Genomic DNA, 72089 nt, shown 5'->3' with positions numbered 1-72089 from the left:
CATAAGCAATGCCTACGTACCAGTACACATGCTCCTTTTCCAAGTTGTAGCACACTATTTTCTGCGTGTCAAATCCTTTACACTTCAAAATTTGTAATGAATATGGCTGTGTTTTTTTCTAGGTTGCTCTTTCTATCTGGTGTGCTTGCATTTAACAGACAGTGCAAATGTGCCTTGCAACTGTAGCTAAACTCTAGCTGACAGTATCTTATGGTAATGTGACAAATAATAAGACCACTTTGTTATCAAAAAAATAATTTAAAATACATAAAGAAGAATTCATTATAATCTCTTATAAAAGCAATAAGAAAAGGAAGACAGCATTTCATAAGGCCATAAAACATGCCTCATGCAGTTAACCTTACAGCACAATCCAACTATGAGTAAATGATGCCATAAAATAAGCCTTGCCATCCTTAATTGCTTAATTAACACTGTATTTTAAAACAGAATTTTAATATAAGGTGTTGCTAAGCACCAGAGAGATTCACCAGAGAGAAAATTTAGGCGAGTGAAGTAATTTCTGATGTGTTTGCAACAGATCTCGTGTCAGCCTTTCCTACAGCCATTACTGCAAGGATCAGATTTGGCTCCTGATGCTGCCAGCTTCTGCGGGGGCTTAGGGACACGGTGGGGCAGGACATGCCAAACAATATGTTGCGAGCCTGAGGCAGGGCAGCAGGGTACCTCCATAGCCTTTCTCTGAGACACTTCATTGCTGTTCCCATCAGGTTGGTTTATCAGAGAGTGCTGAGCATGGCTGGCCCCCTGAGACCACCAGGAGCTGCTGGGACCCCACTTTAGCAAGGGCCATGCTCACAAGTTCGCTCTTTCTCTGCAAAGTGCCCCAAGAGACAGTCTGAGATTGCAGGGTGAACCCGAGCAGGGTGGCAGTACTTTTCCTCCATGCCACGCTCCTCTGGAGGTATTGGTCGTTGTTTCATCCCCTTCCTGGTGACTCACAGGAGCTGTAAATCCATTTGAGGACACATTTAAAATGCGGTCATAAGGTTGGGGTCAGGGGGGAACCCAAACAACTGCTTCTGCTGAGACATGTAACAGTATGTGCTCAATGGTAGCCTGGGTTGCAGAGCTGCTGACCGCCCCAGTCATTTGTCTGGAAGAGTGAAACTTGTGCTTCAGTCAGTGTAAAACTACACAGATATTTTTAGATGAATATTTATTTATTTATCAACTGTGCCGCCATGGGATGGTATCCACAGTGACCCAGCGACAGACCCATTAGCGCCTGGGCGGAGAGAAGAGGAACATAGATAAATTGTCTTCAAGTGTGGAGTGGTGTGTTGTGAAGCTTCATTAATTAATGCTTGTAGAGTGCTATGGGATTGTTTCATAAAAGGATCTCTGTGTGTCTGTGCTTTTATTATTGTATTTATATAACCCTGCAGTGATGCTACTACTAAGCCAGAGTGTAACGGAGCATTACGGTTTGGAAGGGCTACACAATACAGGACAGAAACAAGTTATACTTCTTTTTTTTTTTTTTTGTGCTAGATATACTTTCTGCCACTGTAGACACTCCAGGGCATGGTGAAGCACTGAGAGACTGCGAAAAAGAACATCATTCTGTATTACACCAGTTGCATTTTATGATGTTCCTATTCAGTAGGCACAGTTCCTAAGTGACACAAAGTCATATATCAACTTCGTTAACTTCTGTGGCAGATTAGTTATAATCTATGGATTTATAGGTGATGCTTTCACAGATGGTGACTCTGATGAAATATTCTCTTGACTGATGATTTGTCATCTGAAATTAAGCAAATAAATTAGCTATAAATTTTATGTGAAAGTGAAATGCAGCTGTAATAGGAATAGGATGCATATGCACAAATATAGGTGTATAGGCCTTGCAAAAATAAATACAAAGTAACAAATTCAACAGTGTAGTTTAGACTGTTGTTTTACCAATTACACTGTGTTTGCTCCAGTTCTGCAATTCCTACTTGTTCAAGCTATTTATGAAATAATGCTTGATGGTTAAGGGATTGTTGCAGAAAATAGACCTCTCTTTATTTTATTTTTATATATGTATAACAACAAAATCATTACAGACTTGTAATGGACCAAATTTACTTTCCTTTGTACTAGAAATTCCAGAAGATTTTTTTGATACGGATCCTAGTCCATGCTTAAGCCATGAAGCAATTTTTCAGCCTGGTATTCCCCTCCTGCTCTGTGAATAGCTCCCACGGGAGCTCACCAGGCTGGTGGCTGAACAAAGGCTCAGGCTCTACCTGCCCGTGTCCAGGGAGAGCCTATAGACTCGACAGGTAGATTATGTGGGAAAATGCAACTCCACTGCTTTTTTATTTTCTCTTATTGAGGTAGTTCTACTTAAAAAGAATGGATTTCTATCAGATGGTAAAACCATGCTAACAATTAGAGCTCTATTATGAAAACACAGAAGCTCTAGGTTCAAGCATTTGGTAATCCCTGAAGCATATGTAGGGTCCAAATTGTTGTCATCTTCTCTTCTGCATGTGCCTGCATAGCTGGATACATCAGAAATTCTCTGAAAACCCGCTGTAAACATGAAAACTCCAGAAACCAACAAGGAGCCCAAGAGGAGCGTTGCTTCTATAACAAGTCCCTTTACTCGCTGTCTATCTGCCATAAAGGCTTCTTGTGGACACACAGCTGAGACCAAAATAAAAGAACACTAGTAATACCATAATGTTTTTCTGTGGCTACATAGTATTCCCCATAAATTGATAAATGGCAGCAGGGTGGGGGAAGAGAGTACGAAATCCTACATTTTCTTTTGACTGTGTAAAACTTATAGAAATCACAGCCTATGCTAAAATTATTTTTCTTACAGTTTAAAAATGAATTTTCTCCTATGTTGCTTTCGGAAACACATTCAAAAGGAAAATGTTTGGATGGAAGACTTTACAAATAATTATTTGTTTTCCTGAAAGACACACTATGCAATCTAAGCAAATAGAAATAGCAATCCTAAAATAGTAAGTATTGTTTCTATTTGTGCTGCTTCATCAGCTAAACCACTTTATGATACTGTTTCTTTATCAAAGAGACATTTAAATCAAGGAAATGATTTTTAATACTAGGACAGAAATTAATTTCATGCATCTGCTAGCAAATGCCTACTATCAAGAACTGAGTAAACAAACATTTGCACATCTGCTCCTACTATATGAACACAGAATCTCAAAATTAAAGGAAGTTAGGCTTTGCTTTTTAATTTTTTTAATAATGTAGTTTTTCATTTAAGATATTGCAAAGTGCAATAGAAGTATGGAACATATGTTTATGTCTAGAGTGAGGTAGAAAAATGTCCTTGATGAGGATAGCATGAATCTTTAGCAGGAGCTACTGCTTTTTAGTTTAGCATGTTAGTATTTTGGTTTAGTATTTGAGCAACTGTAAGTCCTGCGCATGCTGGTAGAAGTGTCTCCAAGGATGCTCCCCATCTTCCATTGGAGCAGGTGAGTAGTAAAAGCTGAGGCAGAAAGTCAGTGTTGGTCAAGCTGCTCTCGTTATTTGAAATGTCACGTTGCTGTACTTTTATAAAGGCTGCTGCCTTCTCTGCTATTTGACTTTGACAAGATCTAGCCATAAACTGGGCTAATTCCTGGGGCAGGAAGGCAGAGGAGCTTCTGCTGCTTGAAACAAGAGTGAGGCATAAGCAACAGGTTTGCAGTCTTTCTGTTCTGAACATTTTAGAACCTTTCTAGGTTTTTCTGTGACTATTGCAGCCATCTTTTGAGTGGAATAAAGGTATCGTGAGTAGGAACATATCAAGAAATATTAGTGGAGGCTGATGTAAAGTCATGTATAGCAGGTGTTTCTTTACTATTTTATACTCTTTTATAAAATGCAGGACACTGAAATTAACCCTTGGGAGCATCAGTCCTGCCCAGGAAGCTGTGTAGGACTATTTAACATTAGCTATCAAAAAACAAGTACACTGGAAAATTCTACTTTATGGATTTAAATAGAAAATATTAATGCCAAGACTCTTCATAATAAATCAAAGCTTGTAAGTGGCGTGATTCCTTAGGAGCTGGACAGTGGGTCAGTTCATCACTACAGCTGATGGTCCAGCCCACCATGAGCTGTGTGTTGGTCCATGCCTGTCCTGTCCCACCGTCTCCTTGTCCTGCTGCCCACCTGAGCCAAGCCAACCTCTGACAAAGGGGGTATCCTGAAGCAAGGATCTGTGCTAAGGGAAAGAAATTGATTTAGAACAGTTAAGGGATTTTGCATATATGTGACAAATAGAAATCCATGTTAGACAGTTTGTCGACGTGCCATCTGTCTGGTACCTGACCTACATGAGGTTGAGAGAACAGAGAACAATTGCTCAGCAGATTGAAATGCTTTTATGCCAGTCTGGATGAAGGCATGGGTGGGTCTGGGGCTGGTGTCAGCGCTTAGAATTTTAATTTTCTAGATATAAGTAATAATCTTATTAGAGCAGGTAGACTAAATACAATAGTTCATCTCCTGAGAGAGCTGAGCGCTGTTAGCTAAAAGGACTCGCCTGTTGGGAAGTCTTGGCTTTAGCCTAACTGACTTTTTGCTTTCTCAAGCGTCAGATGATACATGCTACACTTCAGAGACGTGATAGAGTGGGAAATGGCCTCTGAAGAAGAGAGCTTTGCATATATACTTATGCACTGTGTACTGAATAGAAAATAAATATCCTTCAGCTGTAGCTTTACTGCTACAGAGTGTTTTGGATGGTGTTTGTATTCCATGAGTAGCCATACAGGTACCAGAAAAGATGTGAATGTCTGTATAGGAAGGATTGTGCTAGACATCTGATTATGTGCTATAAATAGAGATTGAAATATGTTTTAAGTAGTCTGTGCAAGGCATCATTTAAATCTTTCATAGATACTCGTATGCAATACTAGCATAACAACATATTTTATCTCTGACAGTGACTGGGAGTAAATTCTCAGGTTGAAGTTGCCTAGATCTGGCTCCTTGCAACATGTCCCAAAAAAAATCCTAACAAAGAAAGAACTCTGATCTTGTTCAACAAATTAAGCAGAAGAGCAAATAAAGCCTTTGCAGCAGTAGTTGTACATAATTAGCTGTGATCTCCTGGGTACAGTCCACCATTTAATGGAATTGCTAAAATAAAAGCAAGAAAAAAACCCACCCCATATCTAAGCTAACTTAGAGCATTAAAGGTAATACTGTTTTTATATCTTCAAAAACACAGAGGAGGAATGTTAGGGAGTATGATTTATTATTTTAAGAATAAAACTGATGCTTTTAAGTTGTATTCAGAAATTCTCCTGTTTTTCTTGGTTTTGTATTGATCACCATGCCTTAATATAAAACATCACATGAGGTAAATAATGTATCAGAGGTGTCATTCACCCAAACCGCTCTCCAGTACACGAAAAAGCAGGCAGCTAGAGTATTTTGTTTGCCCATTAACTGCAGTAGGAACAATCCTAGTTTCCTTGGAGTCAGTGAGAGATTTAATGTTACTCTTCAGTAGGGCCCAGATTTCACCCTGTAAATTGCTGAGGTAGAGTCTAACGTAAAGACTATTGAAGTCGATGGAATTTCTTCCACTGATTTTAATGGTCTTGCCTCAGGCCCATAATGGACAGGATGTTAATATTACATGCAGTGTTGACTCACAATGCTGAGCTCTCATTTTGTTACCTTTAAACAATAAAATACAGTTTGTTAGCAACAAGAAGACAGATCTGTTCTGGGCTGTTGTGAATCCTCTGACTCTGCCTTCAAAGAAATCTGAGGGTACTGTATGCACTGTTTTAAGTTTAACCCCAAAAACTTATTGGTACCTTGTAGAAGAAACTTGCATTGCAGCTGCTGATTTTGCATAAGACAAACAGAAAATAGAAAAATGTTTTTCTAAATTAAAGGCACTAAATCTTAATAGGGAGAAAAAGTGTTGGACACAAATCTCTTGAATTAAAATAACTGCCTTTTTGGATGGGCGAAGCAGAGCATGGAGTAAATCTCCTCAAATAAAATACCAGCACTCTGGAGGATTAGTTGCATGCTCTATTTCCTTCTTACAAATGTGCCGTGGAGTGATGAGCAATCACCCTTATTCTGCTTTAGTGAAGGTGTGCTATCTCTGTGATGCAGATACAGCCAATCGTCGTAAACTTGTTGAACTGGGGGCTTTGAAATTGTAGTTGCTTATTAAAGATTACAAAGTGATCAGAGGGTGGAAAATACTAAATTTTTTCATTGAATCAAATGCAACCATGCACTAGACCAAAATGTGATGTATTAATTAATTTGGAACCCCTCTTTTAGACCAGCTACACACTATGCAGCTAAAATTTTTGCATCTTGTTTTATTTACTGATTGGGAACTGGTCTGCTTTGAGAACAGGCTGCCATTGCAGCTTCCAAGGAAGGAGTTTTATTAACCCTGCAGGGATGTGTAGATTACTTCTTGCTGCATACTTGGTCTGATATATTGAGGTAAAAGCATGTGCCTGATTTACTTCCTTCCTCTTCCTCTCATTCCTCCTTCTTTGCCCACCATCCAAAGCCTTTCCATCCGCACCCAAGATGATTAGTGTTTCAGCAGCTCCCTTTCTAACCTTGTCACCTGCAATGCAGATAGGAGTGCAGAACATGAGAATGTATATTGTTTCAGTCTGAAAAATATGCATGCCCTGTGTGTTGCTTTTGATGGATTATTTGCTGTAAAGTTGGCTCATAAAGACTGTTATATCAGACATAATGCAAGAAAGGCAAAACCAACAACCCGGGTAAAGAATGTGTCTTCAAAAGGTGGTCTGGCTTATAGTCATAAAAAGGTTTTGGGTTTTTTCTGTGACAAGGTTTTTGATGAAACTGAGGTGAGCAAAAGGTACTGGCCTGCTTGGCAGAGGGGGGCAGAAGGCTTGGAGGTAGGTAGAAGCAAGCCAAGAGTTACTTGGTCCCTGAGATAAAAAAGGCTGTTGCATGTTGCTTTGAGAGCAAAAGAAGAGCAACCTGTATGTTGGACTTTTGGTTGGTTTAAATCTGTCCAAGTCATGCGAACCTTGGAAAAAAACGTCCTATTATTTGTTGGCTCTGTCACAGCTCAAATTACTCTTCCCCTCCCCCTGAAGAAAACCTGAAATAGATGCTTACAAGCCTTTCTGGTGTGGAGCATGGGGATGAGCAGCGGCTTTAGCTCATATTCAGACTGGGCAGTGTCATAGCGAAAAGGTGGGCAAAACGCTTAGGGAACATGATAGGGCAGTGAGCGTGTACACTGTGCTGCTTTAATGTCCGTATTTATGCCATAATTATGACTCACATTTCATTGTTGCAATTAACTAATATCAAAAATACTTCTTCTGTCCTCCCTTTCATGCCATTAGAGTGAGGCTGGTGTTTGTTGTTTTGCAAAAGTACAAGCAGAATTTGGCAGTTGAGAGAAGGGATGTAATTAGATATTTTTATTTCTATATAGGGAAATATACTTTAAAATAATTCTAAAACACTAAAATTCTAAGTAAGAAGCTCATTTCCACTGAAGGAGTAATTCTGGATAACCATAAGAGCAGTGGCAATTTCTGAGTATGGGCTGGGCTGTAGTGTGCAACCTGTGCCTCCACCTCCCAGGGTGAAGGAGGAGTAGAGAGGAGCTTTTAAAAGGAGAAGAAACACATTTCAAGGGGAATACATCTGTTCTTCTAAGTAGAGAGTAGCTGAGAGCCTACCTATTCCTGATTGAAAAGCAGCAATTGCCACAAGTAACCCTGGCCATGTCCAAGTCCTACTGGGTCTCTGTGGTGCCCAGCTGCCTCTGGAGCAAATGTTGGCTGATTTGCCTCTAGTCCCTGCTGAGACCTTCATGGAAACTCAGAAGCTCTGGGGAGTCTGCTTAGGAAGGAAGCAGCCTTATCTTGCAGACTTTTGCAACTGGTAATCAAGGAGTGAGGTCTCTGTCCATCATCAGATGGAGATGTACACCACTTGCACACCTCCAGTCATTTTTCTTCTTATGCAGTATCTTCTCCTTGTTAATGCTCTGTCAGTAGAAAAAGATTATAACTGACTAGGTAAATCTACAGCTGCTGTCACTGTCTTTTCAGGCTAAATGGCCCATTATTTTGTAAAATATCTGTAAACTCATTTTAGAGGAGTATAAGAATCAAACTCATATAGAAAACAGGAATCTGCTACAAAATTCTGGTACATTCTAGATATGTTACATAAAACTTGACTTTTACATGAAACTTAACCAGAAAAAGTCAGTGAGAACAAGGCAGAGAATGTCATTTTTCACTAAATATACCCTTGCTCTGCCCACAGCTTGACCAGGGCATGCTGGTTTTATTCCTGCATCTCGGGAAGGACACAGTGCAGTTAGAGAAGTTACCAAGGAAGGTAAGTAAAATGATCAAGGAGTGGAGCAACAGGCTTAGGAGGGGAAACTGGAGAGGCTGTGATGCCTTAGAGGAGAAGCCTGAGCAGTATGACTCAGTTTTACAGACCCATGATGGGGGGGGTAATGTTTCCAATAGATTGCACTTTTTTTTCCTTTCTTTCTTTCTCTGTGTACGTTTTAGAATTTGTTAACTTTCCATACTCTCCTATTTTGCGCATTTTATAATTATAAATTGCACATATCTTTTTTTTTTTTTTAAAAGAAAACTTGCATACTGTATTACAGGGAGTGATTCCGAGTAGTTGAATTAAATGCTCTTTTTAGGGTAAAATAAGGGCCTGTGAAGAATAGTGCTTAAAGAAAGAACCTGTAAAGTCATCAGTACATTATCTGTCTCTAAGATTTGACCTCACAGCAGGGCAACGAAGCCCATGCAACAACAAAATGATTTTGCTCTGTAAAAGTCTTTGGAAATAGATTTTATCTTTTTTCCTCAGGAACATATATAGAGCAGAGGAATTGATTTTGGGGAAGAAAATAAGTTCCATAGTGTAAATTATGTTAATTGCTGAGTAAAATGCCAATATTATAGGTATTTAGGCCAAGTTAATGTTCAAATGCTATGCTAAAACACCTGCCCTCTTGTAGTTAAATACATATTGGAACAGATTTAAGCAGTAGTTTATTGTGTGGGGGTTTTTTTTCTTCTAAAATCCAATCCCATTTTCTGGAAATGATTGCAAGTGGAGTGTTAGAGTGGTTACTTAGCCTATTTAACCCACCCAATGTTATTCTAGCTATATTCTTTCAGTCTCTATGGAGCCCTCATCCCACTTTCTCTAGCCAATGAAAAGGCCTGGAGAACTTTCACGAGACGTTCATCTGGGAGGAAAAGCAGGATGAGGTTCCTCCTGGTCACTGCTGCTTCCTGGAAACACGAACTGAGAAAGAAGGTTGAACCATGGGAGAAAATGGCGGCGTGGGCAAAAAAAAGGAGTCAAATCAACCAGTCTGATTTGCAAACAGAAAGCTTGCCAAATAATTTAGTTCACAAGTTGGATCAGCTTTTAGGGGATATAACTTGTGTAACGTAGATTTATGTAACTTGTAATTCAAGCTGACACTGACTTTGCCAGCGTCACAAGGGTCATTTTGTGCTGTTCTTGAGCAATCTTTACAATGAACAGACCATCACTCATGCAATAGATTTAGTGTTTACAACTGACATTTTGTTGAAAGAATAGCTTTAATTTTCAGGGGAATCATAGCAAAATAAAAAAAAACCCTTTGGTGGTAGTTGGTTTTCTCAGTGTCTTTTGGTGTTTACAAGGGCGGTGCCTGAGTTTCAGAATTTTGTTCTAAATTCACGTTTGCATTTTGGATCCCCTTTGAGGAACTAGAGCCAAAAAAACAACTGCTAGTGTTTAGTGCTGTCCTGCACCACTGGTTTTTGTCATTTGAGGATTGAAAAGGATTTTCTTCTTTTTTGGCATCTGTATATGTGGCATGCGCTGCTTAAATCAAGGCCTGTGAGTGTATATAGCAAAAATAGCAGAACTGAGTCCAAGCTAAAATATGAGAAAAAAAAATAAATCTAATATTGATGAAAGGAGCCCTTAATTTTCCCAGAAAGTTTATCTGGAGCACTTCCATGCTCCCCTAATCCTCATGCCCAGAGTGTATGCAAAGTAACAGCTGGGATGGAAATGGTTATTCAGTCCTGAGACTGGGGATGGTGAAACCTCCCATCAGTCCCCACCACCATGTCCCAGCAGCTCCCCTGCAGCTCCGCTCTGCAGGTCATCACGGCTGCTTACCAATGGGAGAATTTTGGGTTTTTTTCGATTGCTAATTCCTTTGTATGTGTCTGTGTGCAGCATAGTTAATCTACAATAAAAACTTCCAACCATTTATTTCTAGTGGAGCTTGCTCCTGTTCCCGTTGCTGGTCAGGGTAAAAGTGTCATGCATGAAATGGGAACCAGATCAGAGACTGAACCATCATTAGTGATTCCAAGGAAACAATTTCAAAATGCAATGGTTAGGGTCCTTTTTCCTTTTCAGTTCTATTTTGGTTCGATTCTAATCTCTATCTTTCTTTTTTTTTTTTTTTTTTTTTTTTAAACATGAGGAATTTATAGTTTATGCACCAAACTAAAAAATACCATATTTGCTCAGGTCTGAAGATTACAATGACTTTCCATTTTTCATCCTCTGAAGTCAATGCCTCTTTCTGGTACACCACTTCCTCCCCTGGTTCAGCTTTCTCAGAAAGGTCATAACATCTAGAGTCATGATATTTTCTATTGTAGGAGTTCTTGCAGGATTTTTCCTTCAGGTTTTGGTAATATTTAAAAAGGAATGGAAAATGAAATTGCATTTGCTCTTTCATCTTCAGATTTACATATCTCATAGAAGACTATATCCCATAAATTATGTTCCAGGAAATCTCTGCTTAACTTCACATGTGGAAGGGTGCACAAAAGGTAGTCTGCCAGTAGGATTTGATGCAGATCCATACTAAATTGTACAGAAAGGCTCAGAAGTGAAGACCATGTTCTTGGAGACACAACTTTCCTAGAGCTGCATGGAGTGGGATTTCACACAAATGTGGGTAGCATCAAGTAGAAAGCTGACCCAGGAGCTATTATCTGTCACTCAGGACTGTTTTTGAACTCAGTCTTCCTCATGAAAGTCAAATAAGTCACCCAGATTTTGAAGTCTAGTGCTAGCACTCATGTATACAATTTGTGAGCCCTATTGCCAAGTTTTACAGATGCCTGCAGAAGTGTCCAACTCATTTCTGAGGAGGCTGAGATGTACGTATTTGGGTATTTGGATTAATATTTTATGTATATTTAGATGGCAACATGGGTAATATGTTTTAGGAAAGCTGGGAGTGTATTTTATTAGAAATATTTGGAAATATATTATTTATTGAAATAACCAAGCCTGAGGTTCTTGTCTGGAAACAAGCAGAATATTTATTTCTAAAATTATTATACTTGTGAGATACAGCTTAATTTATCAGAATAACATAAGGAATTATGCAATTAATAATGCTGTTTATTAGTGTGATATAATCAAATTAAGGTTCATTTAAGAGCAGCATACTAAAAATAGTAAAATAAAAATGATAGGTATGTATTGACATGTCTGAGAAAGATTGGCAGATAAAAGACAGGCATCTGGGTGTTTTTATGTCAACTAAGGAAAAAATACTACGTAAAAGCTGCTGACAAAGACAGATGAGTTTTTTAAAGTCTCAGAACAAATATATCTGGCTGCTTATGGAGGATATTAGTGATGGGGAATAACTCCAAGGTTATTTTGCACCATTGCTCTGAGCTCCCAGCTCCAAACCATACTGCCCTTTACAAATCCCAGCTTTCATATTCATGATGCAGTAGCAACCTCAACAGTGTTTAAACCATAAAGCCATTGATTTAATTTTATGTAACACATAAGTAGGTATGTAATTGTACAAAATGGCAATGAGCATTTGGCAACTTAAAATAGGAACAGAGTTCTGCAGAGGATGCTAATTAGTTATTATGGAAGTTGCTTATTCTATTAATAAGTTTTAAGTGGTCAGTGTGCCCTCAAAGTAGATTTCTTGACAGCTAGAATAGCAAAGCCGTACTATTATAAATATTCTTTAGTCGTATTACTGTCACTGTACCAGCATGATCAAGGGGAGAGGATAGTGCTCAGGTGGCATTAATCACCGTGTTAATGGAAGCGTTCCCCAGGAGAGCTGCGAAAGGTGGGTTAGAGATCTGCTGAGGTGAGACTGCAGCAGCTCCCCAGACAACTCAAGCAGCTTTAATTTAACCCTCTTTTAGATTAGCTGGAATAAACCTCAATTTAGGATAATGGAAAGATCATATTAATAATGATTAATATTAAATCCCCCCCCTCCTTTTTTTTTTTTTTTTTTTTCTATCAGAAAATAGTGTGTGAGATGCCTTCATATTGGTTTATTCTTTGATAAAAAGCATTGGGAATATGATGTTGAACGAGAGAGAATTAGGAAGGTTGAAAGCATTAGGAATAAACTGTTGCTGTGATAGAGGTCCCACATATGAAAATACATTTTATGAGCTGAGATGAATAGCTACATTTGTGTCTAGAAAAAGAGAAAAATGCTTCATGAGAAAAATATTCCTTAATAGGAAAAGAAAAGCATCAACTGTCTTCTTTCTGCAATGTTTTGTAATGATAGCACTTTAGATAGGCTTCTGAATTATTACTGTTATATACTAGTGGACCTAGAAAAATCCTAAGTGTGTAAAATAAAGGCAAACTTTCGGTAAGTTATTTCACCTCTGAAATTTCAAGATTTTCTCCAGCTCCCAAATCGTACATGTACATTTCTTATCACATTTTGGCTGTTTTAGATGAGAATCCAGAAACTTTGATCTATGTGTTTGTCATTTCTAGAGCTGCTATTGTGTCTTACTCTTTAGGATTGGAGATAAAGGGAATAGAGAAACTACAGTTTTGGCAGGATGGTAGTAGTTTTGTACAGTAAGCTAAATTAAAATAAAGTATGTTCACACTTTAACTGCTATTTCAGCAATTACTCTGTGCAGGGCACAAACAGGAAGAGCAGCTACAAATTATTTATTGTGACTCTATCTCATTGTACACTGGATTGGAAATGCACATCATTACTGAAATGTGAGCCTTTACATATTACACTGTTGTCTGAAGAATTTATCAACACTGACAGTGTTTTCTTCACTATTTAGGTCAGACCCAACTACATCACTTTACCTTTTGTAGATTGCTTGGTAATCAATTTGAGAGCTCTGTTAAACACAATGTGAAGTTCATTGTCATCTGGCAAAACCCCAGACTGCACATTTGAATTTGGCTGTGCTGGGAGAAGAACATTCATCCTTCTGTCCACCAAGCAAGTTCAAAACAAGACAACTTGCCACTTTTCATATCGAGCCAGAAATGGAATTAAAAATATGCAGTATCATGAGATAGTTAAAAAAAAAAAAAAGACATTTTTCATGTAAATTGGAAGTCCTCACTGTTCACTTGAAACACTGCAGCTACCACATCGATAACCAATGACAGAAATCTCAGTACTTACTTCCAAAACGAATCAATCCTTCACATTGATCCAACTAAGAACAGAGAAAATATCTGTCTTTTTTTCCTTAACATCAAGTGATCGGCATTTGCATCAAATATATTATTCGTATGGTTGCTTGCCTTATTTGTAGTTAAGAATGTATTTTAAAAGATTAAATACTTGCAAGCTGTTAAAAAATTGACAGAATTGTAGCTGTAGAAATTAGCACTTTTCAGTTCTCTTAAATGAGACTGTAATACCTGAACTCCCAGGGTAGAAGCAGAGGCTGGCCATGGCACAGGTAACATGAAGACTGCAGAGATGCACAGAAGAATGAGTCAACTGGAAAGGGAGGAAGACAAGAGTTAAAGATGTAAAGATGTTACTGGATCTTGCTGTGACAGCTCCTGTGATGGAGAGATGTGGTCCTGGTGTTAGCCTTTAGATACAGCTTAGAGCCATTCATATTTATGAATGTCTGGGATAGATGTAAGATCAGTTAAATCCCCTTTGGAAAGAGAAATAGTCAAAACCTATGGTGTCCATAGTATAACCAAAGGGGTGTAAAGGTCGTTTAAAAGTCTGTTGCTCCTTAGGCCTTTTGACCATGCTCTCACTTTCTTCCTTTCCAGGACCCCAAGTTTATATTTTGGGAGTTTCAATTTTGAGAGTTCCCAGTGTTGCTCTATGGATGTTTTGTATTGAATATTGTCTCTCCTACAGCTACTGCAGCCACCAGCATTGATTCTCACCACTACTCACCTTGGGGTAACCACAGATGAGCAGATACATATTTCTGATGCACACAGACTTCTTCAGAAAGTAACAGCACTAAACATTGAATCTGAAATACAACCAGAGGCTTCCAAATCACTAAACAGAAGTGAAGACCTGTTGAAATGTAGGTGTTGCCAGCGGGGATTGATTTGAGCTTCAGCCCATCCGGTTGGGCTGGTTTGGTTTCAGACTGAAACTCCAGTTTGGTATTTCAGGTCTGTCTGACTCGACATGAACGAAGCAACTAAATTCCTTTCAAGCAATTTCAGGTATTCAGCAAGACAAAATAACTTGCACTCTAGAAAATATATGATCCTTACTGGATAGAAATTATTAAATTCTAATATCTGAATTCCTTTTTCTAAATTAATACTGTAACTTTGGCTGCCCTTATTATCTGTAAAAAAAATACAGTAGTTCTTAGCATCTGACTAAATTCTCAGCCTCAGTGATATTCTTGTGGTGGGAATTTCATCTGTCTAATTAAGTCTTGTATTGAAAGAAATACTTCTCCCAGTTTGTAACCTTTCAATTTCACACACTGCCCCCAAATTCTCACCTCGTGAGTCTTATGGAACAGGATTCCACCGTCCCTCTGCTGTTAGTAAAGCTGTATATTTTAATTATGTATTCTTCATTTGCCTTCTCTCTAAGGTAACCAGTCTTACTTGACTAGAAAAGTTTTCTATATCACTAATGATTCTTACTACCTAAATGGCAAAAGCCATTTAGTCCAGTAGGATGCTTTTCTGACATGATAGATGCTGAGCACCATGTTTCAGATGGCAAGAGTGAATCAGGGATTTATATGATGACATTATAATCTTTTCTATATTATTCTTCATCCCACTTATGCGTCCTAATGTTTTGTTTGCTGTTTCAGCTGACACTACATGTTGGAGAGAGATCTGCTCTTACCTGCTGAAAATGGTGCCTATCATTTTCCTGAGCTGCTGCAATTAACGTTGAAACTCATAAGGGGTCTGGGTACTTCAGACTTTCCTCTCCTATATGCATTACTTTGTATTTCTTAGCTTTTGGTTTCTTTTGCTGTCTTGCTGAATATTAATTTAGGCTGAATCTTCACAGGGAAGCTCAGGAATGCAGACCTGACCGCATTTGCATTTTGGTAATAGTGTTTCATTTCCATGTTGGATGTGGCTCATTCGTAGTCTTTTCATATGCCTATCGTACAGCTTACCCCAAGTGTTCATTTTGAGTAATTTTAACTGGCTAGTAGGGGACTTTAAATTTATTTTTAAGCATTTCTGCTGGCATAACATAATTTGTGAGAGGCAGACAATTTTCTAAATCAAAGTGGAATTCCTATGCAGGTACATATTATATTTCCCTTAATACCTAGAGAGTGCATGAAGTTATATCTTATTACAGATGAGTACCAAAGGGAAGTATAACACTTTGAAACATATATAAATAGGGTATATTTTATTTCAAGCTGCATGAAATAAGATTTTAAGCTTTGATTTTATTATTATTAAAATACCTTTAATTTATATATTTTTAGCTGATATCCATTTAGATTTTTGAAAATTGTATTTTAATGTACTTTTTTAACCTATAAATATAAGGACCAAACATAACGAGGTTTTGATCCCAATGAAAAATATATTCAGGGACTATTTGTTGTTAGGATGAGGTCTGACCTCCAGGAAGGCAGGGAACGTGAGTGTGTTTTGAGCTGGAATACACTTTACCTGACACAGTGCAGTTGTGGCCATGAAGTCAATGTTCACGTTATGAATTATTGCTCCTGCTTTGCAGAGACTTCTCCCCTTTAAGTACCCTGCACTGTACATACGTCTATCCTGTGCCTCTGTGCCACTCCTGCCATATGTATTGCTCTGGTAAGATACATGCTAATCTGGAACTGCATTTCCTGAGCCATGGGCTCTTTGGCACATTTTCTTGCCATTGCTTTGCAATCCATAGTGTGAACCTTCTCCTCCCATGCTATACCTTTTTTTTTTGTTGTCAGGAACCACTCTTAAAGCAGTGGTAGCAGCCCCACATGTAGCTAGCCTGTTTGTGGTTGCACTGGAAGGGAACAGTGAAAGCAAAAGATCGTATCAACTGCTTAATTTTGGAAGAGATTCTCTTGGATCAGCATCATTTACTCTTCCTAAACAGGAAAGAGATTCACCCCTCTGCAGGTATGGTAGATAACCACAAGGATGGCAAAAATACCTTTGGTGTTTCAGGATGAAGAGTATTAAGGGAACAAACAAATGGATTTTATTGTAGAACTGCAACATCAGCACCTTCGTATGAATTTCCTCACTGTTGGAAGCGTGGGGCTTTCCCTGCCATCTGGAGCTGGCTGCTGCTGATAACCTGCAGTCACTGGAGGCCAGTCACCTATTGGAAATGGACTCGATAGAGGGCATTGAGGGCCATGATAAAGGTACGTTGGATGCATGCTATATAGCTTGCCAGCCTATGGGAGGATGATTTGCAGTCTATAAGGTTCCCAAAATTCAGTGGGGTAATTAATGGAACCCTGTTTGTCTAACGTCCCACATGCAGATCCTCAGGTTCTGTCAGCAGAAAGCAGTGTTTCTCTATTGTCTTTTAGGCTTGATTGACGTTATTGATGTTCCCTGTGCTATTCCAAGGGACTTTGCTAATTCTCCACTGTGCTGGGTGATGAGAGCTGCATTGTAGAGAAGATCTATGTTATGGCTATGGTGTGTCATGATGATGGCGGGTGCATTTGAAAGATAAAAGACACATTGCAATGACTCAAAACCAAGCTGGAATAGAGGGTCTTACACCGAGCAACACAAAATGCAAGAGTGGTACAGGGAGACAAATGTCAGTCTCTGGCAAGCAGTCAGCTCCACTGGTGCTGGTGGCACCCAAGGTCATGTCCTCCAGGCCCCAGCAATGAACCTGTGATGTGACCAGCACAGTTTGTGTTCAGGATCGTGTTGTGGCTGCAGCAGCTGGGTAGTTGGAAAGGGCTTCCCAGTCTCCAGGGAATGGTGCAGGTGAAGACTGTTTGAATTCACCTTCTGCCTTTTAATGGTATTGTGAATGATAAATTGCAAGATTATTCTAGGTGTCTGAATGCTTCAGGCTTATAGTGAGTATTAAAATATTATTTCAAATGTTGTCAAGAGATGTTGTTAATATAAAGATTTTGCATGAGTGCCTGTATGTACACAAGAAACAGAGGAGAGAGAGCTGTGTTTTTGTGGTATTAAGGCAAAGCAAATTCAGACGAGTACTCTAGTAAATAAGAAATACGAAAGTTCAGCTCCACTGCGTTGTTAGTGTTGTACTTTCCATCTCTTTATTCCCATGAATTCTTTGTGCCTCCTACAAAGTTTAAAAAATGTTTCTGTAAGAAACTTTCCTAAAGTGTTTTATTAAAATCATGCTCCTACTGACACATTGATGAAGTTCTTCTCTAGTGGAAGCTCCAATGATTTTAATTTCATCAGGAAAATACATGAAAATCAAGCGAGAGAAAAACCATCAAACTCTAATAAATCTTTTAAAACAAATTAAAGTGATGACTGAGCTGACATATTCAATTTTCAATAAAAAAGGATTTTCAGCAAGCCACAAGCATTACTCAAAGACTTAAATCTGCAAAACCAGAATTCTGCTTGTTTGTTTGCACTTCAGTGCATTAAATCAACTGGGTGGCTGATCTGTAAAACACGGCTGCGGTGTGGGGCAGCCTCGTGGTTCCCATCACTGGAAGTTTCTTACAAGTAACAGATAAAGATAGAAAAATGACTTTTTAATGAACTTTCTGTGAATGAATGATGTGAAGTTTCATGTTTGACTCATCTGCAATTCAGATAGTTAACAATAAGGTGTAAGATTTGTGTAGTGAAAGCATACTTAAAGAACTATATATTGTGTGCGTTGTTCATACATAATTCTCTATTGAATAGCACTGAACATATCTTAAGGGACCTCTGTTTGTTACTAGCTCATGTGAACATATAAATACTGGGGGAAAAAACTCCAATCCTAGCAAGAAATTTTCCTTCCTCCTAATTTTCTGTTTAAGGTCAACACAGGATAATACACTATAGAAATAATATTAACTATGTTAATCATTAAATTACAAAGTAGAGCAGTAGTCCAAATATTTTGCTGCACAGACAGGAGTGCTGTGTGAAAAAGCTCCCTATTGGGTCCTCTGTGAACCTGGAGGGAGATTATCTATGAAAAGTGTAATTTAGGACCAATATTTTTGGCTCATACATCTGTGTCATGGTTTGGGCTGGGTTGGCCACTAAAATGAACAACAGATTCTCTCTTCTACTTCTCTCCCCTTCTGCCACTGCTTAGAGACCAAAAAGCTGCTCATTTCTCCAGTTCTCCTGCCTAAGGGCTCCTTCTGATTTCAGTTAACAGTCAAAGAACCATGTCCATCATGTCTCTGTATCGCGTTTTCTTAATTTCTTTTTTTGTGGTATGCCACCAATTTTAATGTTGCGAGCATAGGGATGTGTCTTTGGCCAAGCACCTAATAACTGAATAAACTCCAGAAAATAATATGCTGATTTCCTAATAATAGCGGCAATTAGTCTCTCTGACTTCACTAGTAGTCTTAGCTTGATGTGTTTCTGATTAATTAGGCAGCATTTTTTCAATCATGAAGCAAATTAAAACTATGCTTTAAGGTCTAAGAAGTGGTGTATACTAGATGCCACAATTTTTACATTTTAGTTTATTCAGGTTTTGATGATTTGTGGATCCTGCCCCACATTCCACCTTTGAATCTATACCTTATTGCCTTCAAAGCTTGTGCTGCTGTTTTTGTAATGAAATAATTAATATTGGTGACAAAAAATGCAAGGCATGAATACAGTGAAAAGTGGGTTATGACCTCTAATTAAAATGAGTATGTTAGTACAAAAGAAATTCTTCTTTTATAATTACTCAACCATATTGTACTTTTGATGAGAGTCTTCTGTGAAACAACATCAGCAGAAGGTGGGCTGTTATTGATTGCTAAAAAGCTGTACTCCTTGAGGCACTTCAACTTTTTGCAGGTGAACTTTATCCAGTTTCTTGTGCATAGGACATAAATCTTTATTGGACAAAGTCTGTCAGTAACAGCATCGTAAAAATGACTGTTGAATATTCCTGGTAATTTGCGGCATGCTTCGAAGGTCAGCCATTAGCTGTCGGAGAGGTTGAGCAGCACAGAGTATGCATACCAATTTATTGGGGAATTTCTGCCCGGTTAAATGGCTGTCAAGCATGACAGCTGCATTTATAGCAAGAGTTAATGTTAGAGGATTTGTCAGGACTCCCTGACTCTCCTGACCTAATCTTTAATTTAGTCACATATTTTCATTTTCGGCGGGCACAAGACTAATGTGTCACACGGATGGATTGATTCTTGTTTTTCATTTTAATGGGTCTGTTTCCACACAATGCTGATTTTGTTGGTATTGATGTACTCTGGGCCCATCCTATTAACCGGATAGTCCTGTAATTCAGGCATTAGTTTAAAGCCTTCTAGAACAAGGGTAATAGAAAGTTTGTCAAGAATTACTGTGGAGTTATAAGGATTAGGCAAATGTTCAACAGCTGCATTTCCAAAGTCCATGTCATAATTAAGAGGAAGAAAACATACTCCCAATTAATATCAGTTCCACAAAAGAGACTTGCAATAAGACTTTTATTTTAACATACAGTATTTCTGCTATGTAATTTGTTGACATTTAAGGTTATCTTAAAAGTACACCAGTTCCTTCTTTATGAATATGCTGATTGTCTATTATAAATCCATCTTGCTCCAGGTTAGGGTAATTTGTTATGTATCCGAAATTCTGTATAGATTCTCATTTGTTACTGGCACACTTTTTTTTTCCCTCCCTGCAGGACATGCACTTTGTCAGCAAGGAAATATTTTCTGGAAATAATTTAATTGGGAGGAAAAAAGGCTCACTCTTCTCTTTTTTTACTCCAACAAAAAGCAAGCCCATGATTTTGCTTTGTGAAGCATGGCACAATGTTATGCACTCAGCTGTGGACTCGATTTCATTTTATCCCATCTACAAAGCTACTGCTGCTTTGGAGTTACATCTCAGAGCCCTCTGTCCCACACCTCCGCTCGTTATTTTGTTGTTGGAGTTAAATTTAAGTTTGATGGCTCAGTGTTTTAAAATCAGAAGTAAACTTTGAGCTGGAAGAGCCTCCCTTCCCAAACTGATCCTGAACTTGAAAGTGCTGAAAGTTGAGTTGTCTTTTGTTACTTTGTATTATCTCAATTCCTGCTGAATGTGTAGCTCGCATTTCAGTTGTGTCTGCTAACAGGTAGCTCCCAGTGTTTTGTAGATTGTATGTATTGTATTTAAGTAGCTGCAAGTGAGGTGGGGAGAAAAAGGAAGAAAAAAGTAAGCCAAACATTAAGTAACATCTTGAAATAGGTTGAATGCTAGATGTGTTTATTACTAATGCTACCTTCATACCCCAGTGCTAAAGCTCTTCTGTACTAATGCTACCAAAATTGCCCAGTGGTCTGTCTGGGATAGCTCAGGGATAGACCTTCATCTTCTCTGTCCTCCTCCTCCTACCAGTGAGATCCCATCTGCTTGGGAAGATGTAGTTAAGGAGGTCAAAGGGGGAAAAAGTAAGATACCCTCACCTGATTCCCCCAGGTCCCTGAGCCACAGCATCTCTGCTCAGGACGTTTAGTGGTGCTGCAACCCATGGTGATCACAGACTTTACTGGGCATCAGCATCACAAAAGATTCCACGTGATCACCCTCGCTTGTATCCCAGTGGTGAAATCTAGAAATGGTTGTGGAGCTGGGGCCTTGGCCATGGCCACCAGCTCTTCCAGACCAGTCCACATGGGTGATGTGTCAAAGCTCCCTGCCCAACCTTAGCAGGAGGGATAGTTTTAATAGCTGCTTCTCCATTCTGTGATTTCCACTGGAAGGGGGTGCAGGTACAGAAGGTATTTCTGAGATGTTCTGTATTTCGTGCTCTGTTTTTCATCAAAGTTTAAATCAGCTTATGTAAAATTATATAGTTACTGAAAATTAAAAATAAGTTTAAAAAAGTAAGGCAAACTGTAGCTAGATAAGAAAAATCTTTAAATGGTAATTAATGAATTTTGGTAACAATTATTCCTTTTCAATATTTTTAATTTCAAAACTTATTGATTCCCACTTTCATGTTTGAGTCACACTGGCTACATGGCCTGTGTGAACCCCTGCCTGCGAGGAGCAGGCTCTCCACAACCTGCCCTGCAGCCCTCCCCTGTCTGGCCACCCCTTACTCTGCCTAGGGGGTTAATTTTCAACATCTAAACTTTTTCCAAATTGCAGATTTCCTGCTGTGATAGCAAGAAAATATCTCTGGGATTTTGTGAGTCTTGGAATATTAATGATTAATCAGTACTTTGTGCCCATGTCCAGAAAGATGTTTACTGCAACATATTCTTAAAGTTATTTCATCCTACTATTATCGTAGTAAGGCCATTCATTATTGTGAGTTATCATAGGATCTAGCTCGAAGTGACCCCATGTTTAGCTTTATTCCCACCACTGTTTGTTAAAATATAATGTATTACATATACTTGGAAATGCGCAGTTTAGCATCCCTTCACTGGGCTGATCAATATGGCATTTACAAGACAATATCAGTCTTGATTACAAAATTGTCTCTGTTCAAGTTTGTGCATATTGTGAAAAATGGGGACACCAAAAGATGTGGCTTATGAGTTTTTATGCTTTCAAATCTAATCATATTTTTAGACACGGCATTAAACATTGAAGGTAGGATGTATCACAAAACCCAGCCCATTCCATTTGCAGTAATAATCCTCCTTGATTAGGACTTATAGTTAGATTATACCAGAGATCAGAAATCATTTCTCAGTGGAGTGACATTTATATCATTTTCTTTAAACAAGTAGGAATTATCCTCATTCAAATGAAAATGAATGTGATGTTTGCACCCTTCTGTTTCTTTAAATACTTATTCCTTATCTGTAGTTTTATTTCTGCAGGAAATATTTTTTACCTTTATTTTAAAATGCAGTGGTGTGAAGGAACATTATGATTCATACTACAAAATGTGAGGCTGCTGTTTTCTTTGCAGTATAATGTCACACTGCTGTTGTGTATTTGCTAATAATGGTTAGTAAAATACATTTTTTACCAGATTTCTGAAGGTTGAGTTTACAAATGTTTGTATAATAGAAATGCATATAAGGGAAAACCCTTGTACGTTTTTTGCTTATTAGCTGAAAGGTCTGCAAGAGAAGCAGACAGTTTTTATTAGGAAAGCAGAAGATTGAGTCTAATTACTACTTTAAGATTTTTTAAAACTCACTTTGAAATCAATAGGAAAATTTCCTCTGGCTCTAAAGGGAGTTTGGGTAGACCCTGGGGAAAAAAAAAAGATAACTAGATTTAACAGCATGTATCATCATTTGCTCAGGAGGGCATCTTATTTTTTTATAGAGGTGGAACAGACAGCAGTGCCCAGGCCAGAAGAAGTTGCTGTCTGTTTTCTCTTAGAACGTCTGTGCTCCTGAAGGTGGGAAAAACATCAAAGCAAAAGGCTGTTAGAGTACTGTGTGCTGAGCTGGTGGTTTGAATTGCTGGTAAATAAGTTCCACTGATGTATTTTTATTGTGTGAGCTTTTGGCTGTGATTGTAGCAAACAATATGAAGCAAAGGGGTAAATATCCGGAGCGCTGGAGTAACCACGTCTGCCAGCGATGTAATCATATGTAATCTAATAACCTGACATGTTGCTGCCTGGGAAAACAGTCAGATGGAAGTTGGATGCCAGGAAGAGTGCCATGAAATTGGACTGTTTGGCGTTAAACCAAGTGACAGCGCAACTCTGAGCGAGAGTGAGACAAATCTGCGAGAGGAAACAGGAGGGAAGTAGCCTTTGTGAAAAGGAAAAATAACCTGAAACAAAGAAGCATGGCTTACCTTGGTTATGAAAGTAGTTTTGCATTAAATTATGGGTTTGTCAGGCAGAAGTGATGTGTTTTGACTGTTCTGATTATTCTGGAGTTGTTATTTAATAGTATTTTTAACCTTTCATTGTGGCACACCAATAAAGCTTGCAGGAGATGGGAATACTTTTGGAGGTGCCACTACTACATCGTAGCTCTGTGAGTATATCTGGTAACAGATGTGGCTATAGTATTTTATTTATAGATAATGCTAATAAATCAAGTATGGGTCAAAAATAAATCAGGCAGGCTGTTCCAAGCAGGCGTACATGCCAAAAAAGCAAGAACAGTGATTATTAATATTAATCTTTTCTAAAACAGGAAGTTACTAATTTTCAAAATCCTTATATTTTCTGCTCTAAAATTCAGTTATTGGCATTCACAAGATATCGTACATGCTCCTAAGACTTCACAACTAAACTTAAATGTTAGCATTTAAAATCTTTTCCAAATGCTAAATGTGTTGCACACATTTTAAAAAAATTTAGTAAGGCACCATAAAATGTATAAAGTGCTTAGAATATTTAAACTGTACAGAAAAGCTACTGCAACTCATTAGTTTGCCTCACATGTGATGATTTTTCGTGTATCCAAAATGAATAGCAGAAGAGGACATTCCAGGTGTTTATTCTTGGTCTCAATGGGCTTTTTTTATATGTATAATTGGTTAGTTAATAATAACTGAACATGTATTCGATATAAGTATTCAGTAATCTGGCTAGATAAGTATTTTTTTCTTTTCCCACATACTCCAATGTGACACTAAAAAAAATAATAATAATGTCAAACCATTGCTTTTTTTAAAGAATCATCTTTTTGTTAATTGTCTGATGAGAGAAATGTATTCATCTCACAAAAGCCATTTCTCACGCTCTTTTTCTGGTGAATGGGTCTTTTGTGAGGCAGCAATCTTGCCTTGACCTGTAAGAAAGCTTTTGGACCTCTCTCTCTGCACAGAATTGTTCAAATACCTTCTGTTCAAAGTTCTGTATTTTACTGAGTGCCAGAAGCTTCAGAATTCAAAGAAACAAATTTCATTGCGTGTGCTCAAACCTAATTCTCTCTGTATAAAAAATTTAGGATTTATTTTTCATAGTGTGTTGCTCAGCTTTTATGCATCTGGATGTGCAGCTTTAGCAGGTTTTACAATTGATAAGAGGTTTTACACCTACACGGTGGTAGATGGTTAGAGGGACTGACTCTGAAGATTCAGACTCCTCTTTCAGTACAAGTCACCTGCCCTGTGGAGCTCTACATTGGAGTGTACAGCATTATATAGTACTAATGTTGTGTTTCTGAATGCTTGCATTTGAAGATTAGCAAATACTACAAGAATTACATGAATAGTGAAAGTGCATATCCCCGGTATTTACTCTTTAACTTCATGGACTTTTTACTTATGTATATAAAGTTGTTTAGGTATTAATTCTTAGTGAATTTTACAACAAGCAGAATGTACATGGTAAATTAAATTAATTGCTCTATAGTAAAAACCCACAAACCCCTTCCTTCCATCAAGGTTCGATATAACCCAATTAAAAATAGGATAAAACTCATCCCTTTGTCTTAATAGGCATGTTAAATTAGCTATTTCCTCTGAAGAAAAAACATGGTTAGAAACAAACCCCACAATGTTTAGGAATGGGAAAAGAGTTGATTTGTTGTCCCCTGCTATTTGTAATCTGTGATTAAGTGGTGTGAAATGGGGCTAAGCCTTCCTGTTGGTGCCTTAGAGCACTTCTTCTTCCCCTGTGCACTCAAAATATGTCTGGAACAAAAGTGGAACATGGCAGTACTAATCTTCATTTTCTCCGTAGCATTAGGAAATCTTTTATAGCAATGTAAACTCTAAACAAAGCCTGTCATTTGTTTAATCCTACAAAGCTGTAACTCTTATAGAGGCAAGGATAAAAAGAAAGAAAACCTAATTATATGCATTTCCCACATTACATGGTAAAAGTAATTGGAAGATGTCTTTCTGTCTGCACGCATAAAGTTAATTTGTTGGGTCTTTTTTTTTTTTTTATGTGCATTTGATTGAATTTTGAAAAGTTGAAATCCCAGTGATTAGAGGTTGGACTGAAAAATATTTGAGCTGGTATTCAGACAGACATATTATCAAATACTCTTAAAGTGACCCTAAACCCCATGTTATTCAGCTACTTTGCCGTTGTTATACGCGAATTTCATTGCTCATAGGCACCTAAGAAGTTTCATAGAAAACCTTCCTTCTCAGTATGTTGAGCAGTAGGTGTGGTGAATGCACGTTTTGTGGAAACGGGCATGTAAATGCACAATGACACCTCTTTGTGAACATCTATCACTTCCAAGCTCCTGCTGTACCCCACTGATCCCTGGGCACCAGGAAGCTGCCTGTTGACCAGTCACATGTAATTCTCTCCTAAGAGGAGCTGCCTGTGCTCAGTAGATGATGGACTAGGTCATTATATCTAAATTTCTTTACTGTACATGGGTGGGTGAATTTCCATGATTTAAGACCGTAATTTGGACTACCCTCCTGTTGTTCTGCTCCATTATGTACTTAACACATTTAATCCCATCCTGGTGAAAACATGTAGCTGCCCATGCTCCTGTATGACTACGTTGAAGACAGAGAGATCATGTCCTGCCATTTTATGCAGCATGAATAAAAGCGGTGCTATGAATAAAAGCTTAATTTTGAAGTTTTCTAAGTCTTATCACATTGTTATATGTGATCATAACTTCAACTTGTTTAACCATTTGGTTTGGAAATGTTCCATGTTGTGAAGGTATCACCTCTTTTCCTTTAATTCTCATGCTGTGCAGCCTAAGATAAATACATTTTGTTGACTGATTTTTACTTGCATCAGAATAAATGGGAAAACAGGTTGCTATCATACTAAGTAAACTTCTTTTCCCAGTGGAATTGTGAATACCTAATGTTAAGCAGAATAAAGCTTTGGCTGAAGGAAGTTTATAAACCGGTTATTATTTAAACCAGTTATTATTTTATTAAGAATGATAGAGATGTGTGCACAAGTCATCATAGAGACACACAAGCAATAAGAAAGGAAGGTTTGAGAATCTTAAGGCAGCTGAAAGCAGATGTGTATATGGAGTGGGGAATACCTACTGAAATGAAAGGTCATTTTCTATATTATATATAGTGAACCTTAGGGCTATAAAGTGCTGAAGAAATCTAATGATGAGTCAGAAAATAATATAAAATGGAAGTACAATATTGCAAGAAACTAGGCAAACAATAAAATAACTGAGGGTCACCAAATATTTGGGAAGACTGATAGAATGACAGACATAGCAAATTAACTACGTGATGCACAGCTCAAGCAACTGTAAATTGCAAGACTGGCATCCAAACCAGTTTTGGTGGCATGCTAGCCATGCAAATACATTCCTAGCCAGGGAATGGTGGAGCCCGTCTTTTGGGTAGCACATAGCTTCTATAGGTTAATGGAGATTTCTTTTTTAAGAAATACTCACATTGAATTTGTTCATTTTCTTACTATTAATTTACATGTAGAAAAAGTATTTGCTTAGATGACTAATTCTTTACAACAGAAGCTGTGTTCCTTGCTTATATTCTAGTTCACGTGATGGGGATGTGGGATCTTCCTTGTTACTGCAATGGTAACAGCACAATAACAGGCCTGTGTCAAGGGCAGTGAGAATTTTATCTCCAGTGTCAGATGCACTCAACAACCTCACATTGCAAAGCAGCGGCTTTGATTTTAAAAAAATGAAGCAAAAGGGTATAACAGCAGGAGCCATTTCCATGGTTTGCAAAAAATTTAATCTATTTTACTGTCCAGTGGGTAATACTAGAATGTAGTATAGTGGAGTATGTTATGGTACAGTACTGAAATAATGGATCGTTGTCTTACTATTTGCATTTACAGAACACATAAATGTTCTAATACAATATGAAAATCTTAAATGAGTGGCAGCAATATATTCATGTAGAGAAAGATGTTACAGTTAATAACTCTCTAAAAGTATTTGGTTTATTATTAATAATTATTAACATTTTCCCATCTAGCCAGCTACTCTTTTCCAGTATGTGGTGATGCTTAAAATCACCTAAATTTATATATTTTGTTTACCTGAGCTGTTATTCTGAATAACGGGGTTTTTTCAATAATTTATTTGTAGAACACTTTAATTGCCAATGCTTCTGTTCACATGTCATATAGTGTATCCTATTTTTATTTTTCAGTGGAATAAAAACATTTTAAATTAAAATTTGAAATTACCATAATAACTATATATAGGTAAATTAAGTAATTATTAATGTTTCTCTAAATAATTTGGCTCTGTAGTTCCTCACCATGTAGCGGATGTTCACAATAGAGTTGTTCTACTCCAGGTACTATCTAATAATAGGAAAGTACTTGCTTCCTATTAAATAATTGTACCTGTTAATTAAACTCCATTTAATCACAAAATGTTCTATTTAAACCTTGTTGCAGAAAATATTTCTTAATGTATACATGACTTATTTGGGTGAATAATTCAACTGCATATTGTTTATTAATAATTCACAGCCAAGATGTTCATGTAATTTCCCCAATAGCACTCTTAGTTGGTAGGCTCTACTGATTTCATGGCATTTTCTTCTTAAAGAGGCTGCTGCTCCACTAGTGTAATTGGCAGAGCCCCATTGACTTCAGTGGAGCCTCAGCAATTCTTACCAGCGTTTATTTGCATCATTAAAAGCATTTAAAAATCTGGTCTTGTAAAGAACAGATGATGTGATATTAAAAGAAAGTCAAGCTCATTGTTTCATGAAAAATCCTTTGAAAGTCATCGGGGAGGGAAAACTCCGCTTTTCTTGGCTTTTCCTCTGTCTTCTGTCATTTGAGGGGTTGGAGACTTGGTGCCAGGGACTCAAAGTGCCCCCATGCTGTTGACAACCTTGGGGGAGGTCCTGTCTTCCTCCTGATGGCTCCCTTGACTCCTGCCACGAACCTGCCTGAGAGCAGCTGGGAAGCTTTTTGCTCGGCAGAAAGTTTGCTCCAAAGTAATGAGTGCATACATTCATTACTGCCCTATCAACAAGCTATAATCTGAATTATTGGTTTATCTAAATGTTTACCATTTTTGAAAACAAATTTGTTCACGATGCTTTCCTACTTAGTAAAATAGGAAAGTGATAAACAAATCTGTTTTCCTATTGAAAAAGTTGTTTCTAATTATTTGTTTCTTCTGTCAGTGCTCCACTAATAAGGCTGGGTGATCTTTGACTTTCTGAATGTAGTTATCTTATTTAGAAGCCCATATGAAGTGACTAATTTAAGCTGTAGAAAATTTAATAGTAACAATTTAACTTTAAATTGTTTGGTAATGTGCTGAAAAAAGGGTCCACAGAATAATGCCAAGTGCAGCAAAGTGGTTTTCTGAGCACTCAATCATGCATGGACAGAAACCCCCAAAATTTTCCTATAGTTAAGCACTTACCCACGATTACATTTAGTTATCTTACTAATAGACTTAGTTTTCAATGAGTTGTAAATTCAGTTTTTCCTTTGAGCACATATCAGTATATATCACCACAGTACAAGCATTACGCGCGCCTCTCTGAGGTCATTCGTTAGGCTTGAGCTACGTTTGCGCTTACAAGAAATGGGCAAATTTGTGGCGATGTAGCTGTGAAAGAAGAACAATGGTTGCTAATAAAATGTGAGAATTCAAAAACCCATGTATTTTAGCACAGTTAGAGAGAAGTTTCCTGAAGCAGAGTTCATTTGCAGTCTGAGTTATTACACTCCACCCTGTAATAAATGTCAGCACTACTGCAGGGATCATAGTTCAGCCTCATGATGTGGTAATGAGCCAGCATGGCACAAATATGAAAACAGTGTAAACAAATATCTTAAGTATTATGGTAGTGCGACAGAAACTAGGATCAGATATATAATGTCCAGATTCAGAGGTGCTCCCTGAAGAGCAAAAGAAGTTTTGTTGCTTAAAATGGCATAAAAAAGGTAAACTGTTTTGCATGGATATCATGCTTGTCTGATTTAAGAGCTGTTTAGCTCACTGTCTAAAAGGCTAGCTCTTTTTTTTTGTCCATGTGGTTTACCCAGAGTGCAGGAAGCTATGAGAGATAAAAATCTTGTAGAGCTGTTAACACTATTTTATTTCAGAATTGATGCACAAGTCTGCCAAGTAGCACAGATGCTTAATACACTCAATTTGTGAAGGAGATTTTAATCTTCACAAGTACACATCTTTTTACTTTCAGTCACTGGCTTTCCTATGTGACAAGGAGAAATATTCAGCAAGGCTGAGGACACCAAACAAAGTCAAAGAAGCCTGCAGTTGTTGTGATGGGCATTAATGGAACTTGAAGTTCGACGATAAATGTACCTGGTATTCAAGTGTGCAGCTCGCATGTTTATTTCAATTAATCACCATTGGATATAAGGCAAATAGCTTGACAAGACTGCAAAATCTCATAAGAAATGCAGTGGTTCTGCATGGTCAGGATTGAAATGTAGCTTCTGAGAGGAGTCAGGACTTGTCTCATGGCTGGGGAAGCTGGAGTGCAAAGGTGAGGAGCATTTTCCTCCTAACATCAGCCTCTTTTGATATTTTTGTGTGTGTGTGTGTGTATATGCACAAGCTCATCCATGTTCATATCTGTGTCATATGGCAATTACACACCTTAATTTCTTGTAATAACTTCTGTTATGCCAACAGATACAGAAAGAGGATAAACATATAACAACACCATGAAAGAGGGAGAAAAAAAATTGAGGGGAGCACATTCTGTAAGTTCTGGGATGAGATTTTAATGGATTTGGGGTTTTGTTTCTTAAGTAGTGGTGAATTCTGCTATAATCCAGTAGGGTCATTGTTAAAATAACATCAGTGGGTCTGTTCTCTAGCATCATTCCACTTGCCTTCGCTAATGGCCACGTTCCCATCATTTAATAGTGTGGTTTCTATATTTATGAGTTAGCTCATGACGTTTCATACACTTTTCAGCTTTAGCATTTGGTTGATAGTTACGGGTTTGTGTGTGCAATCTGTATAATGAAGGAATTTGGCTAGTGGGACGTGTGACCTTTGCAAACTTAAGAAAGGCCCCTGGCAAGGAATCTCTAATAAAAAGTATCTCTAAGCTCTGTAGGTTCATGAGCCCAAGGCAAGAGTGAGCACCATTAAATTATTGAAAGGGAAGGAACAAAATATAGGCACAGCAATACTGTGCGGGGATTGAAACATACTTAAAAAAAAAAATAGCTCTTAAGTTGGTTTTGTTTGTGAGGCTTATTGTATGAATATTGCATTGCTAAAAGATGGTCTCAACTCAGCAGATTTTTCCTTCTCTTCTTCTTTTTTTTGGTCTTTTTACTTATTCTCTTCCAGTCTGAAATTTTCTGGTGATATTTTTGGAAGTGATAAAAGGCACTGGGTTGTGATGATGATCTTTCCTATTTACTCAGTGGACGTATAACACGGCCCAATTCAGGTTGATGTTATAGATAGGGACATTCATTCCACCCAACGCATGCTGAGAGTCACGTTCGTGGTAGTGGCCTCTCTCCTTACAGAAGCCTTCTCAGATCTCCTTGATCATATCGGTTTGCATTTGGGAATTGCTGTTACTTATGGGTGTTTAATTCTGGGGTTCAAATTCTTAAAGAGAATTGGTACTTCTGGGTAAAAGGCAGTAAAACTTTGGTGGGATGTTTGACAGTGACCAGTTTGCAGCAGCTGTTGATTGAAACCTCATCCAAAATCCAGTGAGGTCAATGGACTGACTGCCAGTGACTTCAGTAGGATTTGGATAAAGCCCATGACGCATTTGTTATAGCTAAAACAGCTAAAACGATGACTTGACCTCAAGGATCTCCCCTTCTCCTCTTGGGCTAAATGATGCCATATGTTTGGATACATACTGGCAATGATGAAAGCACTGCTCAGATTATGTTTTAGCTGATGAAAGTCATGTAGTTAAAAACAAAAACCCTCCTGAGAAAGCACTGCAAGTAACAGGTGGAACTCCTCGAAACACAAGCGGTAGATACTTATTCCATTATATTGGACAAGCTTCTCTAAAGTCAGTGCATTCAGAGCCAGACCTCTCTTAATTATCGTTTCTTATCTGAAAATCAGTTTCTGCTCTGGAGCATAGATGTAGTTTGACATGATGCGGCTGCAGCATTAAAAACCGTAATGGAGTGCTTGCTAAACCAGCATGCTTGTGTGCGATGCTATTGAATGGCAAAGGAGCTGCCATTAGGATGTTTCATATATTCTGTAAGCTCTAGGGACAAAGCCTATTTAAATTTTGAACGGTTATGCAGTGCTTTGCATTCCTGTTTCCTGGTGCATGACCAGGGATCTTGCCTACTGTCCAAGTGCAAATAAATATAATCATCATCACTATCATCCAGAATTTTCTGCTTAGTTTACCCAGTCCTCAGTTCTGAAATACGCTCAGACTTAAGTGGCTCATGTAACAAATAAGAAAAGTGGCTCTTAAGGCTGCAGGTGCAATTCATTTGTAATATTGCTATTTAGTTGCTCTACTTGTGCTGCATCACACCGTTTCTTTAAAGGAACAAGTTTTTATGGCTGCTGTTATATGCATAGCTCCAAAAAGCTTGTGGAAATAATACAGATAAGCTAACACTCCTCATACAAAAGTCCAATGTTTATAATAGCACAAGAACATTCATATTTATATTTCACATTTTACTTGTACACAGCGGATAGAATTGATTTCATGCAGGACTTGGTGCTTTAGCTGCACTATCTTCACTCTCGCAGGGAGAAAAAGCATTTTAATGGAAGCAGATACTGTTGTTCTCTTACAGGGGATTTGTTACATTAGTTTCAATTTAAAAAGAAAAGTGGAATGGGAAGTTCAGTCGTGAGAGAGGAAACCTCTGCATCTTTCTTTGAACTGTAGGCAAAATCCCTGCAAACAATAATACGGGCTCTGGGGAGCAGTTTACAGGTTCTGAGCTGCAGCTTTGCACATGGAGCGGTGCGGGGTCAGGGCACCAGGGGGATGTGAAGCGGAGCCCTCGTCTGCTCAGGGACGCATGCGTACAGCAGCTCTGTGGCTGCTGCCGACACGGACCTCCGGCACCAGAAGTCGTCCAGGGAAGGGAAATGCCTGAGCCCAGCCCTGCCTATTTTCACCGTGATGTGTGGATGTGTATCACCCAGTGGCTGGTAGCCCCTGTTTTTAGCCTTCAGGTATTACAACAAGACAAAGAACATGGACCGTCTTCTGCACCTGATGTCCACTGTCAGTCTGGTTAGTGCACTTGCGCATCTCTAGAGCATCTCTTCAGCCTGGCAGGAGAGAGGAGATCGAACTCACCTGGAAGGCATCTGGGAGACTGGCGGAAAAAGGGATGAGCGGTGCCGGCTCGCTCGTTCTGGGTAGTAAGAGCGCCCTAAGCTTGACAACAAAGTCCAAGTAAACTAGATGCCAGCTGAAGCCCTTCATGCATAATGTCATTGGCAATAGAAAAAAAGTGAACAAGTATTTGAGTTGTGAAAGGTACATCATGTTCCAGAGATGATTAAAAATACATAATAAATACTTACCTGGAGGAGCTTGTAAGTGGAGGCCCTAGCAGGAGTGCATCAAGGGTCTTTATGCAAAATGATTTTATAATGGCTGAGGAAGAAATTATTTATTAGTTCATCAAACATAAAGGCATAGTTAATGATAGCATATATTATAATCTTTATTGCGGCACATAATTAGCAATCTCTGCTTCTATCTCAGTGCAGTAGCTGAGCACGACTGGTAGAGTAACAAGTATGATTTATAATAATAATACAAAACACACTTTTTCTTATCAAAATTAATGACTCCTAGTAGAGAGAAACGGTGAATTTATTTAAACCAAGATTTCGGATCCTGGTCCTAAAATACCAAATTGTGAGACAGTTCTTTGTCTCCGAAAGGCTTGTGCTGTTTGCCCCGAGTTGGATGGTGTCTCCGTGAGCATCACTGCTTGGTGGAGGGAAGGGTGGGAGCAGTCTGTGTTTTCTCTCTGCCTTGATCCTTGCTTAGAAGGACCATTCTGGGGATAGAGGTGCTGCCTGTCCACTGAGGGCTGTCTGAACCGCTCTGCTATGGTGTGACTGCCTGAGAGCTAACAAATTAATTCAGGCTTGCATGCTTAGGCTTATCAGGAGTATTTCCAGGGACTTGCCACTCTAGGATACCTGTTATGTTCAGCAGATGATCCCTTCTCTAATATTGGCTGTCACTGGTGGTTTTGACTGTGATCTTACAAGTGCTCAAGTTGTTTAAAACAAGAGGGATTGTTGCCCTGTCAGTGAATACTGATTGCTCAGGCTGGAAAAAGAGAGGAATTTCCATTAGCTTCTGGCAAAGGTGGGTGTTAGTACTGCCCTGTAGTGACTCCTATTTACTGAGCAGAAGGGAGACTCTGTTTATGTGGAGTCCCATTTGTACAAGATAAATCTCTTGGAGTGAGGCTTTATGGAGCAATGAAAATATGGAAACGCAGGGGGTTGGATTGTGCACAAGCTTTGTGTCAATGTTTGGGTGCAGAGAAGGCCAATTTGCTGCTCAGGAATTGTGGGCAGTCCCAAAGCAGACCACGAGGAGAGATAAGAGAGGTTCCATTTCGAATGCGTTTCTGGCAAGCTATTTGCTGACATTAAAACACGTGTTGTCTGTGAACCAGCACAGCACATACCTGCTCTGCCTCCCCCACCCTTCACATCTATAGTGAGTTTCAGTTATGTGCTGACATTCAGATTAAATATTAATTGACTGACTTCATGGTCCAGTTACTAATGATGCACAGCGAATAATGCCCGGGTACTCATAAAGCAATATTGTTTATTTCACTTGGGTCAATTGTGATTAAGCCCATAGAAAGGCCGCCTTCTATATCTTGTATTTAAATGTGACATTTTTAAATTACTTATTCTCAGAAAAGGCACCCTTGTTCTATCTCATCATGATATATTGAAAATCAGAAGGATAAATACACAGGACATGCAGTGAACATGCCCTTTGCCTCTAGTCTCATAGAAGGCTCTTTGTCAAAGTGTGTGCCTGTCTCATACTGTTGGAAAGTCACATTTCTAGCAATAATCCTCATTACTGGAGTATTTGGAATATTCATAACATACAACACGTTCCTGTTCAACTTCCTTATCGGGCAGATAGTACTTTTAATCCATCCTTTATTTTTTCAAATGAAGAGGAGAGGGAAGCTACGGACTTCACCAGGTATTAGATGTCCCAAAACCAAACATATGGGCCTTACAAGGAAACCTCTTGTTGAGCAGGAAATCGAACCTTTGGATTTGGGCTTTTATTGTCCTCTCAAAATGTAACAATTCCACTGTATTTGTCTCAAGCACTTTTAGTGTAGACCACTAAAGATTCCTAAGTCATCAAACACAACAAAGTTAATTTAAGAAAGGTTGTTAGGTACTGTATAGAAGTCCATCTCCTTCGGAGTCTACAGCATGGAGTTTATGCTAAATAAACATTTTATGTGGTTCTATTTTTATAAGCACAATACCGTGACTGCCCAAGATTTAATCAGTGTGATTGAACAGCATTCATGTTTTTCTTTGTTATACGCTTAAATTTTGCCAAGTTGGTTATTTTTACTTCTTTTAATGGAGTCTAAAATATAGAATTCTGAATAGAGGTTACATACCTGGGTAACTAATTTGAGGATTTTTGTCTTTTTGAATGTATCGTAGTGTCTTTTGAAAACACAGCAAAACAAATGCTTAAGTGCTTTCCTGAACCAGGGCTTATCTGAGTTGATTAGACCTTGCAAATATTCTGAATTGCTTAAAATGTCTCAACACATTTAGGAGTATAAATATAGCATAAATAAGTAATGCAGATTATTAGAAAGTATGGCACATCCTAATATGCTTACTATCATTAGGGAAAATGATACAAGGTAATTAGAAATTCACAAAGAGTATATACAATTAATGTTATCTGCTTACAACTCATTAATGATTAGCTTCCAGATACACTACTCCTCATAGTACTTAGTGGTGCTTTTATTTTTTCTGAAAATAATAATTGAGATAAATATTTTAAAATTTAAGTAGGGCAATATTTCCCTTCAGATTTAAAATTCATGACTTTTGATACTCAGTAATGCTTTCTGACTGTTTCTAACCCACACCAAAGTCTTTAGGTGTATTTACTTCCAGCATCTTCATCTTTTTGATAGGGTTCAAATTCAGCATTCACTTGCCACAGGGGTGTCCTTTTGGTCCAGGTGTGGGGCTCAGAAAGCCAAGGCAATTCAGAAAGTTCATGAGGTGCAGCTTCTTCCACTTGTGCTTGAAGAGAAATATCTTTTGTCATGAGATGGAGACAAGAATGTCTTTCCCTTCTCCAAAACACCAATAAAATTTAGTTTTGGAGACATGAACACAGCCAAGAAAGCCAAAATAAAAGGTCAAATCAAAATGCATGGAGCACCTTGTCCCACACAAAGTAAATTCTGCCTTCAGTCCCTGATGATGGGTTTGTGTTGATGTTATTATATGCTGTATGCATTACTTAATTTCCTGCATTTTAGAAATAAATTAGTTGGGTTTTGACTATTGGTTGTGCTTACTGTTAGTGCTACAAAACAAAACAAAAAAAAAAAAGATAAAGAGCAATGTAATTAATCTTATTTACTGGGAGTGTGTGGGGAACTCAAGTATTTTACATAAAGACTAAGATATATTTGGAATATATTCTATACATCCATATATATTTTCAGAATAAACAGGCCTTAGGTCCAACCTGCACCCAATGGAAAAATTCTCACTGATTTCAGAACTTTTGAAGGAGAACTTAAGTGAATTTAGGGAGATATTAACTTGCTTTCAGAGATGGATGAGATTAAGAGGTCAAACTGGAAAGTAACAGAGCAGAATAAAGCCTGAGCCTGACAGACCAATCAGTTGTTTTCATAGATTTTTAAACAAGAAAGTGCCATTATAAACATCTTTTCTGACCTCCTGTGTATTGCAAGCCAGGAAATTTAATCCGTGATTCCTGCATTAGAGGAAACTTCTCTGCTCTATTTCATAAAATGGTTGTCTTGTTTGTTTTGTTGGGTAATATTTTACTTTCTCAAGGTGTAGAATATCAGCCATTACAAAGCCAATTTTTGCTCAGTTTGCTGTAGATTTGTTGTAAACATTTTGATATATATTGTATAAATAAAGACTTCATAAAACAAAACCTACTGAAAACAGCATAGTCACCTCACAAATCCGTTTCCATCACTGCACAATGCTGGTCTTTTTTCTGCTCTTCAGGTTACAGAGAGCTCTTTCTGTTTACTCAAGAACCTGCTCCTGCTTGGACCCCTCCTATGCCTGGTTTTACCATAAATCCAAGATGAAAACCCTCACTGTAGTGAAATATTCACAAGAGGGACATCACCAGTATTAGTGAAGGAATGCCACAGAATGAAGGTAAGGCTCAGTTGCAAGAGAGACGCTTTTTAGGAAAGCCACCTGTGGCTCAGGAAAGTGGGGGAAGGAGGTTAGAATCCTGGCCAAAAGGTAAGCCAGAGAGTAAAATAAGAAGGAGAGATTGCTGAGGAAGATGCTCTGTGGGGACTGTCACATCTTCACATTCATTATAAACACAGAAGTGTGCCCCCTACTTTGAGAAAACCTGTTTCTGTACGTACCAGCACACCTTCAGTGACTGTATTTATCTTCCCCCCATTTGACTGTAACAAGAGATGTGCAATCTGAGAGGAATTTAGGCAATTAGGCTGTTGTATTCAATCACACTAGATATATTTAGAGGTAAAGAAGTCTGAATTTTCTATCAAAATTTAAATACAAATTGTACACAATATATTCAGATCTCTTAATATAACAAAATTTAGTCAAACATGAAAGACAAAGATTTACTAAATCAAAAAAACATTGCCCTGTAAACTCTTGCTTCCTGCAGAGGCTGATTTAAGAGTTTGGTGATTTTACTGGTTGCTTACATCAGTACATCCATATGTTTTGCACGTGACATGAGTGCACAATACAGAACTGCTGCTGCCGGGCCCTGGAGAGTATCAGCCATTGTCACCCTGCAAAGGACCCTCATGCGGGACTGAGACCCTTCATGTGCGCAGGGGTCAATGGTGGCATTTTCTGTTGCTGAAAGGGAATTTATTTTAATTGCTCTAGGGTTTCACCTTGTAATAGTGCCCTTTAGATTATATCTCAATATTGTGTTTGTCATAGTAATCCTGGCTGAATTATTTAGAAAAAAAAAAATGTGAAATTACATTTGGGTAAATGGCGTATGGTATGTTGTCAATGAGTTAAAAAAATTTGTATTCCCATGATAAATGACTCGGCTTCTTTCTTCATTTCCTACCTGCAACCAAGTCACTTTTCTAGATAATATAATTGCTGTGCCATTTTTCAGTGTGTATTATTATACAGTATGAAGTATTGCTCTAGTCTGTAACTTCTGTTTCAAATGCTCAGGTTGCTTTAAAGCTTTTGCAGTTTTGAAAGAACACTGCCTCTTGTGGCGCTACCAGCGAGGCCACTTAACTGAGGCCGCTTAACTGCTGCGTTGAAACGTCGTGTTTTATGTAATCTGATTTGTGCTGCCCAAATTCATGTAAACACTTTGTTCTGTTGGAACTTTTGCAATCACTGCTTTATCTTAATTATAATAATAAGTAATTTGCAGAAGGTATTGAAGCAGAAAAATAAACAAAGTAAAAAGAAAAATCCCAGATAAATACGTTACCAGAAAGACATATTATTGATTTCATTATTAAATAATAACTATTTTGGATTTTTAAAATAAGCTTTTCAGCCAGAGCAATGTATCTAACTCATTAAAAAGTAAGTATAAAAAAAAAAATAGACAATTACTATTCTGATGCCGTGATGAAAGAATGAAAACACTAGAAAACATGAGTTTCTTTTGTTTGGAATAGAGTAAGGCTAAGTGTTTAAAAACCCTAAGAAAGGCTGTAACTCAGTGATAATATTTTTAAATCCGTGCCACTTTAGCACAAGGTCAGCAGCCACCTTTCCAGTGGACGTGCGTGGGGTATCTGCACGCCACAGCCCCGATGCAGAATGCGGTTTGCAGAAGATGCTTGATGTCTTTCAGATCCAGCGTGGTGTTTGTGCAAGGATCTACTCTCCACCCGTGGGGCCCCTCTCGGACGGGTTTGCAACAGTACATCAACTTTTACGCCTCCTTAGAGCTAAGTGCATTTAGCTACATATAACTACACCCTCACCCAATTTGGGAGTCTTTCCTATGCATCCCTAACTAAATATCCTCCTGTAATTCTTCATGCTACAAGCTGAAGAGATATTTTTCTTTCAGTTATTATAACAACATTCAGACATCCGTGGTAGCTGGGGTTGCATATGCAAAGTAATTTCTTCTAGAGGCTGTAGATCCTTTTGAACAATTTGGAAGTATAATATAACCTTTTAATGCGCAGAACATAAAATTCTTCTTCAAAAAAGACATTAAACAATATATTTATATTATATATTGCTTTTTTTTCCCTCCTGTAAATGGGGAGGGTTATATAGGCTATGACATCTTACCTTTTGCACGTGGCAGATTTAATTGCCTTGGGAATCCCCAGGCAGCTGTGTTTGCATTACCACAGACTGGATAATGTACAAATTTGCTGGTAATAAACTATGTTCTGAGGTCAGTCAAACTTTAGAGTTTTATGAAAAATCAAAAAATAGATGACCAGTGCCACATGGGAAGACGGGCAGAGGAATCTCACAGTATTCTCTTAGAGTAACTAGCATCTTAATGTTTTGTTTTCCATTTCTTAATAGATTTTTCTCTGGAAGCAGTTTTTGCATTATGAAACTATAAAATATCTGAAATGATGTTCTGAGATTTTAAAAGTACATTTGTAAGAGATTTCTTTGTTTTGAAAGTTGTGAGCTGTAAATAGAAGACTGACTTGATGTAGAGGAGCTCTGGTGTTGACATCAGAGGGAGCAAAGGGGGAGAAGCGAGTGCTGTGTTGCGTGCCATGCTACTGCCATCACCAATTAAAACTAATGGTGTGGCAAAGCCAACAATAAAGAGGAAAATGTCCGTCCAACTTCCTAAATCTGAATGTATAAATTTAGCAGAACAATTATGCTGAGTTCTACTGTGTGTGAAATACTTGAAAAAAACACACTGCAAAAAAACCCCACCCTAAAGAAAGTCAGGAACAGTTCCATTTTTGAGAGAGGTTGTATTTCAGCATAAAATACAGCAAGTGGGAGGAAAAATCGTTACCTGAGGGGTACATAGCTGTATTGGATGGCTCAGGAACTCTCAAACGCAATTCGTGTGCTGGTTTTGCTAAGCTGCATTTTCCAATCAAAGCACACTGGAAATTCATATATCTACTGTTTGAACTTTTTTTCTTGTTTTTGTTTTTGTTTTTTTCTGTGGAAGAGCTAAACAAGAGATACCAGAGGGGAAAAAGAAGGATGGCAACTTTTACACAAACACTGTAGATGCAGACATCTGCAGGTTATGAAGGTGGAGGATAAGTGTCCATGTGTCTTTCAACGTATTTACTTCTTAAAATGTCTGTCTTCATATGAGGTTCATGAAGCGGAGCTGTTTTTTAGCACTTCAGTGTGCTCTAACCTTTCCTAAGCAATTGGCATTGTCAGTGGTGTGCTTGCTTATTCTTCTGTGGTATCCCTCACCTTTCTCATCTCCACCACTCTTTGCTGAGAAGTTTCTGAAGTGTGACAAACCTTCTCTACACATATATTTTAAAGGACAGTTTTCTATTCTTTTTGAAGACCATAAGTGAGAGAGAAACATGACTTTCCCAAACGTCAGTGCTACTTGACTTTGCGGACTGTAGAACTGTAATCTTTTCTGAGGAATTAGTTGCAATTTGGTCTTGTGTATTGTAGCAAAGAATGTTATGGGGTGCTGTCAAAGTTGAGAAAAGTTAGTTGGTCTAGTAACCAAGAAGTGATTAAATTTGTATGTAATTGATCAGAAAATACTGTGGTACCCTAAGTCCCTGAGCTTGTGCTTCTGACTACAGAAGGTCTGTTTTGGTGCTTTGTAGGAAGTGGTGACTCGGTGGCTCCAAGCTGTGGCCATGGGGCTGAGCAAGGCACCAACGGCCAAGGGTTTTTCTGATGGCCTTGTGATGCCATCACAAAGCACCCACAAACCATGGCAATAAACCAGAACTGCAGGTGTATTTATGAGGAGGCACTTACAGGTCTGGGGGGGACCTTACCTGAAGAAAGTTGGGGAGGCGCCAATGGGTCAGGAAGGTGTAAGCCTGGCTGATACAGTGAAATACTCAAGGAAGGATAAGGTCCAAGTGATTTATTTCTGTCTTATGTTTCCAGGTGAGTTAATAAAAATTCATTTCAGTTAATCTACATCCGTTGAGTATTGTCTGTGTGTCTTTGTGGCTGGAATGATGCTTTGGTCATGTCTGGGCAATGCTAGCAGAGTTTAAAGCTTCTTATGTCCATGAATTAGAAGAATCAATCTATTCGAATACATGTTAAATTGATCTTTGATTGGACCACATGGCTCTTGGATAAGGTACCCTAGTATTAGTCAATTTGACTTAGAAAGATGATGATTCAAATTAAAATGGAAAGATGACCAATATTGAGCAGCTGCAGTCTGCAGAGTGATTTTTTTTTTTCTTTTTGTTTTTTATTAGTATGCTGCTCTGTTTGTGAAGTCCTTGCTGTGAATACTAATGTCTGTGCCCAGGGCTGTGTCCAGAATTATTAACTTGGGCATTTGTATTAACGATCTGTGGCCTGTAATATTGCTTTAATCCTGGCTTCAAATTGCTCAGAATCTATAACACAAATTTCTTCTATATCCTCTGCTTATAAGAACTTATTTACATCTAACATAGTTACACAGAGCTCCCTGCTAGTTTGAAGGGTCTGACTTTACTGCATCATTTGCCTTTTCTGTTTTAGTAGTAGTTTGAAATTACTATGAAGGTCTTGAAAAAGTACGGTTAAGATTAATGTCCTGAATTCCCAAGGGAAGGGGTTGTTTTCAGGCACCCAGATTGCAAGGTGGCTTCTTGTGTAGCTGTATGCGCCCACGAGACAGCGTGAAATGAAGGCAGAGGCTGTTTGCAGTGAAGTAAATCATATCCTTGATTTCAGTGGGACTTGCATGACCTTTGCACAAGTGACACTTAAAAAAGGTGGGAAATGCTTTGCACATAATGCTTGTTTTGATTAACTGTAAACCAAACATCTGTAATTTATATGGGTATGGAAGAGGTGAAACCTCGTTGACATATCTCAGATGTTCTTTCTGTATTCCTTACCCTTACAGCAGAGAAGTGTTTAATCTTATAATCCAATAATTGCTTGCTTTATTAACAAGCAAAACCAATACCTCTTAGAATTCAAGCTTTTTATGGCTTCAGTCTCTCTCACATGTAGTTTTATGACCAAACCTGATTTATAAATTCAACAGATTTCAGCCAATAATTAAATTTTCTTGGCTAAATTATAACTAGCCGATTCCCCTTATCCTCTGCCAAAGATTTGTAATGGGAAAACTGACAAGTCAGGACACTTATAAATTTATATCTGAAAGCTCCATTGTGTCAGCTTCTTCAGAGCTGTCTTGAATGTGATTGCCTTGTCAGCTGCATCAATAATAGAGGGCAAAGATCAATCTGTAATGAAGGCAGATGAGATAATTTTTCTAAGTGTAGGACTGTGATTCTTCCCCAGTAACTGGAAGCTGCAATTACAGTGGTCATGGTGGATGTTGCTCTTCAAATGCCTCATAAAACCTGTAGTTTGGAATAGCCAATGATAAATAAAGTTAAACCACCATAGCAACACAATATGAAGGTTTACAGAAAAATTGTTCATGTCTTTAGGTTTGAGAATATAATTTATATCTCTAAAGTACAAAATACTGCATTTTGTCTTTGATTCATTGCTGCTAAGCCTTCTGTTGTGTTTTTCCACATGCAAAAATTAATTTGCCTGGAAAGCTGTAGGTGAAAAAGGGAGAAGCAAGAGCCCTGCAGCCTCAGGTGACTGCAGTGAGAAGTGTTAACTGGGGGGGCATGAGGGTCTCTGCTGGGGCAACCGCTTGAGTGGCTGTTCTGCTGTGGATCTGCAGGTCATGGAGGAGGCAGACTAGAGGAGTGTTCTGAACCCATAAATGTCACCTGAATAATCCCCTGCCACTTTCTGTATAAGCAAATATGTTGAATTGCTCATACAAATAATTAATATCTAGCCACCCAAATGCTTGTTGATTTTATTGTATGTCTACAGCAGCAATATATTCATTCCTCTCTTCCTTTCTTCTGTGTCATTACTATGATTAGGTAGGGCTTTGGATTTGTTTGTTTGGGGTTTTCTTAGCGTGATTTTTTTATTTTATTTTTTATAAAACAGAGCATCTTTAACAATAATGACATCTTCTAGTTCTAAATGATATCACATTTTATCCTGGAGAATCCCACAGTTTGATAAACTGTTGTTTGGAGGAAGCACTTCAATGCATCTGAAAGCTGAAACGCATGATTTTTCTTTGGAAGAGCAAACAAAGCAGAACAAAAAGAGAAGAAGAAGCAGGGCAACCACCTACTCTTCCCAGTGCAACAGTTGGGTGATCATGTTAATGCGAAACAGTTTGTTGGGCTCCAGTTGAAAGGCCGCTGGTGCCGTTTGCTAATACTGGGACCAGCTATTCCTCTAGGAAAGACAGCCAGCTGGCAGAGCATGACATAAAAGGCAAATAGCTGTTCCTATTTAAAATAGTTGACGATTCACCTTTTATTTTTGTAAATATTAGAAGATTTTTTTCAGTTACGGTGACTTGATAACAGATCCAGCCCATTTCTTCTAAATCTCCTAGAATATTTCCTCCAGTGAGATTTTGGTCCAACAATTTTCAGTAGAGTTGTGCTGCTTATTGCAAGTTATTCCACGTTTGGCCTCCTCTTTTAAAGTGTTCAGCTGCATCGTGAGGGAATAGGCAGGCTGCTGTGGGATTTAGATGAACAGTCAAATGCTAACAATAATGAACAATAAAAGCAAATTGCTGAGATGCTGTCAGGCACAAGCTGGAGGTCATTTCCATAAGCAACTCAGCATTTTCAACAAAGGATTGCCTTTGGTTAACTGAGGATCAGTTCATGGAAGCCTGTGAATGATTCTCAGAAGAAACCTACATCCATCAATCTGTTTTCCGTAAATTGTTTATCTGCTTGGATTTGGCAACAGAACTGGCTTTGTCTTGGTTGTATAAAGCAGAGGACAACACTGTGGTGGGGCATCACTGAGGATGTTTCTGGAGGGGCCATGTTCACCTCCATGCTGATTTCATCATCTTCAACTCCTTCAGCATGCCCTTCGCTTTCCAGGAAATTTTTCCCAAACTCAGTTCCTATTTCCCGTACCATGAAAAGTGATTTAAAAAGGCAACCTTTAGAAAACCATGATATTAGAATGGTACAGGTTGACTGCCTCCATCCCTGGTGAACTTTTAACCTGGTTTGTCTGATGAGTGGTCTCTCCCCCTACCCCTTTTCAAACCTTCATTCCAAGGTTCTGCTTTGAATTTCCCATTGCAAGTGTGGAGCAGGGCACCCTCCCTGCTTCCACAGCATCTAAGGGGGGACAGCCGCTGGGTTCAGGAGCGATCAGCAATCGCATGATGGTGGCTAAAGATGGTTTCTAGATTAAATTCATTTCCTACTGACCATGGGGAATATTCAGAACTATTATCATTTAAGCAGACTATTGCAGGCAGACAACTTCAGCAGTGTGAAAGGTGGTAATGAGAACAGTCAGCTTTCTCTGTGCCTGCCTTGGAGAGAAAACAGCTAGACGAGGGCACCTTGGAAAGCAATAAAAGCAAATTAGTTGATAAAATTGTTCTCTATATAGCGTGCAGTACAATTTTTCCTTCAATAATAAGTCTGTGATAGGGAGGAAAGGGTGAAAATAAAGAGGTTAGTCCTCTGTTTTAGCAGACTGGGGGCAGCGACGGGATCCCACTGTTCAGTGGGTGTATGTGAAGGCAAGCTGCTGCTTCCCTGCCCTGCGCCTACTGCTTTTCCCATCTGAAGCACGATTTGTCTTTTCCATGTCTCCGCAGCATCTGGCAGACAAAGGTTGGTTGTCTACACAGGACAGATGCTTGCACAGGGATTACAGTCTCAGGATTAAAAAGGTTAAAAGACTTATAAGGATCACTGTTATCCTATAGGAACTTTCCTGCCAGCACCTCTCACGCAGGGTTTCATGCTCCATTTGCCTTCTGCAGCGTTGCGTGGTTTCAAAGTTCACATCTCAGCAGGGTCGGTCCATCTTACAGCAGTACAAGAGAGATCATTTTCCCAGGTAATGTCTTTAAGTTTGAGGTCTGGGAGAGATGCTCACCTGGTGTAATACAGCATCCCACCGAGGATTGTAACAAGGCTATGTCTATGCTGATTGCTGAACTTTGTTGCTGTAAAAATTATCAGAATCTGCTATAAACTAATAATAATGCAGGGATAAATGGCAAAAGTAAGTATATAGTCCCTTACCTGTGCTTAGCTTTGCGTAGTCTCTGCAGACAATGTTACAAGCTTTTGATACAGCATCTGTCCCACAGAGCCCCTCCATTGCTTATTGTCTGGTTCAAGCTGTCTGTCATCATTTGAAGGCAGGAAAGGACAGTAATGACAGGAAGGCCAGTGATGACAGGCAGGAAAGAAAGGAGATTGGAAGAGCTCTGGCTGCCACAAGTGGCAATTCAATTTCTTACCGGAGGAAGGTTGACAGCATCAGGAATGTGGGCAGCCAACCTGAGGCCAGCTGGGAATTTGTATTAAGCTGGCTGATCTCACCTAGGATCTAGGAGGGTATCAGTGTCAGCCGTGGTGTGTATCATCAAGTGCCAAGTGGATTAGAGAGTAAGCCTCTTCAGCTGCACACACTTCTTCCAGTGCATAAGAAATCAAAGTAAAGTGGACTGTTTTTCTTGTTACCTTTCAGCAATATGACCCTAACAAAATACTTCCCTTACCAGTGCGTCTTTGGGGCTGATGGGGAAATAATGGGTAAGACTCACAGAACTTTCCGCTTTCATTAAGGATGCATTGAAATTTGAGCGATGGTGAAATGTGATGTAGTATTTTAATTTATGCTTATTCGTTGTCGTGTGATGAAATAGTTTCATTAATCCACATTTTCCCTGTAATTGACAAACAAGAATTTCATGGCGCTCATTCCTGCAGTTTTGTCACTAACTGTTCAGCAACCTTGAGTAGAGCTCCTCATAGCTGTTTCTTCTTTACTGAGCAAGTTAGGTTAAACTAACATTAATTTAATAAAACTAATGTTAATTTAATAGCTGTTTAGCACTGTTGAATGCAGAAATATCTGTTTCAACCAACACAGATTTATAGTGAGAGAAAAAATGAGTAGCTATATACTGACACCTTCAGAAAAAATGAACCTAATACAAAGGTTAGTTCATTTTTATATGTTTAGTAATTAGTATTTAAGTCTGGAGGTCCCTGACTATTCTGAAGTAATGTCAAAGAGTTAAAACTCTGAATTGACTTAATAACAAAATAACTAATTAAATAATTATTATAGTGACTGTGTATTTGGCAATGTACTGTCCCACCGGGGTTTTAACCAGAAAGAACCTGTTGCCACTCAAAGACCTTGAAAAGCTGGAGGAGTTGGTAATAAGGAGTCAAATTTGATAAGAAGTCAGCTTTCCCCAAAGTTCATGACAGTATTTCTGGGATTAATTTATTCATCCACTGTTTTCATTTCACTTGTGGTTAAAATAGCTTTCACTTTTAGTTAAAATAGCTAGTCTAAGTGGAAGGATGTAGTGTTGGTAAAAATCATCTATCAGCTTTTAATCAAATCGGACTTTTCTAAATTCTTCCCCCTGAAAAACTGTACTTTTTGTAAAAAATATGGGACTTCCTTGGAAACATTTTTAGAAGAAAATCAGTAACTTTCAATGACACCTCTAAAATCTTTTTTCTCCTAAGAAAATATACCTTCTCTAGTAGAATTCTGTTAGAATTTTAAGTATTAAAAAATAAAACCTCAACCAAAATGCATTTCAGGAAACTTTTTTTTTGGACCAAGTACCAAAAGTTAAATGTTTGGAAGTCACTATTTGACAGCAAGGTTCTCTCACTTGGGAAATATTAAATTTGAGAGTCAGTTCAGAAATGTAAGGTGAAATATTTTTATTCTTTCCTATCAAAATATCATTAGGTTGAGACTGTTGTTTGAGAGTTTCCTAAGAGGCAAAGGGTCAATACAAAAACAACCCAGCCTTCAGTGTGTTGGAAGAGTTGAAGAGACAGCACACAAAACTGTTTTTTGAAAGTTTTCTTGCAGGCATGCCTGGCAGTAATATCTGTGCAATAGTTTAGCAAGTTGGTTGTGCGTCTCACTTAAACCCTGTTTTCTAGGAGTTCCTGTAGTGACTCTCTCACATCTGGTCTGTGCGCTGTCCTTACGCTGCAATAGCTTCTCATGGGAGTACTTACAGTTAATTTCTTGACACTGTGGACTAAAAGCAAACAAGATTTCTTGTCACCAAACTGTCTTTAATTATGTGGAACACTTCATAGTCATGCATAATTTAAAAAATGGCTTAATTTTAGAAACTGACATTTTACAGAAAGCGAGGTTTCAGAGCGGATGGGTGCTGCTTCGCAATTTAACGCAAACTGTCAGTTTTAGAAACAGTAATTGATGTGCATGGGCATGTGTGACGTGTTAAAATGATTAGGAAGTTACCTGGATTGTGGGTTGTGTACCAATTGGATGGTGCCTGTCAGGTACTCCAGCACTGATTTTTTTTCACTGTGTTATGCAGGCCGCCACTGTTCTAGGCTGCCTGTACTTAAACAAGACACATTAAGATACACGCAGACTCTAAATCTTACTTTCTTCTCTGACTGATCTTAAAAGACCCTTGTTTGAAGAAATCCTCAAATAACATGTTATTAGACAATTTCATACTTCCAAATCCCAAAAATTGGGATTTTTTGGTTATTTTTTAGGTAATTATAATCGCTAAAGAAAAATCAAGAATTGATTTAGTATTTAAAATACAATGAATGGAAATATTACTGGGAAGTCTGACATTTCAGCTATATCTCCTATACATCTCTTCAATGGGACTCTTACCCATTAGTCAGCAGATCCAGTCACCTGGTTATATGTTTCATACTCCATACACAACAACAAAATATGGCTATTATCTTCATTTTGTTGATTTTGTGCCTTGGCTGGAAACAATTGAGATGGAAGTTTTTGCAATCTAGCAATGGGACACAAAATTGGGGTGTCCCACAGGGATTGTTAGACGTGTTTGTCATGTTCACGAGACAGCTTTCTTAGAAGCAATTCTTAATTAGGTTTTCTGATATGAATTAAAATTTCTGAGTTTCTAATCAGTGAGGTTCTTAAAGCACATGACTAGAGATAGGGGCATTTGAAGTAAGAAATGTTGCCAAGAGCCTGGTTGGATTCAGCCCTGGAAACACAACCCTAGAGCGAGACTGACGCATCCCTGTCTCCAGACTCCTTTCTATTTTGGCTGTATTTCCAGGAAAACGACACTCTTGTGGATACGTATCCAAATGGATTTTGAATTGGTGCTGAAATTAGACCTCTCTCTTGCTGTGATATTCAAAAGAAAAATTATATGAAATTCAGCTGTGTTAAGGAAGGAAAGGAAAACATGTTACATCCATGGCTCAAAGGGAGAATAAGTGAATGATGGAGAGTCATGGCCTGATGAGCTTAACTTCTCCAGATGACTGAGCACAGAATGCCACAATATAATCACTGAAGAGTACTGAGAGTCCTGATTTTCTCCTCCCTCTGTGGAATTTTTAGATGAATATAACCCTATTGTCTTCACTGAAATAATGCCTTACTTATCAAGCTATGGCTGGCAGAATTTTGTGGTTATAACTGAGCATCTTCTGATAAAACTTATGGGAAAAGCCACTTCCCTTTTTACTAAGAAAAGGTATAGCCGTGCACCTATTGAGTATCTTTAAATGAGCCTTTATATTGATTTTCTTCAGTGAATGAAATCTCCCTGATTTCAGAAAAATCACATTTTATAAAAAAAAAAAACCAAAACCAGGGTGTAATTTTTATTTAAAGAGAATACTTAAATATTTACTGTAAATAAAGATGAGGCCTTCACAGTCTATTAAATGAGAAATAATAATCCTGCCATAGCAATTGTGTAAGAAGTTATCATTTGGGAAATTAGAAAAATCTTTGTGTTTTGGCTCACTTCAAAAAATATGAGTAGTTTTCTTCTTTCACAATTGATTTTACTGTCAACATATTTATCACAATAGCATGGCTCAATTCACACCTTCCCTGAAGGAATATGTGTGGTGGTAGCTATATTCTATGCAATTCAGTGATTTTACAGCGGTATTATTACCAACAGACATTCACTCACAGCTACTATTTCAGCTCATGTTTAACATGGAAGGTTATGTAAAGTATTGTGTGATAATTATGTGATTTTTTTTATCCTAAAAATTAGAACTGATCAAAAAGGTAATGACAACACTTTTCATTGAATATTTGTTTTTAATTAGTTTTCATTAGATAAGTTGATTATTACTTTTTCTTTCATGTATCAAAATTCTTACATTTGTTTAAAATTTTACATCCAAGAATACCTTTAATAAAGACTGGTTTTAATTTTTAATGCATTACAAAAAATCGAGAAGGAGCGTAAAAATGACTCAGACTTGTCCTTGATAATAATACATACATTTTATTGCTTTTATGATTTTAATATTTCTAATGATTTAAAAATCTGTTCTTATGTTATTCTGGGAGAGGCCAGATGGCCAACTAATGTGTAGCACGTAAATAAAGTCAGCAGTCTCATCTACATGCTTATACAAAAACAAATACCGTCTCTGACAATAATTCTGCAAGCATTTTCAAAAGCCAGGAGAAAGTCAGGTTCCCCAAAATGTGCTTTTCATATTACTTCCAATTAATGGTTTTAAACAGAAGGAACGTGAAAATTGATGTGTTACATGGTAGAGGAAAGTTGTAATAGGTTTGCTTCAAAAAATCCTTGATGGCTTTTATGGGACATACCATGCAACCCTCAGAAGTCCTGCAGCCACCATGGTGAGACACAGGGGCAGCTCTCTCTGCCAAAGACCTTGCTTTAGTTCTGTGCCTGTGTTGGTGCTATTTGGTTCCCTTATAAGGAAATTGAAATATGGAAATGGTATGTGAAAAAACAAAACAGCAGGCAGAGTATCATCTCATTTCTTCCTCCCAGCAACTGCAGACCATGGCACATCAGCTTGTACATCCTCCTGAGATGTGCCTATGGCTTTTCTTCTCTATCACCAGGGGGGAAAAAAAAAGTGTGATATTTTATGTGTCTATATAATATAGAGATATAAATATTATCAGTTATTCAATTCACTAGTAATGAGTATTCTAGTATTGGCTTTGTACGTTGGGTTGAAGGGGTTATGTCTGTGCTTGACAGTTCTGCCCCATGTCAAAAGCACAGGAAAAGGTCTGTGGACATGTGACTTTACAGTCTTTTCACTGTAGCATATGTTTACAAATACTAGTATCAGGAAAGCAGCTCCAGCTTCAGTGAAACCAGTTAGGCCACTAAAGCAGACCAGTCTGTAACTGCCCAGGCAGTCCCTGAGTAAACTGGAACAGGAATTAGGATTAAGGATATCCCAAAAATGAGCAAACCCAGTGATTGTTGCTTTCACATTCTTAAAGTGTCATAACATACAATCATTTACTTCCAAATTGCCAGCTTTAATTTTGTGGTACAAAGAAACATTGCTGAGTCCCAAGGAGAAGACTGGATAAAAAGAGGTTCTTCTGGAGCAAGAGGGCTCATCTCATTTTACACCTCTCTTATTCTAGCCAGCAGGTCACTGGAGATTGTTCTTGATTTGCTCTTGACAGAGATTTTCCCTCTTTGTTAATATAATAATACAGAGATTTAATTAAACCATATTCTTTATTTGACTTCCCATACTGTCAGCAACAAAAGGTGCAAGTAGAGCAGATCATAAAATATGTCGTCTTGAGGGGTCACTTCATGAGGTCTGCTCTGCAGGGCATAGGGCAAGGTTACAGGAAACAGAGAGCACAGAGGAGAGTAAGGAGAAGGGGATAATAGAGATGTTCATCACTGGCTTAGATCTGCTCCTGTTTAAACTAAAGGCAGTTTTAATATAGTGAGACTCATTCTGGCCTCTTTTGCAAGCACTGTGCAGGGTGCAGCACTCCTAATAATGTGGATAAATGTCTAAAGGAAGGACTATAAGTGGCAGTGAAGCTTGATGGCAATGTCTTAGATGACAGTAATGCCTTACAAAGTTTTTTACCTCTAGGTCACCATTCCAAATCTAGTCCAGGTCATTACTGACACAAAGTCGTTATCGTCTCATGAATGTCATCAAATGGTACTCAAAATGTTAAGTATCCCATTCTACAATCGATACATGAAAAATCTTTCTGTCAACTTTTTGTATGATCAGTAATAGCTCCTTGTATCACTCTTCACCCATAACCTCTAATTTTATCACATCTAATAAAAGACATCACTTGTCAAGGATATGTCGATATCCCATGGCTAACCAGCCATCATCATTTGAAAGCTCATAGTCTGTAGGATAGGCCGAACAGTTTATTTGTTTTGTGTCCAGTAAAATTTTCTTACTGTCATTGTCTTATGTTAACGTTTCCCCTTACTTGGTATAATGTGGAGGTTATTCAACACAGTTAGATTTTTAATGCCAGGGGGATATATAGTTAAACAATATTTTTTATCTCTTTGTATCTTCTGTCATTATTTGCCGAGGTGGTTGGGGGGGAACCGTTGTTGACTTTAGCAATATATTATGATGTCCATCCTATGTTTCAGGATGCAACTAATAGTGACTATTAGTCCAGTTACAATAATACTAACATTTATAATTAAAATTAATACAGGAAAGGCTTATTAATAATATACTTAAAGTTGTCATAAGAAAACTATCATCTTTTCCTTGGTGTCATACTCCTCCAACATCCGTCTGGGTCCAAATGTCAACAGCTTCAGCCTTCATGAAGAGGGATGGGGAGGGGTGTTTCATTGATATTCATGGTGGGGATTTCTTCCATCTCTGTCTTGGGCCCACTTGGATTAATCTCTATATTACCATTTACCTTGAGTCCTTATCCTCTTTACCATTTGCGTTGAGTCCCAGTTACAGCTTGAAAACTGCACAACCACTTCTCCAGCCTCATGGGATGTAAAGGATGATGGTTCTTTACCTGGTGGCAACCTGAGTTTGCCAGACCTTGACCACATGCAGCCTTCACAGAGCAAGGGCAGGTGAGGCATGTTTACTGACTGGCACTGAGGTTTTAAATAACACCATCGTCATCCTTTTAGAAAAGTCCCTGCTGAAGCTCTTGTCCTTTCGTAAAGATGACACTCCGTTGGGCCAAGAGGTCACACTTCATTGCCTAGAGAAGAAATAGAGGACAGACAGTTGGAAATAATAGTGAGGAAGGAGCCAAGGAACTGTTTTAGGATATGAGCAAATTATTATCTCTTTAAAGCAGGAGTGCTTAAAAGCCACAGACAGAACTGAGATGAAAACTAAGATTTTTTCACATAAAGTAGAAAAGCCTGTGAAGAAGTTTTTCCTTTCTCTTTTTTTTTTTTTCCTTTTTTTTTGTGACCCATAGAGATTCTAAAGTCATTTTTAAATAGGATTATACTCTCAAGCCTTACTTTTCCAATTTCCTTCCCTCTTAGCACTATTTCTACAAAGGCTCGCTCTGGTGCGACTAGAACGATTGCTTTTAAAGACAGCATGCTTTTTCCCATCCAAAGTGCAAGCAAGGCTGAAAATGGAGAGCTATTAAAAGCCTTGTTCCAAATTCAGGTGGTGAATTGTATGTTAGCTTTTGGAAAGGAAGGACGTTTGAGGTAAGCAGGTACTTCCCTTGTCATATAGAACCAAACAGTTTTTAAAGTAGAGGGCAAGATCTCTGTTCAAAGTGATGCTTGGGAAATAATTTATGAGTTCAATTGTGCATGCAAAATAAGGTTAATATCTGTGCACTTTGATAACTAGGTCTCTTGATAACAGTTCCCATGCAAGTGTAATGCCGTTTCTGTAGGATCTGCACGTACATAAAATAATGAGTGCTCGGATGCCCTTTTGCATGTGCGTTCGCTACAAGCAAAAAGGAGGTGGGTACATGAACTCATACAACTGCCCTTGTTTCAGAAAAGCACACAATAAGGAGAGAAACAAATCTGTCTTCATGCTATGGAAATGAGTTGCCTGTCTGATAACTGATAGGTATATTCCTTTCAGTACAGAAAAACAGTAAACCTGGAAAGTTACAGATTTTCTGCCTGGCAGTGACAAGGAATACACAGCAGGTAAAGAGGAGCGAGCGATACTTGCCTGAACACATTTTCACTTAAGCTTCCCTTTTGTAAAAGGAAATTAAAGCAACTGTTATGACTCTATTATGTTTTGATTTTCTTACTTATATTGGTTTCTGCTTCCAGGTTGTCCAAAAGTGTTAAAAATCAGTCTGATAAGCTGTTCTGCAGAGCAAGTGGTTTCCTTTATATTCACTGTAATAACAGGCCAGTGCTAGCCTAGGCGGGAATCACATGCATTGCCTGATGTTCCCATTACCCCAGATTCCCTCTCACCGAGCCACTTCCAGATCAGCTCTGGTAATGGTGAAGCGTGATTAGAAGCTCTACTAGGTCAGAGAGGTCATTCTTTCTCAAATGTGAAACTATCCTTTTCTTAATAGACCATCACTGCCACCAACCTGCCCAAACCAACTTCCCAACTTCGTAAAGAGAAATAAATAAAATAAGTTTGAGATTACTTGGGAAAAGCTATGGGGGGTTGGGTGGGTGGGGATGGGGACAAGATGACTGTGTATTGTAGTCCATGTGCAAAGGTCCTAGAGTCTCTTGCAAATCTTTTCTATTTTCTTTTAAAAGCACAGCTCATTTGATTTTGTTTTAACTCGAACAGCTTCTTCTGAAAGACTTATATATATATATATAAAAAAGAATGGAAATAAAGGAAGCAGCTGAAGCAATTTCCAAGCAAAAGCAAGAGGAGGATGATTTACTGTGAGCTGTAATGAGAAATAGACTCCTAGTTTCATAAATTCACCATAAGTACTGGTGTATCTACCTCAATTGATGTCCTCTGCTGAAGCGCCACGCGGCTTGGAGTCCATCCTCCAGGGGAAACTGCACAAATTGTGCTGGGGTTACTTAATAATAACTGTCGGGCTGGCAGTGAGGAGGGAAAAATCACTGCGGGTAGAAAACAGCTCACGATTCAGACCTGAGATCCCCCAAAAGGGATGGCAAAAGTCTTGCCATCTCTACGATCAAATTGGGAAGATAAGTAGTCCCGCACAGCACTTCTCGTTAGATCCCAGGCAGTCTGTGTGCAGCGCTGTGGAATATATTGATTGAGAAACATGAGAGCTGGATTGCAGGATTAGAGCAGAGGGAGAGATGAGCGTCGGGGCAGAACTATAAGAAGGTCTGTTTAACCCAGGAATTGCTGTTTCCAGTTAGAGTCTCCAGGAAAATCAAGTATCTTTGAAACATCAAAGTAAAGATTGCTGAAGATGTTTGACTCTGTGCTGCAGATTAGAGGAGATGTGACAGTTTGTCTTGGTAATGCTCTCCAGGATGTTTTTCACAATATTGAGAACTGTTTTGCCTAAAGGCATGAATTTCAAATGAGTTGTATTCTAATAATACTGAGACGTGGTGCTGGATCTCAGGAAAAAGGGAAGAAGAGGCAGAGAAATTCAGTAATGTAGATAAATAGAAGAAAATGAGATCTACATGAGAAGTTTTATTAAATTTGGAATTGGCTGCTGGACCAGAAAGATAGAGCTAAGTAAAAGCATGAAGTTAACTAAGGGAAAAATGAGTTTGAAGCATGAAGAGAACTCAAATTCATCTTTGCCAGAGAGGCAGGAGGCTTACTGTGACCTTGAGAGCTGTTGTAAGTGCCATTCACGTGCAAGCCCTACAGTGGTGCAAGAGAAACCTTTGCAGAGGCAGCTATTATTTTTATTTTGGTGTGTTTAACACAGAGCTGCCATGTACCATGTGTTGCAATTTATGTTAAGTCTATAATCTAGTCTGCTAAGAAACCAGATAAATTGATTGGCACGGGAACCTGGGCTGCTGAGGCCAACGTGTTTCTACTATCTAAAGTAGCCCCGGTCTCTCAGTGGGACACATTATTTAGAATGTGGCTTACTTGGTGAGGGTCTCTCTTTAGATGTGTTTTTACAGTGCCTACAAACATAGGGTCTTTGTCATTGGCAATAATTTATAGGTGATAGCAGCTGGGAAAAAAAAGCAATAACAATAGCAGGATCTCCTAATCAATATAAGCATAGGTTACTGCTACTCTATGATTCTTGCTTCCTCTACTGTTTGGCGTAAAGGTCTTCTGCTTTTGGTGTTAAGCTGAAGAAGTCATCCTTCCTTCAAGGGCAAGCATGACCACATTCCGGACCAAAGGTGACCTGTGTCCCATTGGCATATGGGGTGGCTGAGCTCCTCTGAGAAGGTGTTCTCCCCAGCTCAGTTCAGATAAATCAATTGGGGAAAGGAGATGCTGCTGGTATGCTGTAGGGTCCTAAAATAATTGAAGTTGGAAGAGACCTCAGGAGGTCACTGAGCACAGCCTCCTGCCCAGTGCTACCTGCTCTCCGTTGCTAATGGCCAGGCTGTTATCCTTCACTGTTATTTGCCAAGGGAGATAAATAATACACTAAATGCATGCAGAATAATATAGCGACACTAGAGAAAAATCCAGACGTGTAACCCTCCTGTTTGGGCACACTTTCCACTAATGAGATATTCAGTAATGCTTTCTTGCTGGTATACTTCATCACATTGATCCTCTATGGGCTCATTTTTCTGCTCCCATGATCTATTTTTTTCCTTTCTATCTAGTCACAGACACTCTATCTCTTTTTTTTTTTTTTTAACATCCTGTTCTTTATGTCCAGACTCTCCCTTTTTTCTGCTAGTTAACTGTAATTATACCGCTTTTTAATGAGTTTTGATTAATTTAAACGTGTTTTTATGTAACTAACAGTAATCCCCCTGCTGGTCTAATTTTATATAGTATATTTAATTGAGACCCCTTTTGCAAGTACACAGTTTGCAAAAATGTATATGTGGCAAATACAGTCCCTAGCCATAAATTGTGCTTTATTCCCACTCTTCTGATTAGATTTTTTATTTGCATTACATTAATTTTTCTCTCACTAAAATCCTGTCACATACAGTTTAACCACTCCAGCAAATTAATTCATGCTATATTTAATGCCACATACAGAAACGCCTTCATGGGTCTTCTAATTGTTCACTTCAACCATTCTAAAATTAGTTCCCTTTTATTAATTGAGGAGTCATTGCATTCTTGAGAAGACAGAAAGCTGTCTTGCAAACCGCATTAACTGGACAGGTGTTCTGAAATAGGTTAAATATTATCCAGTAAGTGCTGATACAGCTCATCAGTCACGACACTGCAACAATCACTCTTTCCGTAATCTAATATGAGCTAAACGGTAGTATGAGGAAGGCAGTCTCACAGAAGTGATGAACTGACATTATAGACGATAGTTTTGAGTTTAGGGTAGATTCATGCTTTAAAATAACTGGAGTAATTTCATCATCCATGATCAGAGAATGAAACCCCCCTTCTTTGTAACTATCAACGATGACACACAAAAGGAGGGGTACTTGTTTTCTATTTCATTGTTGTTTTGCCCTGGAGCTCAAACATTTTGCAAAGAAAGTCGGTGTCGTTTTACAGGTGGCAAAAGGAAAGCTCAAGCAAAGGAAGCAGCTTTCCGGGCAAAAATCATCCTGCGTACAGTGAGTATATGGGTAAAAGGCAGATTAAGACTTTCTTTCAAGAGTTTGGGTCTCCCCAACCTAACCTAACTGCCTCCTGGAAACAGTCAGTTCGTTAACTGGATCATCTCTATCCTTCTCTTCAAACATATCTTGTCAGCAACCCGTCTAATGGGATAAGAGGGTCTCGGGATATGTATTTACATACATAGAGATAAAAAGGCTTATATAACCCCAGGAGCAGACAAGACATATCTCACAGACAATTGCCAATGTTCCCTTGCTAAATCCTTCATAATAGTGTTTTTCTGCCGTGTCAGCAGGTACATGACAATAAAGCAAATGGCACAGGTATCTTGACAGCCAATTTCAATGACCAGGAGGCAAGAAATGCCAAGTTTACTTATTTTAACAGCTAGATGAATGATGTTTGATCAAAGAACAATATCTAAGCATCATGATTCTTAACTAACCCATCAAAAATAGCCTCAGGAAATATCTGGAGCTCTTTGTTTTATAGCGGGTTGTTCAAGACCATTTAAGCTTTTTCATATATGCTGCAATAAAATGGACCTCTGAAGCCTTCCAAGGGCAATCACAGCACATGCAGGCAAAATCCCAAGTATTTAAAATCATGTACACAAACACAGGACTTCAGCAATTAATTTTCAATTAATTATTGAAAATAATGGTGTCTTTGACAAGCCTGCTTGCTGAGTCAGCATTTATATTCACTTAGCCTCCCTGATTGAGGCCTTTGCATAAAATCTGTGTAAACCTCTACACACCTGATGGTATGTGGCCAACATTATCTGTGACAGCAGGCTGAAAGATGAAGCACTGAAGTTTAGGACAGCCATTGGCATCTCGACCAACTTTCATATTTACTCCTTGAAATACATGTCCCCAGTGTGTGATCTGCACAGCTCAGAGGGGCACATTGGTTTTGGATGGCATGGTGGTGTCTTGGAAAATGGGCCTCTGTCATTACTGGTGCTGGTAATAAAGAGTGCTACTTCCTGAAGGATGATCCTAACTTCATCCCCCAAAAGTATGTCATTGTCTTGAGGAGTTCTCTGGAAGTCTTTTATGAAATATGGAGCCCAAATCTGGTCAGTATTAGATGGTGTTAAGACCTTACAGTGTGACAAGGGTAATGTTATGGGATTCCAGATGAAAAATGCCACAGCTGATGAGCCAAAGCAGCAGAAAGAAACACTGAAGCTTTCAAACTAGTGGGTATGTGAACAGCTACTGATTCCAATCACATTGAGGAGGGGGAAAAAAATATTGAAAAGTAAGTATTGCAGAAATTTGCTTTGTTTTTCTTGACAAAGTCCCTTGTGCACTTCACAACTACTGTTAAGAAGTCAGACGTGTCACTGAGCATAACAAGTGGAATTAAGAGGGCCAGTTTGGTGAGGACTCTGCTTCAGACAGACAAGTAGCTCTAGCAAACACTGTAAAAAGTTACCCCTGAGAGAAGCATTAGCTTTAAGTCGCATTATTCCATCAAAGTACAGCGCCCTGATGCCGTATTTGGTGCTATAATGGACAATGTTATAATGCATAGTTATATGCATTGCCTCCCTTTATCAGCTCCAGCACTAAGATCTTTATTATGCTTATCTTTTGAAACTTATACACTCATTCATGAAGTGTTTCTACAGAGAAGTTCAAAAGCTGTTTAAGCAATTTTCACAGCTAGGACTTTCTGTAATCAGATGAATTTTACCACCCATGAGGTTTTTTTTAAGTTTACCATATTGGGGAAAAAAATCTTGTTTACCTTATAGAAATAATGGTGCTGAAATTGGTCATATTGAATGTCCCTGCAACTGAGTGCAACTCCATTAACATTAATGAGATTTCCTTCTCCTATTTCTTCATGCTTCTGCCTTAGCAACTAAGTCATGAACTCTCCAGCCACTCGAGTCAAACTCACTCAATATGGAAAAATCTCTATGTGCTTTGTTTACAAAAAGCTAAGCAATAAATTAATTAAATCACATTATGGAAAATAAGAAGTTTCTGGTAGTATGAGAACATTTCGATTAGCTGTACGGTCAGGAAAGAGAAAAAAACAGACTAGTCACAAAATCTGTTGAGGTTTAGTTTTGCCATGAGCACTTCAATCTTCTATGAAAGTCACAAGCAAACAAGACATTTGAACCACTTCAATCTACTCTAAATCAGAAACTACAGCCTCTGTTGGCATCTCTGTATTTCATTATTGTGTCAAAAATTAGGTGAGAAGAATTGAAACAGAAAGAGAAACCTGAATTAACAAAAACCCTGTATGTCTTATGTGTTACAGAAATAAATTTTCCCTGGCTCTAAATGGGCAGTTCAAAACCCCCAGCAGGATTTCAGTGTTAGCTCACGGAAGAGTAAATGTTTGCTCAGCTCCATCTTCAAACACTTCCAGCATTTTGACCGCTCATTTGAAATCCTCCAGCGTTACTTTTAACTATTCTGCTTTCATGGTGTGTTGAGATAAACGATAGAAGTATTTGTGACTCTTTTTGGTCAGTTTTGCTGCGGTGCCATCCCAACTCTGTGGGATTCCTAACAGGTGAAAAAGGATTCAGGACCAGCTTTGCACATCGAGTTACGGCAGGCTTGATACTTGCAGCAACTGGGTAATATATGCTGAATCCGTGAAAGGTCCGCGGCATATCCACTATTTACAGTTAAAGATCACACAGGTCAGAAAACGTTCTCCAAAAGCCCTGCTGCTGCGGCAGTACAAAAGGCCAAAATCCACAGGAGGCATTCAGGGGAGACGAAGGGCATCGTCACTGCGCTGTGTGGCTGTAATGGCAGGGAATTTTTAGGTGTCCAAATGATTTGAAAAAGGTCAGAGGGGCCAGAGAAATACTTGTACAGTATTTTCATTCTGTGCTTTACTACATGATTTGAGATGTCACATTTTAGAGGAAGCCGCATTAGAGCATAGAGTCCTTTATCGAAAATCGGAACATTTTGATCATGTGTGTAGCTAATTGAAGTGGTGCGACCAGAATATTTTCCGCTGCTACTTCCAGAAGTGTTTTGCCTGACTGCACTTAAGCCAATTTTATGTGCCTATGACACCGCCATCTTCAAATGTGCAGCAAGAATTTTAATCCAGCAGGATAAAATTGATAACTTTTATAATGACATAATTATTACTGCAAGTATTAAAGGAATGAATATAATTACTGTATTTCTTTGAACCAACATTATTTTTAGCCTTAACCCTACAGTGGTCGGGCACATTGGATCACAGTATCTTTGATATTATTTTAAAATTCAGTTTAAAGTCTAATTCAGTATAGGTGAACTACCATTTCTGAAGGGTTACCTGCCATAGTTTCCTTATTCAAATCACACTGTAACTTCCAGATTAGTTGCTTGACCTTCTCTACACTTGTGATTGAAATCAGAATTTAAATTTCAGGCATAGTTTTCTGTAACTCATTTGGAAAAAACATGGCTTCTTGGGTTTGACTATTACACAAGTTGTTATGTTTTCTCCACAGACATTAAATACACCATTGCAAGGGTGGGAAATCTTGTGCACCCAACAGGAGCCGTGTTCTCCAAAACTGCTCTGTTAATGGCAGGAGAATAGGTTTACTCATAACATAAGTCACTGCTCAGTGTGAGCCTGGCCCTCAGGTTTGCACTAATCTATAATCAAGAAAATCCCTGCTGATCTTGTTCACCTGAGGAAAAGGAGTTTGGGTATCACCAAAAGCTTAAGAGGAAGACACCTAGGAAGGCATAAAAAAGGGTTCCTCTTCGTCTGGGTTTTATTATTTTGTAAGTGGATAACTGTGTTAAGCCTTAGACTTTTTTTTTTTTTTTTATCCTTCAGTGAATGGATATTTGATGGTTTCTTTTCAGAGAACAGCTCTTTCAGGGCTTTAGAGAAAAGGATATAGCTATGGTGGAAATAAATCAAACAAGAGGCATCCATGCAAGATATCTCCTATTGATGTTCTTCAGTTGAAGCTCTATATGAGGTAAGGTCATTTGTTTACTAATCATGTCCTAAAACATGCTTGCAAGCCTTTATTTTTAATTGAATTTGTTATTATATTGCAAGGTAGCCAGTTTTAAAATAAAGTGCTTATTAAATCTGTTAAACATTGCATCGTTGGGTGAAATGGTTATGTAAGCAGGATGTGTTTAGCAGCTCTTTTAGGGAGTACAGATGGAAAATTCTGTTACAGGCTTTGTGTGATTTATATACAGAGTGGTGGATGCATAATAAGAGCAGAGCTGGAAAATTCTTTCAGGTTCCTGGGTGTTCTCTCCAATTTCAGCTTGCAAAAGAGAACCTGACCTTTCCCCTGGGGCCTTCCTCTGAACTGGTTAACCGTGATGCTCCTCCATCAAGGAGAGGCTGTAGGTGTTTCTCCAGTCTCGGTCAGGGTGTGTTTTTTGAGAGGGCTGAGCTGAAGACTCTGTGGAGCAGCACTGTAGCTGCCACGCTCTATGCTGTGCTCAGCCCATGCCTGATGCTGGGGACAGCCCTGCCTCCAGGCACCATCACCATGCCAGCAGTGATGGGCTAACAGAAGACTGCCACCAGGACCCTTTCCATGGCAGCCTTTCTTTCCTGCTTCTTGACAGCACACAGGAAACTTTTAACTGGGATTTTAATGTCTGGGTGTCTAAATCTGGATGGTTCAATGATCTGATTTTTTTTTTTTTTTTTTTTTTTCAAAGGAGAGCATAGTTGTGTAAAGGCTGCCTTTGCCCTCACTGGGTTGGGTCAGGAAAACATTTTAAGGTAAAGTTTTTACTTAAAAAAACCAAACCAAAACAAAAAACCCAAAACAAAAAAACCCCACAAAAAACAACCCAAAACCCAATACAAATAAAACCCCAAAAAGCTCAAAAAGCAGAATAATATTTGAAAAGGTTCTGTCTTTCACAAGCTCAGGAGAAAATCAGCTGAATTCTAAACTGGAAAATTACTATCCATATTTTATTAGCTGAAGCAATGAGGGTGGAGAGAGATTTCAATGGTACTGCCTAAATCCCAAGGTAATTTATCCACTGGTTAACAATGTTCAGTGGAAGATACCTCTAGTAAGAATGTAAATCAAAGGAGCGCTAAGAGAGAAAAGCTGCATATCTTATATAATAAGATTGCTGAATGGGAGTTACAAATGTTTTAGCATAAGTATGAAATTACTGGAATAAGTGAGACATGGCTGAATGAGAAAAGTGATTGGGGATTTAAAACATCAAGAGTTTACTGAAAGGATGTACAAAATGAAATAAGAGACATGGGGATGTTATTGGTAAGGGATTATGGAGGCTTGCAGAGGAATGATGTATGTATTTAGATGATATGGAGGAGACTGCGTTGAAGTTAAGAACAGTAAAAGTAGAGAGATGGCTTTGGTATTTTGTCACTAGTCTCTGGTGAATGAAAGTCAGGAAATGTTTTTATAAACATAATAAACAAAAAGGTTAGTATATTAACTACTGATTGAGATTGATAATGTGCATACTTAATAAAGGAACAAATTCTAATATGGATTAGAATATGGCCCCTGGAATAGTCTGTTCTTTGGGAACAGCTGCAGAGTCAAATGCTACATAGCAAGTAAAATGGAGAAAACATGCCCCCATTTTTCAGATGCACACTTATTATTATATTTATCTGCTTGCTTTTGAAAACGTCAATACGTGGTATTAAAATACTTAGCTCCAAACCTGTAACAAGCCATGCTTGCAAATGATAAGCTCAGAGTAGGCAAGAGGGCAGCCCAGTCACAGACCATTTCTGCTAATATTCACGAACACGTTTCTCCTGGCAAATATCTAGTGAAGAACTCTTGTAACACCTCTTTGTTTTCAAGTCTGTCAGATACTTAAGTCAATGTTAATGCCAAAGACAGTAACTTGCCTTCCTGTTACTTAAAGTCTATCACTTGCTGGAGAAATGCCTGTCTTTAAGTCATCTTGGTTAGAAATTTAATTGGCTTCTATCTTGTAGGCTGAGAGTTTGTTTGATTTTTAGGAATTTCTTTTCCACTGAGTTCAGTAACCAATTTTTAGAAGCAGAATAATAGTATATGCGTGTGTGTGTCCATATACGTATATAAAAAGTAATTCTGAAATCTTTGGAAATGGTAATTGAAGCCATGAGAAGGTCTGGCTTAGTTGTAGCTGTTGTAAAGAATTCACAGGCTCGGGTAGTTTTTCCAGCATAAAGTGCATCTGAAGGTCCCCGAGTAGTGTGGGTGACAGCTAGCATTGTTCAAATGCCGGTGTGTGGAGTCCTAAACAAATTATCATGGTCTTTCCAGATGAGCTCTGTGATAAAAAGTCGGGGGAAAAGGACCACCCCGGTTTCCTGTAATGAATCAACAGTTTAATACAAATTTACTCCCCTTTGAGAAGAAGTTTGAAATAATTGATTTAAATAAGGTTAGTAAATTACAGGGTGATTTTGATAAAAACCTTTTTGCTATCTCAGCCTTATATCTATCTCAGAGACACTAATGGACAGTCTGTATCACAGTTTTATAAACAAGCTTCCTAACAATTAAATATTGCGGTCTCAGAGAGTGAAGTTACAGCCCATGTGTTTTTAGGATTTTTTTTCCTTTTTTTTTTTTTTTCCCATTTAGTATAAGGTTGCTCATATACAGAGAAATAAATATACATAGGTATGTGCACAGGACTACTAGTTAACTGCTAGCAAAATCTCTCCTTGAATAACAGTATCTCTTTCTTTTTGCATATTTGTACAATATGAGAGATTACTCTTCTGCACTCTATATATTAAAGTCTAGGAGAAAAAATTTAAAGTAAACAGATCATCTCCTTGACCTTTGTGTAAGAATTACTGTGCAATTACTGTTCAATAATAGTGATGATAAAGCTGATGGCCGTGCTGAAGGAAGCATTTCAATTGTGCTCAGAGCATACAGTAAGAAAACAGCTTGGTGCAAAATATAAATTATTTTGCTTAATAGGACTTGCTGGGCTTAGAGGCATTGCTGTGCACCCAGCCATCCTGTATCCAGTGGAACAGGAGGGTCATTACAAATAACTTGTCCCCACACGCTGCTTAGGTTTCCTGATTTGCATCAGTTTTCGAAAATCGAAACTGTACTGTTGCTCACGAAGTAAGTCAACACGGTAGTGGGAACACTGAATGAACTTGAGTGCTTGAAGTGTCAGTTGTCCAATATGAATGTATTTTCCTTTGCCTAACATCGTCCTTTTCATTTCTAAATGCTGTTTGATAAGGGACCATGAAAACTGCAGTGGGTTTATTGGATTGATTTAGTTCCCATATGTGAGGAAAAGGTATTCACATACAGCCATTGTCAATAGGCGTAAAACTACAATATTTGGGTCTATTCAGTAATAAAATTACAAAAACCTGGACTTACTCAGTGGGTATTACAAAAGTAAAAATCACAAAGCAGTTGTGTAGGTCAGATTGTCAAATATTACAAAGGATCTGGGGGTTGGGTGGACAAGGATTTTGTTTGTTTACTTTAAAAGGACATTTCACAATCCCAGCTCCAGACTCTCAGCTGATACCAAATGAGTAAAGTGCTGGCAATTTGAAGCTGCACCCCTGGATATTTCACATGGAACATGGCAAAGCTCTACAGTATACAAGCTACTATTAATTGCAGACAAGGTCTATTGGTTTTGTTTGTCTCAGAATAAAGTCTATCACTTTATTTATTTCCCATTTTTCCATGGGTTCCCTTTTCCATTCCCCTGCTCACATATCAACTCTTCCATCACCCACTTGCTCTTCCTTGCATCTTGTTTGCCTTTAAATGGCTTGCCACAGAGCAGGGCATTGATCTCTCTTCCGTCTTCTGAATTTCATTTCTTCTGTTGCTTGTCCCCCCTGTTCAAGCATGTCACTCTCTCGTATTAATTTGGTAGCAGTTGTTTTAGCAAAGTCAGCTGGTAACTCCCTGTTCCTGAACCTGTTTTCAGACATGAAGCATCTCTTTCCCTTTCTCCTTTTCTGTTTTATCTTTGTTATGAACTGATTCGTATCAAATGATTGCCCAATCCATCTGTCCACTCGACTCTTATAACCTCAGAGAGATTTGCCACCAGTTTAGCTCTATGTTCCATCCACTTCATTGTCTTGCTTTGAGAATTAATCTCTCTAAGCACTTTAACTTCTCATTTTCTTTATTGCTTTACTCTCTTGCTTATTATTTTCTCTAACATGCATCAAATTAAGAAATATAAACCTGACAGTGGCTTTTCAAGAGCTATAAATATTTATGTTCTGTGTTTTCCTTTCCTTGGATGTTGACTTATGTGATAGCTCCTACCAAAAGGTAATGTGAGAATACCTGTTCTGCCATCTAAAGAATATCTATAGGTGGTGACAGAGGAACTGCTTTAGAAATGGAGATGGCAACTCTGGGAAGAGGTGAACTTACTTTTAAGTTTTACTTGAGTTTCTTTCTGAGTTTCTGGATCATCTCTGTTTACTAGGTGGATAATTTGAACAATAAATATGAGAAGTCTCATAAACTATGTCCTGGAAGAACAGAAAAGGTTTGGGTCTGGCGTGGTAAAGGAAGATTAGTACAAGAGGGCTCAGAAAGGGAGCAACTTAAAGCTTTCGGGACCTCTTCTTAGCTTTCCTTTTGTGCTATGACTCTTACCAATATTATGAATGATCAAAAGGCAAAATTGGCCAATTCTGAGATATGACTCAAAAGAAATGATGCATTTTGTTCAGCTTGAAAAACTCTTCAGTCAAAAAGAAATAGGATTTTAAGACTGCCTTTTTGGCAGGCTAATCTATATTTCTTTTGTGCAGGTACTTTCTTTTGACATGTTTGTTGTTTTAACACGTGTTTAAGGGAAAAGTTGAATTGTAAATGTGGTAGAAATATAGGGAGGTATTCCTTGGACATAACAAAAAACCCACAGCCATCAAGTGGGAAAAGTGTTAAGCTTCGTAGTTAACTAGTCTGTGATGCGGGGCCTGCAGTTTAGGCAGAGTGGGCCCGCACCTACAGCCTGTATTTGAAAACATGAGATGTAATCTTGAAAATCCATTTTCAGTTTTCAAGTAGCCATGTGGTCTCTGTCTCGCTAAGTAAACCTTGTAATGTTTTTACAGGATTCCATCTTATAAACAAAAACCCTAAAACATGGTTATTGTATCTATGACAAGTGCATTGTGAATATTTTTTTTCTATCTTTTGTTAGACCAAAATGTTCAATTTAAGTAATATAAAATAAGTAATTAACTCTTTCCAGTTTGATTTGCATGTAGGATTGAATGTTAGTGATCAGACATCAATTTTAGCTTTTACCAGGGGTTGCCATGTTACTTCAGTACATCTGGGCACAGTATTTTATTATAAAAAGAGGTTAGGAAATGTTTTCTAGATTTCCACCTCTGGTGTGTATTTCTAATGATCGAAGTGATGGAAAAAATGCTGTTTCTAAGTTCAGAAAACTAGTGTCATTGCTTAGGACTTCATGGAGCTTTCCAGTGCCCCAGAAGAAAAGCAGCACATAACTCCTGTTTACAAATGATACAGATATTCCGTGTAAGCTCTAAAACCAGTATACCAGACTTAGACCTCTGCATGAATTATTTGACGTGTTTGTCGGTATTCCTAAATTTTTACAATTGGCTGGAGTGTTACCATGGTGAAACGGGAATGAAACAAAGCAGATTAACATGGCAAAGTAACAAATGGATGTGATTTTCATTTCTTTCATTTGACAGAGAATGGCTGTATTACCTGAAAGCTGCTTACGTACTCAAAGTAAATGAATGTGAGGTTTAAAAATCAGTTATTACAAACAGTTGGGGTGGGATTAATATTCTAGTTCTGTATCTTTTTCTTTAGGTTAACTAATAGACTGGCATTGTCCGGTTTAATCATGGGGCTTAAATGGAGTTTTCCCATTCTGCAGGAATTTTTTTATTTTCTATTGATGAATGGCAGAAAATCTGACACATCTTTTGGAATGAGAGGGAAGGCTCTGCCTTGCACTGAACCATTTCCAGCACCAAGACCTCCATGGGACCTTATTAGGGAATGTGAATATCAGAAATTTATCAATTTTTTTTCCTTTTTTTTTATGCCTGCTCAATATGCACCTTTAAAGATGCTCTGAACATCTTGGCAAGACCAGGTTCCAGTGCTCTCCAAGGAGGGAAACCATAAAGCTCGTGATCTGTTGAAATCTAACTGTGCCAGCAAAGTGAGGCTTAAGTAGAATTCAAGTGGTACGCTGGCCTTCTGCATGGAAATGAATTTCACCCAAAGGCCCAAGTCAGCATTGTTTCTGAGGGATCGTGCTTATCTTTTGGAAAGATCTATGTTTCCTATGCTCCTTTTTACTCAAAGTTCCTGATGCCCAGAGCGTATAAAAAGAGAAGGTAGAATACACACCTGGAAGCAAGCATACCCGAGGTTAACTTTACATTTAGCATATAAAATAGGAATTTTAGATGTTCAGGAAGGCATGAAGATAAGATCTTCTTGTTGCATGATTTTATATGAAGTGATTTAGAGGGCAGACCATAAATTGGTATAGCAATTTTTGTTGATTGGTACATTATGTTGTTTGATACGTTCAAATTAAAAGGAGTGCCACATTTTTTTCAGTCTGCTGTTACCTTTAAATAGAGAAAAGAAAAAGAAAGAAGTTCTGTGGATACATAATAATTTATACAAAATTTAATATCTACAGTAGAAGCAGAAGGTACTTGAAACCACGGATGACGGTTCAGTTCCTAATCAAGTGACTGCTGCAAACTTGTATTTTTCAGTCTGTTGTTTTGTTTTGTTTTTTTTTCCCTTAAGATTTTTGAGGCAATTATGAAAGGTTTTATTTTTGCTGAAGTGAACAAATGTGAAAACCATGTCTCCTCCATGAAACTCAACTTTTCTTTTCCCAGCTACAGTTATCTGTCATGGCCTTGTGCAAGCAGGAGGACAGTGAAATGGCTTCCTCTGCTGCATGTGCATGAGTGGGGTTGTGTCAATCCCACCTATAATATTTAATAACAGGGGGTTGCAGGGTGGCCCATGACACTGCTGCAAAATCTGAGGTGGACCATGGAAAATTTCTTGCATAGTACTGGCATGTAAGTAAATAATGTTGTTTGGTGGTACTTTCTTCCAAGGTCTGGCCTTCCTCTCATTTCTGAAGCATTTGATACAATCCTCCCAATACAGTCTCTGCTTCTGTGCCCTCCATAAGGCAAATTTTCATATAGTTATGTCTCTGCCAACCTAGGGTAAGTCTTAGCATTGAAATCTTTTAAATCAAAGTGTAATGGCCAAAATTCTGAGTGTGAGGCCAGATACCCTCCTGTCTGATATTTGTTATTGCACGTTGTTGCCTCAAACTGATGAACGGATATCATTGTTAACCCTGTTAATGGTTGCCACCAACTGCAAAGATGTAGACACGCAGCAATAAACTATCTATCGTTATTTAATTATAACCACAAGGCAAGTGCACATAGTTATGTTGATTATTTATCAGTGAGAGGTTGATGGCTTTAATAGGCTAATAATCTCATAATGAATGCAGTTTAATTACATATACGGTGAGGCTGTGTAATTGTTATTTAAAATGCAGAATAATTTCTCAAGTTGGAAAGCCCCAGACGAAATAGGGTGAGCGTACTTCAGCCGTCTTCTGAAATGGCACTTCCCGACACGGTGCCTTTGTGTAGTGTATTAAACTTCGGTTCAGTGAACCATGGGTCAAACACATGCAGTAAAAAAACCAGGTTTTATGGCTTTGAAACACTTATCTTCTTTTTCTTTTTTTTTTTTTTTTTTTTTTTCAGTGTGTATATGAGTGATGCTTGATTTACAATACAATGTTTTATGACAAACAATACTCTGGTAGCTTTTTGCTTGCAGAATATTGAAACTGGAGCGAGTATTCATAGACGTACACTTAAAAACCAAAAAGTAAGCCCAGTGTAACCTTCTGGGTTACACCAAACTGGGGGGAGGGGGGGGAGGGGATCGGGGGGTAGTTTGAACTCATACGTTTCAATTGTTCTACCAAGTGCTAAAATTCCTTTTGAATATAGGAGCTTTTCGTGTTTACTAAATTAAATTAGTAGCTTAAAAATATTTCCCTTCAGAATGGTTTTTGATTAGTATTGATCTATGTTATTTGGAGGTCGGTCAGCATCTACAGTGAGCATAATATAAAAATCAAAACTTAGCTCTTTGGGGCACTTCTGTAAAAGTATTTAGGCTGCATAACTTCTATACCAATGTTGTGATACGAGATACTAATTCCCACAGTGCGTGTAAAGAATTAAACTATTTGAAAATTGCTCCTCATACCTGCCTTTCTTTTTCATTGCTTTAGTATCTTTAAAACCTGGTCCTTTACATGTTTTCCTTGGCCCATTCAAAAGAGAGTTTTGCAGTTCAACTTGCACATGGATCTCTAAGTGAAAGAAAGCAATCATCTTTATATGGAAAGCAATCAATACCCAAATCAATTTAAAAAATGGGCATAACAACTATAGCAGCCTTAAAAACTAATTAGAGAAGCTAAGACTCAAAAGAGAAAAAAAAAAAATAAATATTGGAGCACACAAATGCTTCAGCTCTTGAACCAGGGGAATGGCCCTGTATGGTTTCTTGGCTTCCTTGTTCTCCAAACTTTCTTCCAGTTCTCTGTTCCCATTTAATATTGGCACATATTCATAGCAGCACATTACTTTTTTTTTTTTTTTTTCCATTAAAGCATGCAGACTTAAAAATAAAAATATGAAAAGCATGGAGTGAGTAGGTGGAAATCCTTTGTTGCTGAGCCAAATTGAAAGATGGACATTCTGTAATTTTCTGACACAGTGGGAGCTCTGCATAGGGGGGGAAGAAAGAGCTCTTGAAGCTATGTTTCCCTTTATCAGCTTGTGTGCCTTGAGTGTACTTTCTAGTTAAAACTTTTAAATGACTTTAATTACAGAAACTAAAAAGGGCTGCTGCAGAAATTATTCCCACACAAGTTAAAAGGTCATTAAAAGTTTGGGCTATCAAGCTAATTTGTGAACAATACTGTGTGTGAGATGCTCTAACGCGGGTAATTATGTTGCAAGAGCTCCTTGCTGCCGCCGCATTTTCCTACCCCTTCATACAGCCCCTGGCAGAGCACACTCTTCAAACTCTTTTGCAATATAAATAACAGGTGGTCATTATCACAGCTTAATAATTGAGAGCCTGCCATAAAACTGCAGATGTGTGGTTCTGTGATAAAACTATGACAGGTCAGGCTCTGGTTAAATTCACCTGAGATTTCATGAGCTGAGCTCCGTTGTAGAGAAATCTCATGAGAAGGGTTTTGCCATCCCTCCTATATGCTTACATTAGGAAATGCCAGCAAGTCTGAGCTTTGGCCAAGCTTTGACCTTTCCTTTTTTAGTTCAGACTTGGTAAATAATATATATCTTGCCGAATCTCCATCACCACAAACCTTTCAGAGAAAATTAGGCCCCTTGACAAATTTTTAAATGGAAAATCCTGACCTGTAGCAGAGTTGACTTTATAAACACTGCAGAAACCTTATGTTATCTTCAGCTTCAGAAGGTCAGGCAGTTCTGTAAGTGTAACTTCAAACATCTGATTGCGACTCTTACCTGTCTGTGGGATTTGCAGTGTCATACAGTATGTGACACCTTCAACAAAATGCTTTGGTGTGCCTGAAGTTTGCTTGTAGTAACCTTGGATGACTGTTGTTCAAACAACCGGCAATGCTGCAGGCTGGTTTTGAAATGTGTGTTTCTCAAGACAAAAACTTCCTCTTGCACTGGGTGCAGGGCTGAGGACAGCTGTACAGCTGAAAGAATTATAGCAGCAGTTAGTCATTTGCTGAAAATTAATTCAACATGAAGTTGTTCAGTTCAGCTTGGTGATCTGAATGTACTGCAGCTTGTTGGCACAAGAAGAAAATCTACAGAAAAGTATATTTAGTATTATTTTTTGATTCCACATGGTGCTTGGGCTATGCTTGCAGACCTGTAGTGCAAGTTGATATTAAAGCCATACATTAATGGTGCTCACTAATTTTCCTAATCAACTGCTTTTTTCATCACGCTTAAACACAGTCTATTCCAGGTTTCAATGTATTCAGAAGATAAGCAGAGTAGATGGGGACATGGGACTTGAAAGAGGATGACAGGGGTTTATTTCTCAATTCTGGTATAAAGAGATGAAGTCTTTCTCAATATATGTTATATGCTGAAACATCAAGATGAAATGGAGATACTGCTATGCGCTCGTCTGGTGCCATTAGCTAGCTGGAAGGCCATGACCAGTATGTGTTGTCTAATGGCTGCCCAAAATCTGTTTTTTAAACTGAGTATTATATATGTGAGAACTTATTCTTTTTCTTCTGGTGGGATGTGAATGGAACATCTAGGATATTTGGTCAGCAAGAGCACCCTTTTTGTATAGGCAGTAATTAAGGTATTGTTGATAGGAGAACATGAAATACACTTCAACAGGTCATTAAATTTATTGGCCTTCCGACCTCCTCCTTCGACAGTATTAGCAGGTCTGGATTCTTATTATGTTTTTCTGAATTTCCTGTGTTTATGAAACTGGTTGGCTGATATGTTTGAAATAGCCATTAAATGTATTTTACTGTAATTTTACAACACATTATCAAGAAAGTAGTCAGAAGGATTTCAACTAAACTTTGTTTCACAGGATCCTGCAGATTTTTTGGTCTAACGTGTTTTTGTTAAATGTGTGATGCTCTGATTTTTTTTTTTTATATATTTTTTGTGTGTGTGTGAATTGGAGACCTGGTCTCAGTGAAAATGACAAACATCTTACTGAGCAACTGCAAGGCTGAAGACAATTTCACTTCAGAAATGTGTATTAGTGTTTCTGAAACCACATTTGCTCTGAATCTTGAAAACTCAGATAGCAAAATGTAGCCATGTGAAGATAGTAAATTTTCTGTCCTTTTTTTTTTTTTTAATGATATTCAGAAAACTTCCCTTCAGAAACTCAATCGATGTGAAGTATTCCAACTTAAATAAAACAAGACATTACTGTGAAGGAACTTTTATGGAACAATATTCCAAGCGGCTCAATCACTGTGCATGCTTAATAAATAATAAAACCATAATCCAGAATCCATTGGCTTAAATTAAAAATAATGGAAGCCTGTTTGCATAAGTTAGAAATAATATTTTAGATATTAGAGGACTCATTCATATTACAAACTAAACCTGAACTGCTGTTAAGTGCAAGTGAATGGGAACCAAACCCTGTTTTCCAGGTACAGGAACTCATTCGCTGAGTTTCAGCTCTGCCAAACCACTTCTTCCCCCAGTCTGGAGCAAGGAGGGGAATGAGAGAGATGCTCTTGTTCCTCCCTGCTGCTGCTTGAGATTCCATTTAGTTTGTAGACAGGTTATTTCACATCTTTCATTCAACCTGTATGGGTTTGCAAGTCTATCTCATTTCAGGCAGAGTTAAACGTTATCACTCGTACGGCGGCTTGTAAACTAAATGTGTGAGCTGATAATACGTTATACCTCCCTGCGATCCCTGCTCATTTACCCATGGAGATGCTACTCCCTCTTGTATGTGAGCAGCATCCTTCCAAATTAGGGATGGAGTTTGAAGACATGACATATTGTGTCATAAAAGGAACAAAATGCAGTGAAAGACTTGCTAGTGTAAGATAGTAAAATAAATTGCAGTCACTGAAGTACAAAACCACACTGGAGTATTTAATTTCATCCCACAAAAGGATGTGGCTAAGCATTGGCACCTGTTAGTTTAGCTAAAATGTCCAATCTTTTCTTCTGTATTTTATAAGCCTACATGTTTGTATACACGAGAAACGATGATGGGCTA

This window comes from Numenius arquata, chromosome 9, assembly GCF_964106895.1.
Source record: "Numenius arquata chromosome 9, bNumArq3.hap1.1, whole genome shotgun sequence".
In the NCBI taxonomy this organism is placed as follows: Eukaryota; Metazoa; Chordata; class Aves; order Charadriiformes; family Scolopacidae; genus Numenius; species Numenius arquata.
The sequence above is the reverse complement of the archived record's forward strand: the minus strand, read 5'-3'. Positions refer to the sequence as shown.